Source organism: Lathyrus oleraceus, chromosome 2 (assembly GCF_024323335.1).
Source record: "Lathyrus oleraceus cultivar Zhongwan6 chromosome 2, CAAS_Psat_ZW6_1.0, whole genome shotgun sequence".
Taxonomy (NCBI): domain Eukaryota; kingdom Viridiplantae; phylum Streptophyta; class Magnoliopsida; order Fabales; family Fabaceae; genus Lathyrus; species Lathyrus oleraceus.
Genome location: NC_066580.1, coordinates 433,771,031 through 433,843,119, shown reverse-complemented (window position 1 = coordinate 433,843,119; position 72,089 = coordinate 433,771,031). Strand labels below are relative to the sequence as shown.

The window sequence follows — 72,089 nt, the reverse complement described above, 5'->3', positions numbered from 1 at the left end:
GCCCCATCAAACATTAGAATCCATTCGGATTCGGGGTCAGGCCCCTCCTCCGGGATTGGTTCCTCGCAATCTTTCGATTTGAGAAACATGATGTCCTCATCAGGGAATTCAAACTTCATCGGTTGATAATCCTCAATGGGTTGTTGGGCGAGGTAATCAGACAATACACTCCCCTTAATTGCTTTCTGAGAGGTATACTGGATATCATATTCTGTCAAAATCATTTGCCATCTCGCAACCCGTCCGGTCAATGCTGGCTTCTCAAAAATGTACTTGATTGGATCCATCTTGGAAATCAACAAAGTGGTATGAACCAGCATATACTGTCTCAGTCGGCGAGCAGCCCAGACCAAAGCACAACAAGTTTTCTCGAGCAGTGAATATCTTGTTTCACAGTCGGTAAACTTTTTGCTAAGGTAGTATATGGCATGCTCTTTTCGACCAGACTCGTCATGCTGCCCCAATACACACCCCATAGACCCCTCGAGGACCGTCAAGTACAGGATTAACGGTCGTCCCTCCACAGGAGGCATCAGAATCGGAGGCTCCTGCAAATACTCTTTTATCTTTTCAAATGCCGCTTGACAATCATTGTTCCACCTGACCGTTTGATCTTTTCTCAATAACTTGAATATAGGTTCACACGTGGCTGTTAGATGAGATATGAACCGTGAAATGTAGTTCAATCTACCTAAGAAACCACGAACCTCCTTCTCCGTTCTCGGTTCAGGCATTTCTCTTATCGCTTTTACTTTAGCAGGATCAACCTCGACTCCTTTTTCACTTACAATGAACCCCAGCAATTTACCGGACCGCACTCCGAAAGTGCACTTATTCGGATTCAACCTCAGTCTGAACTGTCTCAGCCGGTCGAACAACTTGGCCATATCTACCAAATGCCCCTCTTCTGTCTGGGACTTTGCTATCATGTCATCAACATAGCATTCAATTTCATGATGAATCATATCATGAAACAAAGTCACCATGGCCCTCTGATAAGTAGCACCGGCGTTCTTGAGACCGAATGGCATCACCTTGTAACAGAAAGTGCCCCACGGTGTGATGAACGTTGTTTTCTCCATATCATCTGGCGACATTTTGATTTGATTATAGCCAGAAAAGCCATCCATGAAGGAAAACACCGAGAATTGAGCTGTATTGTCTACCAACACATCAATGTGAGGTAATGGAAAATCATCCTTCGGACTAGCTCTGTTCAGATCCCGGTAGTTCACACACATTCTCACCTTCCCATCTTTCTTCGGGACTGGCACAATGTTCGCGACCCAAGGCGGATAATTAGTGACAGCAAGGAAACCAGCATCCCACTTCTTCTGCACTTCCTCTTTAATTTTCATCGCCATGTCAGGTCGAGTTCTGCGCAACTTCTGCTTCACTGGAGGACAATCTGCTCTCAACGGTAGCTTGTGCACAACGATATCGGTATCCAACCCTGGCATATCTTGATAAGACCAGGCAAAGATGTCGACATACTCTTTCAACAATGCTACCATTCTGCTCTTGACACTTTCCTCCAAAGCAGCCCCGATTTTCACTTCTTTCTTGACCTCTTCGGTACCCAGATTCACAACCTCAACTTGCTCTTCGTGCGGCTGAATCACCTTCTCCTCTTGTTTCAACAACCTGGCTAATTCCCCTGGCAGTTCACAATCTTCTTCGCCTTCTTCTTCGGCTTGATAGATCGGATTGTCGAAGTCATATGAGGGTGTAACAGGATTGTTATCAATGAGATCCGGAGAATGATCGCATCTGCATGAATTTTGATTCATGCATTGCTTTAGAACCGGAACGAGACAAATCGAAAAAGAAAATGAAAACATTGCCATTTTTATTTGTTTTTTATTTTTAAACTGAAAAACAGGGAACGCCACTTTTAATTGAAAAACATTCATTTATTGATGATGCAAATTTGCAAAATGACATGAGGTGGCCCTTACAATGAACCATTACGTGTCGGGCAACATGTATGGCTTTCATGTAGATAAAATTGAAACATAAATTATTACTCTTCGAGCAGAGTGATCCTGATGATCTTTTCAGCCTCCCAGTTCTGGATTCCCATCCCTGGTGCGCACGGCTTTATCCACTGATCCAATTCGCAGTCACTATCAGCTTCATCACCCACCATACAGATGTGATCCGGATCCAGCATTCCGGCACTAGTGAATGTGACCGACGTACGGCGTCCTCTACCCTGTCCTATTGAGCCTCTGTCCGGCCGATAACCCACTCCGAAGCGGTCTTTCTTGGCGGAGATGTCCATCATCCTACCCCAACCAGGAGCATCCCCATTCTTCACCACCTCGGCGGCCTGCTTGTATGAAGATATGGACGGTTTCTCCTCTTCTTTTGCAAAAAGAGCATTCTCTATCTTAACGGTTTCAAATGCTTGACTCGGGGTCTCCCATATTTCGCCGTCCATTTCAACATACTTGAATGATGAAAGGTGGCTGACAAAGATGTCCTCTTCTCCGCAGACGGTGACGACCTGCCCTTCCCAGATATATTTCAACTTTTGGTGCAAAGTCGAGGTCACTGCCCCAGCAGCATGAATCCATGGGCGACCCAACAGGTAACTGTATGCCGACTGAATATCCATGACGTAGAAAACAGACTTGAACACCTCAGGGCCTATCTTCACCGGGAGCTCAACCTCTCCGAACACAGCCCGCTTCGACCCATCAAAAGCCCGCACTATCAAATCTGTGGGCGTCAGGATCAATCCTTCGCAATTCAACTTGGCCATGGCTTTCTTTGGCAGCACATTCAAAGAGGAGTCGGTATCAACCAGCACATGCGACAGCACGGCCCCCTTACACTCCATTGCGATGTGCAAAGCCCTGTTATGATTCCTTCCATCTACAGTCAGATCCATGTCGGTAAAACCTAACCCATGGCTGGCATGCACATTAGACACCACCGTCTCCAGTTGATTGATTGTGATCTCTTGAGGAACATAGGCTTTCTTCAGAATTTTCATCAAAGCCTCTCTATGCCCCTCAGAGCTTAGCAGCAAAGATAAAATTGATATTTTGGAAGGAGTCTGCTGCAGATGGTCTACAAGCTTGTACTCGGACTTCTTGATAATCCTGAGGAATTCCTCTGCTTCGTCATCAAGTTCTCTTTCCGACCCACCAGGCGCCGGTGTCACCACGGGAGTACCATCATTCACCACTGCTTGTTTTCCTTTTGCCCTGGCTAAAGCCTCGGCCTTTTCTTTTTTCTCTTTTTCTCCTTCTCCTCCCCTCAACGCATCAGGAGCAAACAGTCTTCCACTGCGAGTGAAACCACTGGGACCGGCATTATCCACCTTTGAAACGGTGGTTTCACCTGCAGCTTGATCCTCTACCTTTTCTCCATTACAGTATACCTCTCCACCATAATGCCATGGTACGGCATCATCTTTGTCATAGGGAATTGGCCCAGGTACCGTGATAGTAACTGGAGCCGCCTCAGCTAGAGTTGACAAATCCACCGGGTCGAAGTAAATCGTTATGGTGGAGACATCATCCTTCCCCAGATCAGCCATCTCAACCCGAATACTTCCCTCGTCCATCAGTCTCTGGACAGTCTCTCTCAAGAGTATACACCCCTCAGGGGTAACAGTGCACTCAGCACAACCATCACCACAGCCCGGAACGACCCCATTCAGCAACAACTGCCTCTTGACCTCAGCCAGCGGAGTCTTCAGTTGATCAACAGACAACAGCCCAATTCTATTCTCCTCGGAGATAGCATTCACCCCCCTTTGACCATGCGCGGGCATGGGATTAGCGTTAACGTTGGGAGACGGAGCAAAGTTGATAGCTTTTGAATCCACCAGGTCTTGAACCACATGCTTAAAAGCTTTGCAGTTCTCTACGTTGTGTCCGGGAGCACCTGAATGAAATTCACATTTTGCATTCTCATCGTAATTGGCTGGCCTCTGATCAGGTCTCAAAGGTGCCAGAGATCTCAGTTGTACCAACCCCAAGTCTTTCAACTTTTTCAATAGAAAGGAATAGGTCACAGGCGGCCTGTCAAACTGCCGATCATTCATTCTTCCCCTGACTTGGTATCCAGCCCTCTGCTGAAATGGTTGTCTTTGTTTTTGTGGTTGCTGCTCTTGCTGTTGTGCAGGCTGATTATCAGCAGGAATAGTTACCGCAGCAGTGTGCTGGAAGTAACGATCCCTACTGGGTCCTCTCTGAGTGTACACCGCACTTGTATCACCCTCCTTCTTCCTTTGGCCATTTCCAAAAGGCTTCTTCGATCCTGAAGACGAAGCATTACCACCCTGAATTTTCCCCAACTTCAGCCAACTTTCTATCCTCTCACCAGCCACCACAATATCTGCGAAGTTAGTGACCGGACAACCGACCATCCTCTCAGCGAATGCCCCCTGCAGGGTACCCATAAAGAGATCAGACATCTCTCTGTCCACCAGTGGAGGTTGCACTCTGGCAGCCAACTCCCTCCACCTTTGAGCATATTCTTTAAACCCCTCGCTTGACTTCTGAGACATACCCTGCAACTGGGTACGACTAGGAGCCATGTCAGCGTTAAACTGATACTGTTTAAAGAATGCGTCGCCAAGATCTTGCCAGCTCTTGATGTCAGAAGACTTAAGCTTGGTGTACCACTCCAAGGATCCTCCGGACAGACTGTCCTGGAAGAAGTATATCCACAGCTTCTGATCCATCGTGTATGCAGAGATCTTACGGACGAAGGCTTGAAGGTGAGTTTCCGGGCAGGAACTCCCATTGTACTTATCAAATGCGGGCGCTTTAAACTTCTGTGGGATCACAATCCCCTCAACTAGCCCCATGCTTGACATATTTACGACCCCGGGAGTGGCATAACTTTCCAAAGCTCTGATCTTTTCAGCCAGCAACTGAATCTCCTTATTCGGTGGTTGGGCACCATATTGACCAAATGGTTCGTTGTGCATGGAGAACTGATCAGCTTCTCGGTCTTCCTCTCTGTCATCATCAACCCCAAAGAATGGCGGGAATAGACTGTCTTTCATATTCTGACCCATCGGACCAGGTTGACCACCAGTGGCAGCACCAAAACCAGCAGCATTGTTCACCACACCTACAGTTGTTCTCTTTCCACCATCTCTGGAACCACCCAGCCCCTGGTTGGAGACACCATCCAGGTTAACACCACTGTTAGCAGCGGAAGCCCGCTCGAGCTTCTCAACTTTGTCAGCCAAAGCTTTCTGACCAACTGCAAAACCCTGCATGATGTTGATCAGCTCATTCATTTTATCTTTCAGCTCGAGAATATCCGTGTTTGGGAGATCCATCAGTCTGAGAGTGTTGCGTCTAGTGAAATATCTGTGAGGGCGTGTTGAGTGCAAAGGTACAACTCTACGAGCACGAGCAATGATTCCTGTAACAATCAAGCACGTTAGCAACTGATACCTGCAAAATAAAAACAAGTTATTATGATCATGCATGAATGCAGTGTTTATCCATATGAGGAACACTTTGTCTCTCGATCCTGGCTTCATCGAGACATATAATAATCCGACAACAATATTCTGACATTCAGCATTTGATTTCATCATACAGATCAGAGATATATGATTTAGCAAAGAAACCAACCAACCATGTGTGTGCTGTATGAGTGCATACAGGAAAGCAAATAAAGCTTGAAGATCGATCACTGAATGAAAAACAATCATCACATATCACAATGCACAATAAGTGCCACAGTCATACATCAAAGCTGATACAAGTCAAATACAATTCTCCAGCATCAGAAAGGAAATACAAGCAAATGAATTCCGTCAACAGGCCTGACGGTAATCCACACAAATGATAAAGGTCTAGCCTGATGAAGGTCCCACAGAAGGCCCTATATGATCAACCATCTTCGCAAACTCTGCGGCGAACCTGAGCTCGGTGTTCTCCTGCTGTAATCTCCCCACCTCCTTCTGGTGAATCTTCATCTGCCTGAAGTAATGATCTCTCTCAGCAATGTAATGATCTCTCTCAGCGATGATCTTTGCCTTCTTCGCTTCCCATTCTGCAGCAAGGACTCTGGCTCTGTCTTCTCTCTGGTCCCTTACGAGAATTTGCCTCCTCTTCTGATCCTCGATGACCTTTGAAGCTCTGGCTAGTTTTTCCTTCGTGATGTCGTGCTCCTTTGTCGACGACGCTAGGGCTTGGCTGATCTTCCCATAGTAGGCAGTATCCATCTCAAAGCGCTTTGCTTCCATGGCATGTCGCTTGTCCTGATCTTCCATCTGTACTCTAATCTCCTGATTAGACATCTGAATCCGAGCAACACTCATCTCCAGTTCAGCTTTCTCTGCAAGCAACTGATCTCTGGCTCTCTTCATCTCGAGGAATTCTTCCATACTGACAGAAGAACGCGGACCCTCAATCAAAGGACACCAAGGATCGCCTCCAGGAAATGGTAGATGTGTGAGCTCTATTCTCTTCCGAAGCCAATCATCAAATGGAGGAAGAGACCTGCTGTTAACCTTACCAAAAGGAACCTTACCCTTCCTCTGAATACTACGCCATGACCCAGACACCTGCCTCAACTTGGCCTGATCGCACTCGAGAGGAGGAACCTCCATAGCAAACCCCATTTGTCTCCTAAGAAGCGTTGGATTGTAATTAATGCAACCCTGAACACCCATAAGAGGCACATTGGGAAAGCTCCCACAGCTATATATGAAGTCTCGTCCAGCCATACCGTTATGAGTCCAAGCTATATCAGCGGCCCGTAAACCCATCAATCTGACTGACCACTTGACTGTAGGATCAAGGGAAGCAAAAGCACCTCGGGAAGGCAAATACCCCATGAACCATCTGTACAATAGCTGAGCACAACACCTGATCAAACCCCCACGCCGCTTCTCATTCCTGTTATGAACCGAGTAGTAGACATCTCCAATCAGAGTAGGAATGGGATTCCTCTGTATGAATAATCTGATGGCATTATGGTCCACAAAGCTCTTCTGATTAGGAAACAGGATGGTCCCATAAATGCTCACAGCAATCAAGGCACAAACGGTTTTCCAATTACCCACAGCAACATGTTCCTTGGCCTTGGCCTCCAAGAAACTCAAATGAAAACCAGGTAATTTTCCTTTCTCCTTCAAACCCTCTTTGGTCACCTCCGGGCTCAAATAAAGAGCACGAGAAATCTCCATAACATCGGGCTCCACCTTAGCGGCACAGAAAGGAATCTGATCTCGGATCTGAATACCCAAGATGCTAGCATAATCCTCCATCAGAGGTCCCAACAAATAATCCGGGAAGACAAAACATCTCAAACCCGGATCATAGAATTGAAGAAGAGTATGAATGGCGCTCCTGTCGCTGTCTGTGAGCCTGAAAACCAGCTTCAGAATACCCCCATATGACTCTCTGAACATCCCCACATGGTCGGGTGTGATCAATGCTATCATATCTCTCAACTCATCAATCTCTGGGTTGAAGAAACTGTAGACAACATCGTCTTTCAAACCGGTCCTCATATCTGAGCAAGAAGTCTCTCAACCAGGATCTCGATCAAAAATGTCCCTGCATATGGATAAACATGTGTTAGATGCAGGTAAATGCAAAATGTGATGATGCTGATGAATGAATGCAATGCATTGCCATCCTCCAAGTCATCTGAACATCTGTTGCTCTGAGTTACAACCCTGATCTCTGAACTGATCACAACCATCCGAAGGAATATGTAACCACAAATCCAACTCAAGGGTTCCGAAATAAACGGAACTGAAAGATACATCACCATCATCACCGGACAATCTCTGAGCAGATAACCACAATCCTCTGAATCGGCCCGGGGAATCCTGAAATAAACAGATCCCCACTGATAAATAACACGGACAGCACTCCGGTGTCTCAGAAATAAATGTCCATAAATCCGACTTATAAATATGACTCTGATCAACGGAACCAATAGTCACCATCAAAGTCACCATCTGAACATGCATCTGTAAGAATCACCCTCCCCTCACAGGTGAATTCTAATCAGGTCATCCTAAGGCGGATAATAGTCTCGACAATCGGGCAAAGATACTCAATGGGTTTGCCCTTTCGGGTGTGCCACTGTAGCTCTCTTAAGACCGTCTAAACCAAAGATCCGGGAAAGATCGGCCACCGAAGTCAATAGTCCAAAAGAGGTGACTCAACCAAAGTGGATACTCCACAAAGGAAGAGCACTCTCCAATGAACCTCGCCCGGCTTGTGGTATGTCACGTTACAACAATATGCTGATAAAGCAAATGAGGAACGTGAGACCACACTAATCCTAGGTGTATACTCGGGCCTGGGTTTTAGCCCCTCTCAGAACACCCACCCTAAAACAGAAGAGCCACATGTACAGAGGACAGCAGAATGATAGTATGACGCATGCAAATATTTATGCAGATATATACACGACAGAATAATAAATGCAATAAATAAAGAAACACAAGCAACCTAAACTATCCTAGAACGCTAGGAGAGACTCGCTTAGGGAAGATGGACCAGCAAGAGGTCAACTTCTAGTCCTCAGCAGAGTCGCCAGCTGTCGCATCCGCGAAAAACAACCGGCTGGCTAAAACAAAACAACACAGAGCCGCCACCGTGCGTTATTTATCCCAAAGAGGGAAAGGAAACGTTCGAAGTAAACCTGGGAAAATACATGGTCTCGCGACCAAAGAGATGTGGGATCGGGAGTCGGTTATGCGAAGGGAAGGTATTAGCACCCTACGCATCTGTCGTACTCAACGGGATCCACGCTCAAAAAGATAGAACAAGGTTGCTAAAACTGCTCACAAACATCACACACACACACTGAAAACAACACAGGTGGGGGAAGAGAGGAAAGGGATCGCTAGGATATCGCATCCTATGCCTATGTATCTCATCAGGAATGAGAATCAGAGCTGCCGTAGTTCGGCTCACGCACGCCGAAACAAGACACACACAGGAAACCGACTGTCAATCACTGGGCTTACGTCAGACTCCACACAAACAGGCAAACCTGGAATCCGAACGCCAATCGCTGGACTTACATCAGATTCCGAACCAAACAAACACACTCAGGATACGGACAGCCAATCGCTGGTCTTACATCCATATCCTGACACACAAGAGGATTAACAAACAAACAAGTTACTAAGGAGTCAGGCACTCGAGCCTAGTAACTGTCAAGCAAACACACACAAAAAGAAAAAGGGTGCCCGGAGAGACCTCGTACGGTCTCCTGCCTACGTACCTCATCTGGTATGAGGATCAGGGCGACGTAGTTCCCCTGAACGGGAAAGAAATTCTAACCTAACCAGAGACTGGGAAATGACAAACTAGAAGGGAGCTGGACTCGAGCCTAATAGTTATCATGCAAATTCACCATGGTCCTAGGTTAAGTTTTCTATCTACTTGCACAGGCAGCAAGCTAATCCTAAACAGGCAAAGCAATCAAAGCAAACAATCACAAATAGCACACACTATATACAGACAAAGTGGGCTCACACAAGGGTTAGGCTGCAAAAGCAAGCCAACTGTATCAGGTGATGTTAGCTCTTAACCCTAACATTGAGAGTTAGGGTGAAGCAGATGAAATGGGAGTGAGGGGTGTGCCTCACAGCTCTTATCCCTGGCCAGGGAGAGCTTCAGACAAAGGAAGTGTGGGTTCAGAATGTGGGAACCCTTCTACACTTATGACTAACTCAACAGAGATCTTGGGTTAATATCCTCAAGGCATCAACATGTAATGTGAGCCAAGGGATGACTCAACAGAATAGCAGGAGATGGACTGCACATCTCTTGTATCTGCCAATTGCCTTATCAAAGGTCTTTTCCTGCTTGGGGATAAAGATAAACAAACACAAGCATTGCCTCTTAAGGAGGACTTCAGACAGGTGCCTGGCCAAGTAACAGGCCAGGTCTTCCAGACTACATGGAGAAAAGGAATTCTACCTCAATTGGTTAAGCAACCAAGCAACAGCACAAGCAAGTTCACAATGAACTATAGCAACTAATGTACCTGAAAACAATCTAACTCAGTCAGTTCACAGCTCAAACAGTCAAACAGACAAACTAAAAGCCAACAGTTAACTGTACACAAGCAAACAGACAAGCAAGCTATGCATCAAGGCAAAGCTCAAGCTCAATTCAAATGACTTAGAAGCCACCTACAAAACAAACTCAAGATTAGTTCAACATTGACCAATTAGTCAACTCAAACAATGTGAATCAATTCCCTCAATGCCATATGCTTCTTTGTCCTGAAAACACAACTCAAACATAAGCAAACCCCTAGGACAAGGCCTAGGGTCAAAGGGGGAGAAAAAATTCAAAACAGAACATGAAAATTGTCACAAATCAAGTTCAATCAAATTAGAACAATGTCCAAGTGGTCTCACATTCATATCATCAATCAATTTCATTTCACAAAGCATCTAAGGCAAAGTGTGCAATTTGAAAGCTCATTGGACCAAACAGAATGAATCAATCCAAACTAACTCAAAAATAATTCAATAAATCTCCAGAAAAATCATGGCTAAACAGCACTCATCATAGGATCATCACACCAAATTTCAAGTCATTTGGACAAGTGTAAGCAAGTCAAATAAAATCCCTAAGACAAGGCATGTCAAAACAAGCTCATACAAGGTACAAAATCATGCATCAACTTCAAGCAAACACAAAACAGAATTGGCACGAGATAAATGCATCAAACCAAATCCATGGCAAACTTCAATGTGTCTAGAATCACTCCACAAAATTTCAAGTTCATGTGATACATATCAAGAATTTCACAAATCATCTAAAATCAAGACTCACAAAAGGTCCACAATTGGTCAAACAGAAAGGAAATTCTCAAACAAATTTGAAATGCATCCAAAAAATCCACAAAAATTCATGAGTGAACCTAACATCCAGAAGTATCATCATGCAAAACTTCAGATCATTTGGCATTCAATAGGCATGGTAAAGAACTTCCACAAATTGGACAAGAAATGGTGTGACACAAATTGTCACACCTACCTTCAACAGCTCATATCTTATCAACCAGGAAAGAAAAAATCACAAACTCTATACCAAAATGTTCATTGAGATGTCTATTTTAAGCATGCCAAGTTTCAAGAATTTTGGATCAAGCATCATCATTTCATGAAGGATATGGCAAGATAGGTCATGAAAACATATACATACACAATCCCTAAGCAAAATAAAAATCCAACAGTGCACAATTTCTGGAAAAATATTCATTAAATTCTAGAGATCATGATGAACATGGCACAAAAAATCTCATATGAATTGGACAATTATTTTAGGAGATATGAATTTTTTAATGTGGAAAAAAAATAAAAAACACATAGAAATCGCATGGTGAACATGGAAGCCTAAGGTGCAAAAAAGTGCAAAGCCAATTTGGATAATGCCCCAGCCAGGACTCGAAGGGAGGGAAGATTCAAAACTAGCGCGTGCTGATTCAAGTAAATGGACATGTGGTCCAATACATGGGCGGATAACACCTTAACGCACGCAGGCAAGGAAATCATGGATCAAAGCGCGTTTTCTGGAAAAATCCTAGGGTTCATACATGTTCTTCACACATTCATAGCTCAAGAACAATTGTTCACCAAAATTAACAAAATCTATATCACTAGAATCCTCTCTCAATGTACATTAACAATCTCAAATCATCTTAACCTAATTCATCCTAAATTAACAGATTCGAACCAAAACATATCCATGCATCAAAATGAAAATCAACATAACTTCTTCAATTCTTGATGAAAATCAGTGTTTCAACTTGCAGTTTACTCTACTAAGAAAGATCTATCAAACACATATATCAATTTCAAGAATCATCATGCTCGAAAACTGACCTTGATTGGATGGCAGAGTTGAAACACGTGGATTCTGGCTTGAAAAGTCAAAAACAGAAGTTCTTCAATGCTTGTACAAATGAATGGAGCAAGGTTTGAGTGTTGATTGTGAAAGATCTAGCTGAAAACTCGAATTGCCATTGAAGAAGCTTGATGCAACAGTTCTTGAAACAGCTCCACAGTTCACGAATTTAGCTTCCAAAGCCTTCAATTATGACGGAGAATCAAGGATCGAGCAAGAACAATGCAAGTTCTATGGAAAATTTTGCAGAAAAATGGAGAGAAAAAGTTGAGAGAATTTGTGATTTTCAGATCTAGATCTCAATTCTGTTATGATTAGCAATGAAACAGTTATGATTTAGCTTTTATATGTGATGCTAATGATGTTGGTAATTACAATTAGCCAAAATGCACATGATTAGTGAAAATGCAAGTTTAGTGCACATTAGCAAATTGGCCAATTCACCCTTCTCATGTAATTCAATGTAACAGTGCCAATTTCTGCCTTGGATCACTTGGAAATGTGGTTTAGAAGCAAATGCAAGTGGAATTGAATGAATACCATGCTTATTTTTCAAATTCACCTTTTTCCCTCCAAATTCAAATTAAGTTCAAGTGAAAAATGCACTTTTTTTGTGATGAGTTTTAATGAAATGTGATGCATGATTTGGATAGAGGACATCAAGAGAAAATTGCTCCAAAAAGAACCACATGATTTGGCCATTTGGTTCAAAAGTCATCCAAGTTTGAAATTCAACTTCTCTTGACCAAGATTTGATCATAACTTGCCAACCACACATGAGAAATTCATGTTCTTGGACTTTTTGGAAATGGGAGAGCAAGATCTACAACTTTCATGTTGGACAAAATTTCATTTGAAGCATTTTTGGACATGTAATCTTAAGGAGAAAACCTTTCCATTTTTGGCAATTTTGAATTACAAGTCACTTTCTATTTTTGGAAAGTTTTCATCTGACTTTATTTTCTTCATTGTTGATGTTTGAAATGTCAAATGAAACTTGTTTGGACATGAATGAAGTGTATCTAACCCTCTCCCACCTCCAAATCCATCAATTGACTTCTGGTTGACTTTTGTTGACTGATAGATGGATTGGCTATGCACAGATGAACTTGAGCCTCAAACTCCTGATGAACTGGCTCAAACATGAAACCTTAGCTTCCATAAGCTCATTAAAACCATAGAATGATCCCCATCTCCATGACAAGCCCTGATTGGCCCAATGCAGATGATTAGGGTTGACCAGAGGTCAAAACCCTAATCTCAAGGTATCTGATTAAGCACAATGAATCTCTTGGTGATGACAAGACCATGACGATGATGATGTACCATTTCAACCAAGATAATGATCAATCCTCCTTGAGGAACCAAGAAACCCTAGTTTGAAGCACACCCTCAGATGGCTAGTGATCAATTCAATAGGACCCTCAGCTTGAATCTCAACCTCTTTATCTTCTGATCAAGACTTAGGAGGATGACTTGCTTAATGTTGCCATATGATATGCAAAGATGCAATGACTAATGTCCTAAAAAATGAAATGCAATATGCTAAGCTAGTCCCAAGAGAGGGGGGCAAATTTTGAGGTGTTACACCATCCCTTGTAACTGCATTCGGTCAGGTTCCATATCTAAGTTATATTTGTACTGACGGAGAAATGCGTCAGCCAAATCCTCCCAGCTTTGAATCCGCCCCTGCTCTAAACTCATGTACCATCTTAAAGATGCTCCACTTAGACTGTCTTGGAAGTAGTGTACAAGTAGTTTGTCGTTTTTAGTATGAGCAACCATTTTCCTGAAGTACATTACTAGGTGACTTCTTGGGCAAGTTTGTCCTTTGTATTTCTCGAAATCAGGAGTTTTAAATTTAGCCAGGATGACTAAATTTGATATCAAACACATGTTCATGGCAGAGGCACCAAAGATATTATTCCCCTTTATAGCTTTGATCTTCTTTTCCATGGTACGGAGCCTATCTGCAGCAGGATCTGGAAGTATCTTAGGCTTCGGTTGATCAGGCACATAGAAAGCATCGTACTGGTCATCTCCAATTTCGGATCCATGATGAGTAGACGTATCAGAAGGCTCTGCACGAACCCCCTTCTCCTTTGCCTCCTACCGATATTTGAACCAACCTCTTCTTGGTGGGGACGTAACTCTCGTCTTGGGGGTTCAAATCTGGTGTGCCATCATTCCTTTTTGCCCTAGCTTCTTCCTCCTCAATCCTCTCTCTTTAAGCAATTGCGAGCATGGTATCCAACAGTTGATCTATTTTCTCTTGGATCGTATTGATGTCTGTCCTCATGGTAATTTGGTTAGCCTCAACTTGCTCTAACGTCATCTTGTAGTTGCTTCGCGTCTCGTACCGGTGTTGATTAGTCAGTGTGGCTGGATAAAGGGTAAAAAGGTTGGGTAAGTTTTTTTGAATTTTCATGAAGCGTGATGCATAATGAAGATGCGAATGTTATGCATATTTTATTTTCAGGGAATCGTTCGAGTTTCATTAATTGTTAGTAATTCGAAGAAACAAGAAATACCTAGAATAGCAATAATGGAGTAATTTTTAAACGTCATTCATTCATGTACATAACATAGGGGTCCAAAAAAAGGCCATAGTTCAAAATACATTTGTTAAAGGAACAAATTATAAGACATAAGAAAATTAAACTGCAGGCTTTCTGGCTTGGAGCTCTTCTAGTTCCTCCTTGAATCTCTTTAACAACCCTCTACAGAGCAGAATGAAACTGATTATGGCTGAAGGAGTGCTATCTTCCTTCAACTCTTCAACTGCGTCTCTTAACTTCCATGGTAATTCTTTAGCCGCCCAATTACAGAACCCCACTAGCCCATCGAGCTTTGCACGAAACTTATCTCTATCTCCTTGCAAGAAGTCTATGGTCTTCTTAAAGGATTCGTAATCTTCAATTACATGGTCTCGCTCCTTCAACCATATGGAGCTGTCTTGGTGTAATGACTCTAGCTGGTTCTTCCAATAGCTGGCAAACTCTTTTGCATCTCTTACTTCTCGACACTTTTCCTCCCATATCATGGGCGAAACCCTAGAAGCTTCGGTGGCTATATTCTTGAGTCGGCGTTTCTGATCTACTTCAGCCTTTGCATGACGAACAGAATTAGTGATTTCTTTTATCTAAGCCCCAAGTGTATCTCTTATTGTCTTGTTTTCCTTCGTGGCTAGATGCCACCAACGCTCATTGTCTTGACATTCTTTTTGAGCTCGTCGTAATTGACCCTTAAGAGTATCTAGGAAATGGTCAGCTTGTTCTAGTCCCACTTTGATCTTTTTCCTCTTATGCTCCTCCTTGTTGAACTTTTCCACATGTGCTTGAAGTTGTGCATCCTTTCTCTCAAGCTCCCACTTCATGGTTTTTTTCTCATTGATGATTTGTTGGAGTTTTATTTGCAACTCTTCATTATCTTTTTCTAACTTTGCCATGGTGGTCTTGAGTTCCTCCACTTCTTCAATAGGGACATGGGTGAGTTTAGGTTCAAGAAGAGGTACAGGTGCCCGAATGACAAATGGCATTTTGATCATCTCCACCCTTTCCTTTACCCAATGAAAATATGGTTCTTTTATAATCCCATTTGCTTTCCCCAAATCAGTTTTCCCTTTTCGATTGACATTATTCCAAGCCTCTTTGATTCGTTGGAACAAGCTAGGATTCTTAACCCCAAAGTCAAGTAACAAGAAAGCTTCTAAAGACCTCGCCTCTGGAGGGCCTTCCATTGGGTAGCCAAGTTGTCTGAGTGATAGAACCGGGTTAGCATTCACACATCCTTGAGTTCCAATAAGTGGTAGATTAGGGAAGTCCCCACAGCTGAATATGATGTTCATGTTGATGTATTCTTTGGAATACCAAGAAAGATCTTCAGATAGGAGTGATCCCAATCTCTGAGGCCAACTAACATCTGTCTGTTCAACCCAAACACCTGTCTTCGAAAGATGTTCTAGAAACCACTGATATAATAAAGGAGCACAACAAGCAATCATTCCTTTCTTCTTAGTGTACCTATGAATTATGTAATAGTAAACATCAACTAACAAGGTGGGTACTGGGTTTCCAGTAAGGGAAACACAAATAGCAGCCATGTCTATGAAACCATCCATATTCGGGAACAGGACGACGCCATAGATGGCCAATGCAATAGCAGAGTAACAAGCATCCCAACTTTCTGCTTTTAGTAGGGTATGAGCTCTTTCCAAGAGAAAACTTAGAGAAAATCCTTTGGTATTCCCTTTGGTCTCTAGGTTAGCCTCTACTTCCTTTTCATCCATGTGAAGTGTGCTAGCAATGATCTCAAGGGGCAAAGATTCATCTATCCCTTCAAATAGTGGCTTGTTCTTCATAGGAATCCTAACAAGACGCTCGAATTCTTCCAACGTTGGTGCTAGCTGGAAGTCTTGGAATGTGAAGCATCTTAAAGGTAGGTCATAGAATTGGGCCAAAGTGATTAAAGCTGTATAGTCTACTTGTTGGTTGAGGATGCTGAGCAGATTGCCATAATTCTTCCCAAAGTTGATTCTGTACACCGGGTGTATCTGAGAGACCAAGTCACGCAGGCTCCTTAGATCGGGATCTTTGAACTTGAAAGAGTAAATGTTTCTTTTGCTCGATTCCATGTTTCTTGAATTCCTGCAACTCATGACACTCAGATTCCTTGGAAATAAAATAATATGAATGTTATGTTATGAATGATGTTATGCGTGCCACAGGTAAGTCAATATACAGGTCATGAGAGCGGGTATTCTTGGTTACGAAATAAAACCCTTTTGGGAGGATGCTAAAGTTAAGAGGTTCCCAAAGTCATTAATAACTATTTAGGAAGGTTATTGTCATGACGAAAACTCATCTGCCAATAACGTCCCCAAACAGAGTCTCATTTGGGTGAGGCCTTCGTATGGTCCCAAAGAGGAAGACTCCTAGTGGGTCCATACTACACAACTCTCGAGTCCAAGGTTCTAATAAGGTTCTCAGAGTCATAGATCGAGGTTGGAAATACTACTGTAAGGTAGTAATACACCCAAGGGATCTCATCTGATTGGGGCTTTCGTATTAACCCAATAAGTATGGGACTTTTCAGGTGAATACTACATAACCACCGGATATAATGGGTTAAAAGGTCCCTAGAGTCATTGATCCAACTTGAGAATACTATAGTCATGACGAAAACTCGTCGGGCAATAATATCTCAAGGGAATCTCCTCTAGGTGGGGTCTTCGTATCTTCCCAACAAGGAAGACTCCTTGTGGGTGCCCACACGCAACCACCAACTTAATCTTATGGTTTTTCTCAAACTCGGGTGGAGAGCCTATCTCACAAAGTATTACCAACCAGAGAACCCCTATAATACATAGCTAATAAAAACACCAACAGATAATAATTATAACAGCAAAATAATAACAGAATAAATAACAAACAAGTAAACAAAATTAACACACAATACATCAACTAAACTAAATTAGGCTTCACTCTCTTTTGCTTGGAGCTAGTCCCCAGCAGAGTCACCATCTGTCGCATCTCGAAAAATACGATTCCTCGCGATGGTCGCGGAAAAATTTTATGTTCGAACAGAGTCGCCACCGAACTTTATTTATCCCAATAAAGGAATAGGGAAATATAGATAAAACCTTTAGGAAATGGAATAATGGTCGTAGCAACCATATCCGGGTTCGGGAGTGGATTACGTAAGGGGAAGGTATTAGCACCCCTTGTGTCCGTTGTACTCAACGGGAACCTTTTAGTTCTAATTTGCGTTTCGAGTGTTAATTTATGTTTGTTTGTTATCTTTGGGTTATAAAATATTGAGAATAGAAATGGATGAGGACCTCAGAAAGGAGAAATGAGAGGTTTTTTATTAGTGTGCTCGCGAAGATACATCAATCTCCTGCCTACGTATCCTTATGGTGTAATAAGGAAATCAGAGCATTCGTAGTTCAGGGAACTACGGTTGGTTGGCGTCTTTTAGTGAACAACTGTTTAGATCGCGTTCTAAAGGCTAAACGTCAGCTTGTCTACTCTCGGCGGAGGCTTAAGCATTGATTTGTTATGCGCATTAGAAAGGATTAAATGGTGTTCTTTTTTAAAAGAGTTTTGGTCATACGGAAGTGACAAGTTGGATTAATATGTTGGATGTTTTGATTGGTTGAGATGTTTTTTGGTCGGATGACGATTACTCGGATAGTTTAGTAAGACAACTTGTATCCTAATAGTCGGGAAAGGAAATAGAAGACTCTAGTCCACTTTCTTTTTCATCCTTAATTATAGAAAGGGTTTGATAATAGTTAAGGTGTTTGAATGGATGGCGAATACTCGGATAATCGAGTAAGACAACTCGTATCCTAATAATCGGGAAAAGGAATAGAAGACTCTAGACCGCTTTCTGTTTCATCTGAATATTTATGAAAATAAGGTTGTATATGGTTGACGTTTTTAGAATAAACGACAAGTACTTAAATGGCTGAGTAAGACAACTCATATCCAAGCATTTGAGAAGAGGAATCAAAAACTCAAGACCATCTCCCTTTTCGTATAGTTTTGATTGAGAATGATTTGACTTACGATATAAGTTGGTGAAAAATGACAATTGTTCGACTGACCGAGTAAGAGAACTCGTATTCAAACAATTGGGGAGAGAAGTTGAACACTCAAAGTCATCTCCTTTTTCATTTAGCTTATTATGAAAGTGTTTTGATTTAATCGGGATTTGGAAGTTTGTAGAGGAACGACAATTGTTTGACTAACCAAGTAAGAGAACTTGTATTCAAATAATCGAGGAGAAAAATTGAAGACTCAAAGTCATCTTCTTTTTATTCCTAAATAAAATAGTATTTAATTGTGATTAGGTATTTTAATTTAACTTTTATAAGGAATATTTGATGTCAGATCGAGGTTTAAAATTTGTATTTTGTGAATGAATTGAATTTATTTATTGAATAATTCATCTAATCGATTAATTAAAATCGAGTAGGTCTCATTGTAAGAAGGCCTAAGAGTAATCCATGTGAGGTTGACGACGATGCTTTGAAGAGCGATCGACTTACAAAGGTGTTTGAAAATGGGCTCGACTTTGAATCGAGAAATATGTGATTTATTTTTGAAATTGGTTTGAATGATTTTAAATCAGTGAAATCGACATAATCTTCTCACAATTATAACACGTCATTCATATGCATTCAAGACTTGATACAAATAAGTAGATACAAAATAATAATGCACACACATTCCACAAAAAATAAGTAATTACTTTGATGTACTTACAGTAACTAATTTCAACTTTTTTTCAAATTTACTTTGATGTACTTTGGACTTTTGGAACGTATTGATCTTTGGGACTGTTTGTAGCATATGTACAGTTTTAATTTAAGACCTTTCTTTGGATAATTATGTAAGTGCTTTTGGATTAATTATGTAAACTTTTGGAATTATTTGTAACACCTTTAAACTTTATGCAATTAATCTCTTTTTTAACATTTTAAGCCTTATCTCCATATTTTATTTGTGTTAATCAGTTAAAATGTTTAAGCTTTATCTCAATCTGAAAATGGATTGGGCCATAATGCAATTAAATTTGACTTTCAACTTGGTCACCTTTAGCACATTGCTATTAACTAGAATAAAACGTGACAAAAGGCCTAAAATAAAACATGTCATAAATATTGCAATTTCAACCTTGATCACAAAACCGACGCATACACATACATATGGTGACTTGATTTAAAACCAACACTCACATACTTAAAACCTACATATGAGTCTAAATATGGTGACTTAATTTAAAACCAACCCAAACATGCTTCAAAAAAATGCAATTTTAATTTAAAGACCTATGAAGGGCTTAGAAATTTGGTACATATATTTGAGATGCGAAAATAAGCTTAATAACAAGTGATCATAAAAAACCAATCATGGCTCTTAATACTTACTGATAATCAAATGGACTTTGGATTAGTAATGTAAAAAGATTTGAACCACACTTTTCAATATTAATTATGGACATGTTTATGTGAATGGCCCTTTTTAAAACCAAGAGATCTCATGGATAAACCAAAATGGGCCTTGTTAACCAAAAAGTCCCAAAATGCACATACCATCCCATGCTTTAGTAATAGCAATAAGAGACAAATGCAACAGATGTCTTCTTAAGGATCTCAACAGATAAAAATGTCACTGAAGATTTGATGTCACTAAGGGCTGAGAAACCCTAAGATAGAACTTATGCCTTAAGATAGAGTTCATGCCTTATGACATCTGGTAGTGAATGCTGGTGAAAGATTTTTTTCTTACCCGGACAAAATTAGGGTATGACAAAACCAAGAAATCCTCTTACTCCTTTAACGTTTCTTGGAACAGACCAGTTTAGGACACTATTGTATTTGTTGGGATCCACTGCAACTCCCTGCTCAGAAATTAGATGCCCCAAGTACTCCATTTTAATTTGACCAAATTGGCATTTTTTCCGGTTGGCCTTAAAGTTGTGTGTATGCAACAATTGTAATACCTGCTCTAATTGCTTCATATGGGTAGACCAATCACAACTATAAATCAGAATATCATCAAAAAACACCAACACTCCTTTCCTCAACATTGGTCTAAAAACCTTATTCATCAAACCTTGAAAAGTTGATGGGGCATTCATTAACCCAAAAGGCATCACCAGAAATTCATAGTGACCCTCGTGAGTTCTAAATGCAGTTTTATGCACATCCTCCTCTTTAACACGAACTTGATGATAACCGGATTTTAAATCCAATTTAGAGAAATATTTAGCACCGTGTAATTCATCTAATAACTCTTCAATTACAGGTATTGGAAATTTGTCCAGAATGGTTACCTTGTTGAGTGCACGATAATCAATACACATCCTCCACGTATGATCTTTCTTCTTGACAAGGATAACAGGGCTAGAATAAGCATTCGTACTATGCCTGACAATGCGAGCCTCAAGCATCTCTTGCACTTGCTTCTCAATCTCATTCTTGTGAAGGTAAGGGTACCGATAAGGTCGTACATTAACTGGGCCTTCTCCAACCTTAATGTTAATAGCGTGTTCCCTTCCCCGGTTCGGAGGTAAACCAACCACCTCTGCAAACACTGCTTCATGTTTTCTCAAAACAGCTTGCAGCTCTTTGTGTTGCTACACAGTCAAATGGTCAATGGGATCTGCCTGTGTACTTTTACCCAATGACCATAAGAGACTTCCCTTCCACCCATTATTCCGGCTTAACATACTTTGTAGTGCTTCATGGGTAGTATCGGTTGCACTGACCCCCTGTAAATTTACCCATCTCTTCTCATACCAGAAACTCATCGTGTGCTTATTCCAATTTACGATAGTGTCTCCCGAAGTTTTCAACCATTCCATTCCCAACACCAGATCTGGTTCTCCCAATTCAAATAAGTGAGGAGAGCACTTAATTTTGAATTCATTCAATTCCACTTCTAATTCAACACAGCACCCTCTGGTACTTGTTTGGAAACCATCCCCCAACCTAATAGTCATGTTGGGTGTTTCTTCCACTTTCCAACCTATCCTTTGTACTAATTTCTAATCAATGAAATTATGCGTTGCTCCACTATCCACCAGAATTACTACCGGCACCCCCTGTATTTTTCCTTGAAAATGAATAGTTTGAAATTTCTCCTTTGTAGCTGGAATGAGATTATTCAAACACATTATACTTATCTCTCCATCAGAGTCACCATCCTTATCACATACTTCCACTGCCATAATTTTATTCTCCTCAAAATCTTCCTCTATGTCTTCTATTATTAACACCCTCAAATGCTTGTCAGGACATTTATGCATGGGGTGGAATGGCCCAACACACTTAAAGCAAAGGCCCTTTTGCTTCCTATCAAGAATCTCAGCATATGTGAGATGTGAGAAGCCTCTGTCTCTAGGCCCATTACGTCTCCCTCCCGACTGGCCCGTTTTGGCTGGCCCACTACCTTTATCTCTAGATATATTTCCCTGCTCTTGGGCTCTCTTCACAAAAACCCAATCTGAACCTCTAGTGTGACCTGACCCACTAGTATTAGGTTGTGACCCAATTCACCAGATCTGGAATGTCTATTCAAACCCGATCCACCATCTCCCCTCACCTCTCTTTCCACCGCTCGTGCCACCTGCAGCAGCTTGGCACGTGTCATACCACCCATAACTACCAAGCTTCTTACCTTACCTCTAATTTCTTCTTTGAGATCATGTAAAAAGTATCCCTGAAATTGTTTTTTAGGTAACTTCGGGATCTAAGCAGTTAGGTACTCAAAATCAGTGATGTACTCGTCGATCGTACCTTTCTGACGCAGCTCTAACAACTACTCATACACGTTGCCTTCACCATTTCCATCGTAACGCTCCAGCAAGGCACTCTTCAACTCATCCCAGGTTAACGTACCATTCTCATCAATGATTGAGTTGAAAAAATGAATGGTAGGTCCCTCCATGCAAATCTGTGCTAGATTCACCTTAACCTCAGGTGATGTGTCTTGTACCCTGAAATATACTTCTGCTCTCGAGATCCACCCAGCTGGATCTTCACCATTGAAGGAAGGAAGCTCCACCTTCCTCATGAACTGACGAAACTCCGTCAACGGATCTCCTTTGCTGTAACACCCCGATAAAAATAAGATAATTATTTAATTTAAGTTAATATTATATTTATTAATTTAATTAAATAATTGGAATTATTGGATTATTATTATTATTATTGGAATAATAATTATTGGAGTATATAAGTTGGAATAAGAAAAAGAGTTTCATTTGGTAAAGAAAGGGTTTCACGTGAAAAGCAGAGAAGCGGCTGAAAAGAGGAAAAGGGAAAAGAGACAGAGCAAGAGGAAGAAGGTTGGAGAAGAGAAAAGCTTGAAGCTTAAAGATTCGCCGGATTAACTCAGGTAAGGGGGGTTTATCGTCGTTTAATGGGTATTATGGGTTAACATGTAATGGGTAGTGATGAACCGTTGATTTGACCCTAATTGGGATGTTGAATGCTGAAAAAATTGTGTTGGATAAGTTGTGTTAAAGCTGTGATTGAATCTGTAATTGTGTGAGTTGTGAATTCCCGAACGTATAGCTTTTTACGGAATTGGAATCGGAGGTCCGGAAGTCCTCCAACGGCGGAAAATGCGGAGAATTCTGCATTCTGCTTCGTGTTAGCGCAGGAACAGCTTTCTGTCTTGCGTTAACCGGTTAACCCAGGGTGTTAACCGGTTAACACTGTTCTGAATGAGGAAATATTGTTGTCTGTCTTGCGTTAACCGGTTAACCCAGGGTGTTAACCGGTTAACACTGTTGTGATTTATGTAAATTTGCTGTTCTGTTTGCGTTAACCGGTTAACCCAGGGCGTTAACCGGTTAACACTGTTAAGTTTTGCCAGAAAGCGTGTTCTGTGTTGCGTTAACCGGTTAACCCAGGGCGTTAACCGGTTAACACTGTTGGAAAGGTGAAAAAAAAGAGAAAAAAATTAATATTTGATTATTGTGTACGTTCTGGAATGGAATTATATAATACTTAGTTTATGTCAAAAAGAGATATATAATATTATAGTTAATTTTGATGAGTAATTTTGTTGGGTTTATGTTATGAAATGTCGATACAAGTATGACTGAGTTGTTAAGTTATTCCGTGTATGGAAAGTTGTTAAAGATACTGAGTTGTAGGCTTGGTGAGCCAAAGTTGATTATAAGTTGATTATGTTGAAAACATTGTTGTGTTGCTATTATTATTATGTTGTCGGAATTTTAAAGTCGTGTATGTCATGTAAATCCATATGCATTAAGTCGGAGCTTTGCTCACACCACGTTGGCCTGGATTGGCAAAAGTTGAAAGTTGAAGGCTTAAGCCTTGATGCCTCGTTAAATTGGCAAATTTTAAGTTGGGAGTTTTACTCCGAATGGTACCACATGCATGACGAGTCGAGTCTCATTAGAGTTGCATTTTTGTTGGTTTGTTGTATGGGTATTTAATTTAACTGAGATTATACGTGTGCTTTATGTTGGTGTTGAGTATGATGTTTGAGTTGATGTGCCGTTACTAAATGTGTGTTATGTTTAGGGTGATGAAATGTGTTAAATTACTTAACATTGCATGATAGTTTATAATGCTTATTATATCGATTGAGGAACTCACCCTTACAATTATTTTTCAGGTAACGAGCAGTGATTGAGTAGGAGCTAGTGCTGGGAGTCTAGTGTAGTTCCTTAGTGGGTCATGCTCTGGTAGATGTAACATCGGGATGGGATGTTTTAAATGTTTTATTGTTGGTTGTGAACCAGTTAACATGTAATATGCTACATGTTTTGCATGATTGATTTAATCTCTATCCGCTGCGTATTGTGCAAATGCTTTATGTTTTGAATTAATAAAAGAGCATGACAGTTATCATGGTGAATGGTGTGAAGTAATTGTGTGACACCCTTAATTGCATATTTACTCTGATTTATATATTTTGTTATTTTAACTAAACTTTTGGGGTATTTTAGAAGGGTGTTACATTAGTGGTATCAGAGCATAGTCGGTCGAGTCGAGTCGTAATTATTTTGTTTCCCCTGTACGGGATAGGTGTTGTATAACCCTATCAGTACTTATTGTTTTATCTTGTTGGGTTCTCAGAATAGAGATTGCTGGAAGAAGTAGAGACGATGCGGCGATTGATGTTACTCTGGGTATGAACTGGTTGGTGTTTAACCGAGTCTATATCAATTGCTTTAATAAAACTATGATCTTTCCTGAGATTGAGGAAGGAAAGAGTTTGTTCTGTCAGCAAGGAGGGTGAATGAGGCAGTAGCAGATGGGGCAGAGTTGTTTATGCTGTTAGCGACTTTGGAGGCTAAAGATAAACTGGTGAATTGCGATCTAGCCGTGGTGTGTGATTTTCCTGATGTGTTTCCTGAAGAAGTGAACAAATTACCGCCAGAGCGTGAAGTTGAATTCTCGATTGATTTGGTACCTGGTACTAGGCCGGTGTCGATGGCTCCGTACCGTATGTCTGCTGTTGAGTTAACTGAATTGAAGAGTCAGTTGGAAGATCTGTTGGATAAGAAATTTATTCGTCCGAGTGTGTCACCGTGGGGTGCACCAGTGTTATTGGTTAAGAAGAAAGAAGGTACTATGAGGTTGTGTGTGGACTACAGGCAACTGAATAAAGTGACGATCAAGAATCGGTATCCTTTGCCGAGGATTGATGATTTGATGGATCAGTTGGTTGGTGCGAGTGTGTTCAGCAAAATAGATTTGAGATTGGGATATCATCAAATACGTGTGAAAACTGAGGATATTCAGAAGACTGCTTTCAGAACAAGGTATGGACATTATGAGTATTCTGTAATGCCTTTTGGTGTGACTAATGCGCCTGGAGTATTTATGGAGTATATGAATAGGATTTTCCATCCGTACCTAGACAAGTTTGTTGTGGTGTTTATTGACGATATTTTGGTGTATTCGAAATCTGAAGAAGAGCATGCTGAACATTTGAGAATGGTTTTGGGAGTTCTACGAGAAAAGAAGTTATTTGCGAAACTGTCCAAGTGTGAATTTTGGTTAGAAGAGGTTAGTTTTCTTGGTCATGTGGTTTCAAGAGGTGGTGTTGCTGTTGATCCTTCTAAGATAGAAGCGGTATCTAAGTGGGAAGCTCCGAAGTCAGTTTTTGAAATAAGGAGTTTTCTTGGACTTGCGGGTTATTATAGGAAATTCATTGAGGGATTTTCTAAGTTGGCGTTACCGTTGACGATGTTGACTAGAAAGGGGCAAGTGTTTGTTTGGGACTCAAAATGTGAAGAAGGTTTCCAAGAGTTAAAGAGAAGGTTAACTACTGCTCCTATTCTGATATTACCAAGTCCATCGGAACCATTTGAGGTTTACTGTGATGCTTTATTGTTGGGTTTGGGTGGTGTTTTGATGCAGAATAAGCAGGTTGTAGCTTATGCTTCGAGACAACTGAAGGTTCATGAGAGGAACTATCCGACACACGATTTAGAGTTGGCAGCTGTGGTATTTGTTCTGAAGTTATGGAGGCATTACTTGTACGGGTCAAGATTTGAGGTTTTCAGTGACCATAAAAGTTTAAAGTATTTGTTTAATCAGAAAGAGCTGAATATGAGACAGAGGAGATGGTTAGAGTTTCTGAAGGATTATGACTTTGGTTTGAATTACCATCCGGGTAAAGCAAACGTAGTGGCTGATGCATTGAGTCGGAAATCATTGCATATGTCTATGTTAATGGTTAAGGAATTGGATTTAATTGAGCAGTTTAGAGACTTGAGTTTGGTGTGTGAGAGTACTCACAATAGTGTTAAATTGGGAATGTTGAAGTTAACGAGCGGTATTCTGGATGAGATTAGAGAGGGTCAGAAATCCGATGTGCTTTTGGTTGATAAGTTGACTCTAGTGAATCAAGGTCAAGGTGGTGAATTCAGAGTTGATGAGAATGGTGTTTTGAAATTTGGTAATCGGGTGTGTATTCCGAATGTTACCGAACTTAAGAAGAGTATTCTTGAGGAAGGACATCGTAGTGGCCTGAGTATTCATCCTGGGGCTACGAAGATGTATCATGATTTGAAAAAGTTATTTTGGTGGCCGGGAATGAAAAGAGAAATTGCGAGTTTTGTTTATTCTTGTTTGACTTGTCAGAAGTCAAAGATTGAGCATCAGAAGCCGCCTGGGCTAATGCAACCGTTGGCTATTCTAGAGTGGAAGTGGGATAGTATCAGTATGGATTTTGTTTCTGGTTTACCGAGGACAATTAAGAATTTTGAAGCTATTTGGGTGATTGTTAACAGATTGACAAAATCGGCTCATTTCATTCCGATCAGAATGGATTATCCGTTAGAGAGATTAGCTGAGTTGTATATTGAGAAAATTGTAAGTTTGCATGGTATTCCGTCGAGTATTGTTTCGGACGGAGATCCTAGATTTACATCGAAGTTCTGGGAAGGTTTGCAGAGGGCTTTGGGAACTAAGCTGAGATTGAGTTCTGCATATCATCCGCAGACTGATGGTCAGACTGAGAGGACGATTCAGTCACTAGAGGATCTTTTGAGGGCTTGTGTTTTGGAAAAGGGAGGTGCTTGGGATTGTTATTTACCTTTGATTGAGTTTACCTACAACAATAGTTTTCATTCGAGCATTGGTATGGCACCGTTTGAAGCTTTGTATGGTAGGAGATGTCAGACGCCTTTATGTTGGTATGAGTCCGGTGAGAGTGCTGTGGTTGGACCGGAGATTGTTCAACAGACTACGGAAAAGATTAAGATGATTCAAGAGAAGATGAGAATTGCTCAGAGTCGTCAGAAGAGTTATCACGAAAAGAGGAGGAAGTCACTTGAGTTTCAAGAGGGAGATCATGTGTTTCTTCGCGTTACTCCGATAACTGGGGTTGGTCGAGCTTTGAAGTCGAAGAAGTTGACACCTCGATTTATTGGTCCTTATCAGATTTTGGAAAGGATAGGGGAGGTAGCCTATCGTATCGCTTTACCGCCGTCACTTGCGAATTTGCATGAGGTTTTTCATGTGTCTCAGTTGAGGAGGTACATTCCTGATCCGTCGCATGTGGTCCAAATAGATGATGTACAGGTGAGAGATAACCTGACTGTTGAAACATCACCTATGAGGATCGAGGATCGAGAGTTGAAGCAGTTGCGGGGCAAAGAGATTGCTTTGGAAGAGGTAGCTTGGGGAGGACCAGCAGGTGGCAAGGTGACTTGGGAACTTGAGAGTCAGATGAAGGAGTCTTTTTCGGAGTTATTCGCTTGAGGTATGTTTTCGAGGACGAAAACTCTTTTAGTGGGGGAGAGTTGTAACACCCCGATAAAAATAATATAATTATTTAATTTAAGTTAATATTATATTTATTAATTTAATTAAATAATTGGAATTATTGGATTATTATTATTATTGGAATAATAATTATTGGAGTATATAAGTTGGAATAAGAAAAAGAGTTTCATTTGGTAAAGAAAGGGTTTCACGTGAAAAGCAGAGAAGCGGCTGAAAAGAGGAAAAGGGAAAAGAGACAGAGCAAGAGGAAGAAGGTTGGAGAAGAGAAAAGCTTGAAGCTTAAAGATTCGCCGGATTAACTCAGGTAAGGGGGGTTTATCGTCGTTTAATGGGTATTATGGATTAACATGTAATGGGTAGTGATGAACCGTTGATTTGACCCTAATTGGGATGTTGAATGCTGAAAAAATTGTGTTGGATAAGTTGTGTTAAAGCTGTGATTGAATCTGTAATTGTGTGAGTTGTGAATTCCCGAACGTATAGCTTTTTACGGAATTGGAATCGGAGGTCCGGAAGTCCTCCAACGGCGGAAAATGCGGAGAATTCTGCATTCTGCTTCGTGTTAGCGCAGGAACAGCTTTCTGTCTTGCGTTAATCGGTTAACCCAGGGTGTTAACCGGTTAACACTGTTCTGAATGAGGAAATATTGTTGTCTGTCTTGCGTTAACCGGTTAACCCAGGGTGTTAACCGGTTAACACTGTTGTGATTTATGTAAATTTGCTGTTCTGTTTGCGTTAACCGGTTAACCCAGGGCGTTAATCGGTTAACACTGTTAAGTTTTGCCAGAAAGCGTGTTCTGTGTTGCGTTAACCGGTTAACCCAGGGCGTTAACCGGTTAACACTGTTGGAAAGGTGAAAAAAAAGAGAAAAAAATTAATATTTGATTATTGTGTACGTTCTGGAATGGAATTATATAATACTTAGTTTATGTCAAAAAGAGATATATAATATTATAGTTAATTTTGATGAGTAATTTTGTTGGGTTTATGTTATGAAATGTCGATACAAGTATGACTGAGTTGTTAAGTTATTCCGTGTATGGAAAGTTGTTAAAGATACTGAGTTGTAGGCTTGGTGAGCCAAAGTTGATTATAAGTTGATTATGTTGAAAATATTGTTGTGTTGCTATTATTATTATGTTGTCGGAATTTTAAAGTCGTGTATGTCATGTAAATCCATATGCATTAAGTCGGAGCTTTGCTCACACCACGTTGGCCTGGATTGGCAAAAGTTGAAAGTTGAAGGCTTAAGCCTTGATGCCTCGTTAAATTGGCAAATTTTAAGTTGGGAGTTTTACTCCGAATGGTACCACATGCATGACGAGTCGAGTCTCATTAGAGTTGCATTTTTGTTGGTTTGTTGTATGGGTATTTAATTTAACTGAGATTATACGTGTGCTTTATGTTCGTGTTGAGTATGATGTTTGAGTTGATGTGCCGTTACTAAATGTGTGTTATGTTTAGGGTGATGAAATGTGTTAAATTACTTAACATTGCATGATAGTTTATAATGCTTATTATATCGATTGAGGAACTCACCCTTACAATTATTTTTCAGGTAACGAGCAGTGATTGAGTAGGAGCTAGTGCTGGGAGTCTAGTGTAGTTCCTTAGTGGGTCATGCTCTGGTAGATGTAACATCGGGATGGGATGTTTTAAATGTTTTATTGTTGGTTGTGAACCAGTTAACATGTAATATGCTACATGTTTTGCATGATTGATTTAATCTCTATCCGCTGCGTATTGTGCAAATGCTTTATGTTTTGAATTAATAAAAGAGCATGACAGTTATCATGGTGAATGGTGTGAAGTAATTGTGTGACACCCTTAATTGCATATTTACTCTGATTTATATATTTTGTTATTTTAACTAAACTTTTGGGGTATTTTAGAAGGGTGTTACATTTGCAGCCTTTGTCTCTGATAACCCCCATTTTTGATTCCGGAGTTTTCAACAGCTTCGCGAATCCTTCTTGCAACATATTGCTCTCATCGTTGTTTGACGTCGATTTACCAAGCATCTTCTCCAACATTGCAAATAATGTTTCGGGCATGTCTCTGACGGCGTTCTCAATGGTGATCAGTGTCGAGCGCACCTTTGCGATCTCGTTCTCCAACGATTCTACCTTAGCCTCCATGACGTGTAGGGTGGTTGTTTGTTTCTTCGGCATTCACTGGCTCCTCCAAAGGAATCCGGCAGGTCGGACCAATTTGTTGGAATTCCAACAAACAGGAAAGATAATATAAATGTAAATGAATTAAAATAATTCGTTCATAAAAGGATTGCTTATTAATGTGAATGAAGGAAAATTACAGAGAAAGGAATAAACCCAATATCTGTCTAGAGCAAAGCTCCTGTAGGTGGCTCAAAGCCTCTTACTCATAATAGCAACTGTATTCTCCAAGGTGCCTCCCACTACTCTCCTCATTCCCTTATAACATGGGGACGGATACAATCCTACCCCTCAAACCTCCTAACAGAATTATGACATCAAGTACCCCTTTTACCCCTTCTAGAATAAACCAGCCATATCTTGGGCCCACTAGCTTTTGTAAAGATCAAATAATCATTAACCTCATGATTGGCCACGTGGTTCTCATCAGAAACAACAAATGATTGTAACAGTTCAAGCCCACTAACAGAAAATCAAATTGCATTGCATAACTCATTTAACAATAAGTAACCTTTACTTAACATCGCAGTTAAAAAGCTAACTCATAACTAACCGTTAACACCTGATAACTAACTAAATCAAACTAACTTGTAACTGAAATTGACAGAAAATATAATAGTGTCATCATTCAAACCAACTCACACATGGAAACTTAATAGAGCTAACTGTGCCTTAACAGCTACCCGATGTGCCCGAGTTAGTTGCATCCAATTTTATATATATTCCATCATCACCAATCATTCAAGTTTCAGTTATTGCTAAATCATTTTTTATCACTCTTCAATCACACATAAACTCTCCCAATTCTCTCTCTCTCTCTCTCTAAACTCACATTCACTAGACGCTCATTGTTATAACTGTAGAGCTTTAACATTGGAAGCTCTAATAGTTGAGCTTAGTCTCATCATCGTCTCTAACCGCAATCACTATCATTCGTGCTTCTAGCTCACGCATTGGAATTTGTAATCACAGAGAAAGAAGAGAAGAAGAGGAAAGAGGAATTTGAGCAAGGTGGAGTGGAATTCGAAGAGTACCTGTATTATGTAGCTTCTTCCATTTTTCATCATTCTTCTTCAACTCTTATGACTCCGGGGCCATTCTCTTCCTCGTCGCGAGTTCTTAGATTTCTTTGCCAACTTTAACGAATTGCGTTGCCATCATGCAGTTTAGTGCTTGAGGAATCAAAGCCCTAATAATCCAGGCTTTTATTCCTCCTCTATGGTCGTTTAATTTTTGTCCCAACTTCTAGGGTTCTTGGAGACTTTCCTTTGATTTTTCAGTTTCTTTAGAAATTAGAAAAATCTACCTGTTTATTTGTGATCAGCGCGTCATTTCGAATGGATGAGGGTGTTTGATTTGTTTTTATGAGAACCTTCGCCGCCGAGGACGACCTTCAACACGACGAAGGGAGAAACAAAGGAGAGAGGGAGAGAGAGTTGATGTGTTTGTGTCTACTTGCTGCGTTTCTTCATAACATGTGTATCACATGCTATTTTATCTGAGCTCATGACTCACTAGCTGACTTGGTTACACCTCATTTCATCCTTATCCATATTGTTGGATTCGTTTAGGCCACACTGCTTGGGCTTAGGCCAATTCTTGCTTCCATGTTGGCTTATTTCTACTCCTGTACCCCCATCCCATTGCAGAATAATGGGCTTGTCATTGGATGGGCCTATGCGCCCATTGTTCTTGGCACCCTGGTTTCAAGGCCTACACCCCTACTGAGCCCATTTCTTTTTGCTTTTAAATCATGTTTTTGTTAATTGTTTTTTAGCATGGTTAATTATTGTTAATTAGGTTAATTAGGAAACAATAATTATAATTAACATTTTTAGAATTTAATTAGGATTAGAATATTAATTTTGATTATAATTAATTGTTTTAATTAGAAATAATTAGAATAATTGATTTCAATGCTAGAATTAATTCCCTAATTGATTTCCTATGTAAATTGAATATTTTAATCCTAGGGTTTAGTCATAGAATTTCATGTTCCCTTAGATTAGAGTTTAATTTAGATTAGTTAATTATTTTAATCAATTATTTTCATGTGATACTTGATAGATGATTAATTTGATCATAATGTTGCATGATCCCTTAGCTTAGGATTTGTACATATCATTTAACCTTTAGGTTAGTTTGTACATAATTAACCAATAATTAAATACCTTTTATTCAAGTTGATCAAAAGAAATTTTGATTAACTAAATCCTTTGATTTGTGTATAATCTCACAGTCTATTCAAGTGATCAAAAATCCCTTGATCACTTGATAGGATTATTTCTGTAATGTTGTGGATTTCAAGACCTCAAGTTCAGAATTTCATGCAACACATCCCAGACAAATCAAGTAGTGGATTATACAAAGCATATCAAAGGTATTTCTTCAAGAGCTTGTCAATCAAGATTCAAATTGTATGATATGAGCCTTAAGAAATAGAGAATGAATAGGAGTGAAGAATTCTATTAACTCATTATGAATATCTTTGGGTATGGAACAAATGACCTAGTTGTTCATCGTATTCACCTCTATTCATAGGCTTTAGCATAATTCAAATCAAATGATTGTCAAGTCTCCCTTCACAAAGCAGCAGTGCAATAGGCAGAAGACTCTATCAACAACTTATCAATCATGATTCAAGTTGTATGCCATGAGTCTTAAGTGACAAAGAATGATGAGAGTGGATAATTCATATCCTTGTCTAGGGTATCCTTACTGAAGAAGCCGACAAACCTACTGAAGCATACAACAATGCATCTCAAGACTCAACCGACAAAAAGCAGCCTTCTGACACATCATATTCGATAACTGGTGGTGAAAACGATAATGAAGTGGTCATGGACCACACTTCTCAAGAGGAAGATCTTGAGGAAGAAAGGCCAAAAAATACTTCTCCTTTTGGCAGCCCCAAACAAAACAAAGATGCTCATAAGGGTCTAGAAATCACTGGCCCTCTTGCAAATACTAAACAACCAACTGCAAAGACTACAATCCAAAATCCAAAATCGTTGTGTCCAAAAAACTTCTCGATCTCTTATTTATCCATGTTTCTCACTTGTAAACAATATCCATTTGCTCCATAGTGGACACCACTTGTTGTGAACATCTGACAGAGTAATTCCAAGCACTTCAGAAGAATTATTCAGAGTTTCAAACACACCAATTTTTTTTATGCATGGAGACAAATAAAGTCTATTTTTTTCCAAGTGCTTTAATTTCCTCATCCATAACCAAAATTAAATGTTTTAATACATCTTGAACATATGATGAAATTCTCACCGAGCAAACAACTACAATAAAATTATGATATTATAAAAAGAGGTGTTTAGAAGAGACAAATTTAAAAATAAGATATCTATGTATGGAGGAATTTTTTTAATCCCTTCTCAAAAGAAGAGGTAAATCATTTGTCCAATATCACAAGTATGTAAATTATACTAAATAATAAATAATAAAAAATAAATTAGTTATGGTAAATTAATATAAATTATAAATAAACAGATTTATTTTTTTAACTAGTGTTGATAGATCAAATATATTTCGTTTTTTTTTTAGTTTTAATTTTGTTTAAAGATAATTTTATCATTTAAGAACAATTATGTTAGTCTCTTATATTTCTTTTCCAACTTATTTCTCTCTTTCTTACTTTTATATATTTTCGACTTAATAATTTTATTTTTTAATTTTGTATTTTATATTCATGTTCATTTTACCCTTTTAATTTAAAAAAGTTTATATCTAAACAAAATAATCCAGTTAGATATTATTGTTAGATTATCATAATTTTAGGATTTTTATGCTTCTTTGGTTAGCTAACACTTGTTCATTTAGCTTGTAATTGTGTATAATTGTGTATTAATTATATGTTCTCTTCATGGGTCTCTTTTAGTTTTAAGGTTTTATGTGATATCATTGCGAATGTTGAGTTTGGTAGCTCATTCTCATGTTTGATGTTTGAATTTCGAATGCCATCATTGTATTTGGTGTGAGATGGTTGATTCTTTATGATTTCAGAAATTTTATCAGTTTGAACTTGTAATTTTGAAAAATTTATGGAATTTTGGTGATTAGAGTTTCGAATGATAACAAAGAGACTAAATCCTTAATATTTTGCCTAATGTTTTAATGAATTAATAATTGTAATTTTTTTATGTCATCATTCTAGTTGAGAGTGCATTTCTCTTAGGACTTCAAGAGCATAAAGATGGTATCTAAAAATGATCATGTGGTTGAAAAGAAAGTGTGTGATTTAATTACATCTTCTTCAAGAAAAACCGTTTGACAGTTGTCATCAACATATCCATTTGACAATTATTATTTGAGACACCTCTTTATTCTATCAAATGTCATTATCAACCTTTTGAGGAGTTATCATCATTAAAACTATTTGACAAGATTGCTTGCACGAACCTGTACAACACACAGAACCACACAATGATCTTGTGAAATTAAGTCAACTGCTTCACTATAGATTTTTTCTCTACCATTCACAATGAGTAATGTTGTTGTGTTTAGACACAACATGTAAGTCGCATACTTGATCATATACAATGATTCAAGTTTTCCCCACATCAAAGTCACAATCTTCTCCCTGACGACTTACCTCAGAACTTTATCTCTGAGGCATAAGATAATTACATTCTATCCTTATCCACCATCTTTGCTTATGTTAGGCGTGAATAATTGATGCCTCACCCTAAAATGCTTTAATACACTTCTAGTGAGTTAAAGTTGCTTGGATATTCACTTTCTACAATCCAAAATCGTTGTGTCCAAAAAACTTCTCGATCTTTTATTTACCCATGTTGCTCACTTGTAAACGATATCCATTTGCCCCATAATGGACACCACTTATTATGAAAAACTGATAGTAATTTCAAGCACTTCAGAAGAATTATTTAGAGTTTCAAACACACCAATTTTTTTTATGCGTGGAGACAAATAACACCTTTTTTTTCAAATGCTTTCATTTCCTCATCCATAACCAAAATTAAAATTTTTAATACATCTTGAACAGATGATGAAATTCTCACTGAGCAAACAACTGCAATAAAATTATGATATTATAAAAAAAAGGTGTTTAGAAGAGACAAATTTAAAAATAAGATATCTATGTACAAAGGAAAATGTTTTTTTATTCCTTCTCAAAAAAAGAGGTAAATAATTTGTTTAATATCACAAGTATGTAAATTATACTAAATAGTAAATAGAAAATAAATAACTTATGAAAAATTAATATAAATTATACACAAACAAATTATTTTTTTTATTAAATTAATATTAATTAACATAATTTTTTTAATTAATGTTGATAGATCAAATATATTTCAAATAATTGTTTAAAGATAATTTTATCATTTAGAAACAGTTATCCAACTTATTTGCATTGAATGTGTTACTCAGGAGATCTGATAACTGCTTGAAAAATTAGTCCACTTGTGTTTTAAGATTTTTAATGCAGGTTTCAGTATTTTTGTGACTGGCCATAAACACATGCATAAATTTATTGAGTGTATCCTCCAACTTTGTTGTTTTGTCTCGTTGTGAAGGTTCTCGTGAGTAATGATGAAAAGGTTGTATGGTGGATGTACCAATATCGAATCTCCATAATTTATTAAAGTGTTTCTTTGTGGGAAGTTGTAGTTTTGATATTGCCTAGGCCTTTGGTTGCCTACATAATTATTTCTTCATCAATAGGAATAAAAATACGATTGGATGGTCTCCACCGCAGAGCTTGTAAAATGCAATTTTCCTTGGTTGAGGTACTTCATGTATCTCTTTTAGCTGTTGTGACAGCTTTGGCAGTTGTTTGGTTAGTTCATCCACCGTCTGGGTCAACAACTTGTCTTGATAAAGAATGAAATCATTTATGTTTAATTCTATGATACCATTCTTCCTCTAGGAAGGGTTTCTATTGTATTGTGCTTGATGATCACTGAGCTCCATTCGCTCAATGATTGTTGTTGCATCTTCCACACTTTTGGATATGAGAGAATCCATATCGGTAGCATCTAGTAAAAACTTTGGTTGTTGTTGGATTCCACTTTTTAAGACATGTATTGTGTGAATTCGTTAAAACCGTGGTTTGAATATCTTCTCAACATGGACTTGTATCTTTCCCACACTTCACAAAGAGTTTCCTTTGTGCCTTAGGAAATCATCGTGATGGTTGTCTTAACTTTCATGAATTTGTTATGAGGCAACAATTTAGTTAAGAACCTTTCCTCCAACAAGTTCCAATTTATTATCATCGATGCGGGTTGATCTAGATACCACTCCTTTGCTTTGTCAATCCGAGAGTGTAAAAACAATCTTAGGAATATCACTTATTCCTCATTTTCTCAAAGGGAACTTTTTCTCTTCCATGGGATTTGTTACCAAAGAGTTTAGTGTTATGCTTCTTTTGAAATTTTTGAGTTCAGTGGATTTCTCAAAAATATAAGAAGTTCCTAGAAAGGGTATTTCAAAGATTTCTCCGAAGTGTTCTTTGTGGATTATCATCTTTATAGTTTTCACCGATGATGTTAAGGTTTTTCCTAGAATGAGTAGATTTGTGTAGAATTCTCTTATTAATTCTGGGTATATTCTATCAGGTACTCTTGTGAATAATTCTGTTAATGAGGCTTGACAAATGTGAGAGTAGGGTTTGAATCCTCTCATGAAGGTTTCTTTCATGAATTATGGTTCTAAAATCCTCTTCTCTAGAATCATTTTTCTATCTTCCTCATTTTTCTTTCTTATTGAGGATAAAATGACATCTCTCTTTTGTTGAGTTATTTTGTCTCTCTGGTTTGGGGATGGAATGATAAGACCTACAACAGAGAAGCTCACACAAGAAAGGAGTTATAAGAATGAGATGCAAAAAGAGTGAGAATGAGATACCTTTTATAACGTGATTTTCAGAGGATTTTAGCGTGTAGTCCAAGCAAACATTAAGTGTAGATTATGTTGTTCAAAAATCAAATCCAAATTCTCCTTTTTTAGTCCCCTAATTGATTAGATTATGACTCTAACCAATTAGATTTTCCATCATCTCGGAATTTCGTGAGATATTAATAAATGTTGAAATTTGGTTTTTTTAAGGCACACGTTAAGCTTGGATTTGATCTGAAATTGGTTGTTTTAAGTTTTTCTAATCGATTGTGCTAATCTATTGGGCTTGCATGTTTTTGTTTTCTTTGTGCAACTTGGACCTTATGTTAATTTCTCTTATTTTAATACCACACATTGTCATTGTTTTCACCCCTTATCTATAAAACACTTAAAAACACTCATTTTTATAGGTTAGAAACATTTAAATTTTGACGAGTAAAATATATGAAATATTATTTTAAGGTTTTAATCAGATTTCCCTAATTATTTCAACCTTAAAATAATTTCCCTGATTATTTTTAGAAATAATTTTGAGACACCTCTTTATTTTATCAGATGTCATTATTAACCTTTTGAGGAGTTGTCATCAATAAAGCCATTTAATGATATTGCTTGCACGAACTTGCACAACACATGGAATCACACAATAATCTTGTGAAATTACGTCACCTGTTTCACTATAGATTTGGTCTCAACCTTTCGAAATGAGTAATCGTGTTGTTTCAGACATAACATGTAAGCTAAACACTTGATCATATACAATGACTCAAGTTTCTCCCATATCAATACCACAATCTTCTCCCTAACGACTTTCCTCAAAACTTTATCTTTGAGGTATAATATAATGACACTTCAGAAGAATTATTCAGAGTTTCAAACACACTAAGAAATTTTATATGTGGAGACAAAGAGCACTAATTTTTTCCAAGTGTTTTTATTTCCTCATCCATAATGAAAACTAATTTTTCTAATACATCTTGAACAGATGATAGTAATTCTCATTGAGCTGACATCTGCAGTAAAATTATGATATTGTAAAAAAAGGTGTTTAGAAAAGATAAAGTTAAAAATAAAATATTTATACATGTAGGCAAATGCTTTTTTATCCCTTCTCAAAACAAAGAGATAATCATTTGTTCAATATATAAATTATACTAATTAATAGAAAATAAAATACTTATAGTAACTTAATATAAATAATAAACAAAAAATTAAATTTTTTATTAAATTAATATTGATTAACATAATTTTTTAAATTAATGTTAATAGATCAAATATATTTCAAATAATGTATTTTTTTAGTTTTTATTTTGTTTAAAGATAATTTCATCATTTAAAAAGAACTATATTAGTCACTTCTATTTCTTTTCTAGCTTCTTTCTCTCTTTAACACTCATATATTTTCTAACTTCACAACTTCAATTTCAAAATAAACACAATTTATTTTGTCAATTAACTTAGTGGTTGAAATTCTTTCTTTATAGAACAATCAAAACGATTCCTGTAGAGTACAACGAATGTAAGGGGTGTTAATACCTTCCCCTTGCATAACCGACTTCCTTACCCAATTATCTCTTTCCCCCGGATTTTATCGATGTTTTCCTTTTCTTTGGGAATAAATAAAGTTTGACGGCGACTCTGTTGTACGTCCGAACGTGCGATGCATTCAGGTATATTTCTGCCAGCTTCAAAGAGATCCAAGCTTCCCAAAAATATTTTGAAACTGTGTATGACCCCAATGACCTTAGTCAGATGATCCGTGAAGAATCCGTTAGTCTTAAAAATAAAATGATGGTTAAACTTCCCAACTTGAAAATCCTTGAATATGTGAAGGATAGGTACACATTTACACTAAATTATTATCCTCCTAAGTTTCCCCCTTTGCCTTCCATTGATATGGCTATGGCTTTCATCCATCCATTTCCACAGTGGTTCATCTGTGGGGAAGACTTAAAGGTACTAAAAAAATGAGAGCTTAAATCCTATCAAACGAGTGACTCCGACTAAGCATGACATATACAGTTTCAATGGTCACCTTCATGTCGACATAAAACATGTCAGAGTTGAAACTCCTATACATGAAAGTGAGGAGAGTTAAGGATCTCTCAAAATTAACTTAACCCATTTTTTTTTCCTTTTTCCTTATTTATAATTGTCTTTGTATAATTCAGCGGTCGAACACAGGAAGAGAATCAGAGATGCTGGTAACATTTTCGTGGCTTTAAAGAAACCCAAAGTCGAAGCAACTCCAATGAAAGACATACAAGTCAGTTCTAATATCTAAAACTTGATTTTGAATTATTCTCTAGATTAATCTTACTTGACTTTCTCTATACAATCTTTTTGCCTCTATTCAGGCTGATGACGAAACTCAACCCATCCCTGTCGAGGATTCATATCTTAAACCTCAAGCAAAGAAGAAAAAGCCAAAGACTGCTTAGGTTGGCTCTAGAAGGTTTCACCCAACCCAAACGTAGCTCCAACTCCTAAAGCAAAGAAGGAGAAGAAAGTAACCTCAGGAAAAGTCTAAAAAGCAACCAAGACAACAAGAAAACTTGTCTCAACTGATCCTGAGAGTGCTAACTCAAGCCCAAATGCAAATGCCCCAAAAGTGAGTTTACATTTCCTTATCCCTTTCTTTTGTTCAATATTTTTCTAAATACTAACACTTCACTTTTGCAAGATAATCCTTCGACCCATCCTGTGTCAAGTTTCAAATGCCGAACACCTTAAACCATTAGCTTCCCTTGAATCCAACCTACTCCACTCAAAGAAACTGCTGAAGAAGCCGACAAACCTATCGAAGCAGACAACAATGCATCTCAAGACTCAACCGGCAAAAAGCATCCTTCTGACACATCATCTTCGACAACTGATGGTGAAAATGACAATGAAGTGGTCATGGACCACACTTATCAAGAGGAAACTCTTGAGGAAGAAAGGCCAAAAAATACTTCTCCTATTGGCAGCCCCAAACAAAATAAAGATGCTCACAAGGATCCAGAAATCACTGACCTTCTTGAAAATACTAAACAACCAACTACAAAGACTACACTAGAGGTCGAACAGGAAATTACAAATATTTTGATTGTTAAACCAACTCCTTCACCTAGTACCTCCCTCTCTCAAGATGAGTTGGCAGAAATGAAGAAAACCAATCCACGAGCCTATGTGAAATTAATGATGAGCATCGGGGGAGGTTGGACTGATAAATGCTCAAGTTCTTCAAATGTCTCTGGAAGAAACACTACACATGAGACTGTCGATGAGGTTCTTCAGCATTTGAAAGACAAGCTTGCAGAAGCTGACCTGTTTGAAGCATTTGAAAATAAATTCGTTCATGGGAATGACATCAAATCATTGTTGAAGAAACTCCACGTTCTAAATGCTCTCAACGACGTTGTCAATTTATGGTTGCGTTTGGACCTCTCTTCGACCAGGTTTGACAAAATTGCTTGCATGAACCTGCACAACACACAAAACCACACAATGATCTTGTGAAATTATGTCAACTGCTTCATTATAGATTTTTTCTCTTCCATTCAGAATGTGTAATGTTGTTGTTTCAGACACAACCTGTAAGCCGGATACTTGATCATATACAATGATTCAAGTTTTCCCCATATCAAAGCTACAATCTTCTCCCTAACGACTTACCTCAGAACTTTATCTCTGAGGCATAAGATATTGATATTTCTATCATTATCCACCATCTTTGTTTATGCTTGTGTTAGGTGTGAGACATCGATGCCCCACCCTTCAATACTTTAATACACTTCCAGTGGGTTAAAATTACTTGCATATTCACTTTTCACAATCCAAAATTGTCGTGTCCAAAAAACTTCTCAATCTCTTATTTACCTATGTTGCTCCCTTGTAAATAATATCCATTTGCCTCATAGTGGACACCACTTGTTGTGAAAAACTGACAAAGTAATTCCAAGCACTTCAGAAGAATTATTCCGAGTTTCAAACACACCAATTTTTTTATGCATGGAGATAAATAAAACCTATTTTAATGTTTAAAAAACCGGATCAAACCGTCCGGTTCAACCGGGAACCGGAGATGAATCTGGTTGGGTCAATCTTTCAAAATCGCTAGTGGGTCAAAACCGGAGTAAAACCGGAAAAACCGAATTGAACCGTCTAAAACCATTCGAACCAAAGAACCGGAGCCGATTTTGTAAAACTGTCCGGTTCAAAAAAATATATCAAATTGACCATTTTTTTTAATATGTAAATTCTAAAAGAGTTAAATTGACTAATATAAACAATATTTTAACATAAAACCCAAAATAAATATGAGGTTAATATAAGCGACCAAAAAATTTCCACTCTTCACAACTTTTATTTCAAACTAAACACAATCTTATGACCCAAAAATGTGTCACAATGTTAAAGTCAGATACTACACTTGTAGCGGAAACTGAAAAAAAGCCCTCCACCAAACCAAAAACCTGAAGAAGGGAAAAGCACTTGAACGTTTGGTTTCTGTAATGGAAATTTGTAGTGCATTATGTTTTTGACACGGAGCATGAATCTGTTTGCTATGTTTCTGAACAAGAAAACCGATCAAGTTATTGATTGGACCCAGGCTCCCCCTTTTAACATGCAAAGTTTTACAGAGAACGATGATCTTCCATCTTCTGATTTTTGGGAAGTAAGCAAAGTAGTCAACCTTTATGGGCATCCTTGTCTCCTGAAAATTCCTCAACTTTCCTTCCCAAGTCACTTAAGACTTCATAAATTTCTCCTGAATTCAAACAACACTTATCATCAACAACAAACTTGTGGATGGTTTGATCAATTTCAATGAAACTCCAAGCAGAAACAATCACCACTCCCCTGTCTTTCATCATTTTTCTTACCTCAAAAACACCTTCCCACTTACCCATATTGGCATACATGTTCGCGAGAAGGACGTACCTACCACTATGTTGAGGCTCAAACTCTATCAAATACTTGCCAACTGTCTGTCCCAATTCAAAATAACCATGCATCAGACATCCATTAAGCAAAGACCCCCATATAGCTCCATCAGGTTTAATATGCATATTTCTAATGAAACTTAAGGCCTTTATTACTTGTCCACTTCGAGCCAAAACATCAACCACACATCCATAGTGTTCAATGGATGGTGTTATGCCATATTTTTCAGTCATAATTCCGAATGACCGCAACGCTACACCCGACATATTTTTATGATTGCAAGCTGTGAGAACTCCAATGAAAGTAACTTCATTAGGTTTTGGTCCAACCTTCTCCATATTTTCAAACAGTTTCAGAGCCATCAGATTATTCCCATTAATAGCTAAACCCAAAATCATAGCACTCCAAGTAGCAACATCTTTAACAGGCATTTTGTCAAACACTTGCTCTGCACTCTTTACCCATCCACATTTCGTGTAAAAATCAATCAAAGCAGTTCCAAGTTCAAGTTCATATTCCAAACCATTTTCCTCAACATAAGAATGAATCCACTTCCCTTCTTCAAAAGCACCCACCATGGTACACGCATTAAGAACACTCACAAAAAGTGATCCATTGGGTCTCGCAGGTGCATAACCCTTGTTCTTCTTCAATTCACGAAAAAGTTCAATTCCCTCATTGAAAAAACCGTTCTTAACATACCCAGAAACCATAGCACTATACGACGCGTCGTTTCTCTGTGGCATTTCGTCAAACAATTCCCTCGCATCATTAACCAACCCGCAACTGCAATAGCCACTCACGAGACTCGTCCAACAAACCACATTTCTGTTAGAACTTTCATCGAACACGTTACGAGCAAGGTGTATTGCTTCGTGTTTCGAAAACACATTGATAACCGAGCTCACGAAATACACGTCAGATGAATTCCCCATTTTCATGGATAGAGTAAAGACTTGTTCTAGATAAGAAAGTGTAACACATGCTTTTACAAGGGCGGTGAAAGTATTCGAATTGGGGCGAACGTTGGTGTTGAGCATTTTGGTGAAAACCGAGAGTGATTTGTGGAATTGTGAATTTGTTGTGTAAGAGGTGATGATGGAGTTGTAATCGAAGAGATTGGGATTGGGCATGTGGGTGAAAAGGGTCTCTGCATAGCGAAAATTGCCGCGCGGTGAGAAAGAGCAGAAGGCTAAGATTCTGCTGGAGATGTAGGAGAAGCGAGTGAGGTTGTTGGTGATGGTGTGAGCATGGATTTGTTTCATTTTTTTCATGGTTAGGTTTTGCCATTGTTGTAAGAGATGAAGACATGGACTGTGTCTGGTTGAGCTCATTACCTCACAACACCTACCATAGGATGTTGCTCAAGCAACGATGTTGAATTAAAGAATTTCCACTCTTCACAACTTTTATTTCAAACTAAACACAATCTTATGACCCAAAAACGTGTCACAATGTTAAAGTCAGATACTACACTTGTAGCGGAAACTGAAAAAAAGCCCTCCACCAAACCAAAAACCTGAAGAAGGGAAAAGCACTTGAACGTTTGGTTTCTGTAATGGAAATTTGTAGTGCATTATGTTTTTGACACGGAGCATGAATCTGTTTGCTATGTTTCTGAACAAGAAAATCGATCAAGTTATTGATTGGACCCAAGCTCCCCCTTTTAACATGCAAAGTTTTACAGAGAATGATGATCTTCCGTGTTCTGATTTTTGGGAAGTTAGCAAAGTAATCAACTCTTTTTTCCTTCTGTTTGTTTTGCTATAAAAATTTGTACTTTATGGGTTTTGCTAAGGTTTGAAGAAGGAAGCAAGTTATCTTCGTGAGAGGGAACCAAGATAGGTAAGCAATAAACTGCCACTCCTTTCCTTTTTTTGTTTTGTTTTGCTATAAAAACGTGTACTTGATATTCTCTGGTTTATTTATTGCAGAAAGATGTTGTTTTGAGTCTGGTTACCGGGAAAGATCATCTACGGCTGAAGATGATGCCCACAATATTAAAAACAACTTTCATTTCATAAATATCATAACATTCGGTTACAACAATTTAACAACAACAACTAAACAACAATTTAAACAACAATTAAACAACAGAACAAACAAATACAACAACTAAACAACATAACTATGTGATTACAACCATCAAAATAATTTCATCAGAACCGTGCATCATAATGCGAACATCTCTGTCAGTTTTAACATTGTTTCAGAAACGACTTTCTCCATTGTCGTTGAACACGGTAACAAGCCTTTGAATTCTTCTGATCTTTTCACCCTTTGTAATGTCTCCATATAACCAACGGATCAAGCACATGTTAAGATGCTTGAACGTCTTTGTATTTTAGAGTCGGATCTTCATCGGAGACTTTACTGTCAAATAAATTAAATTGGTATTTCTCTTGTGAATATAAGAACACATATGAGAATACATTTTGAAGAAAAATGGAAGGAGATTGAAGAAAAATGAAAGGAGATGGTAAGAAGATATGTGAAAAATGAGGGGAGATGATGTTTATATTTATAAAATTTATAAATAAAGGAGTAGCCACATGCGTTGACGCATACTCCTAGTGGATGCATGCATGCGCCACATGCAGTGGCGATAGATATATGCATGCGCCAATCATAATGACGCCTATGTGTAACAAATGAAAGCATGTGCCAATAGGATTAGCTACTCCTCCTGTCGTCCAACAAAACATGATCAGTTTGATAAATTAATTAAAAATATGGTTATTTTCGTTATAATTTAAAAAATATGATTATTTTTATAAGAAAAAGTAGAAGCCGACCTAGTTGTATAAATATTTCAATTACTTTGCAATAAGAAAATATTAAACAAACGAAAAGAATGAACAGAAAAGTAAGTGTAAATTTGAGAAAGATCACACCATATAGGTTACATTTAGGTCATATTAGCAACTAAGTTGAAAAAAGAATGTTTTTTTGACAAAAAATAACTTGAAAATAAAGATGTGACAGAAGAATAGAAATATACTATAGACTAATAAGATCATAAACTTTATCTATCCACACTTAAATTTTACACAAGAAATTGCTATAGGCAAGAAAAAGATGAATTGTAGATCACACATTTCTTCAAAAACTTTAAATCCTAAATGATAAATTTATATGAAAATGATAAATTTTAAAATTGCTGAAAAAGTAAAAAGAGAGAAGAACATACACTGAATTTATCCGAGAATTCCTAAGAATATATTTTATTATAATTTACAAGTCCTTGTACAAAATTATTATCTATGCAAATAAAGAGATTAGTTATCCATTAAAACTTCAACAACTCCAATAAAATTATTCAAAATCAAAGTTTTCTTAATTGATTCATTTTATAAAATATAAACTATTCAACCATTTTTTCAATAACTTATAAATATTTTATTTTTACTTATATTATTATAATTTTTATAACAAATGTCCAATTTGAATAATATAAATTGGTTTAAATTTGGAATAAACTAACTCATCTAATCATTATATATTATTTATTAAATAAAATTTCTTATTTTGGTTTAATTTTTTTTAATTATATATCATTGCACGAATCAGATGTATCAAATTCAATTTAATATTAATTATAATATTGATAAAACTATCCTTAATCATGTTATAGAAAGGGAAAAAAATTATTAAAAAATTAAGAATATTATAGACAAAAGATAATCATTTAAAAAATAACAATAATTACTAGATGTTTAAATATGTATAAAAAATCAAAAAACGGAGGAAGTATGATTTAAACCGATGATAGCTTTTGTGATAGAAAATACTTTGGATGGATTTTCCTTTCTTTCAGGTACCAATCGGTATTTTGAGTGACAAATTCCAAACAGTGTAAATATTTGTTTGGTTGAAGGAAAATGAAGAAAAGGAGAGGAAGGAGAGAAATTATTTTAAATTTCAGTAATTTGGATTTTTTTTCAAAATAAAGAAAGGTAGCAAAATCTATTGAGGTAATTTTAGATCCCCTCCAAAAGGGGAAACTTGGAGTAGAGAATTCGCTTAAATTTATACTAAATACTCCCATATTTTAATGTAACTTTATCCAAGTCAAAAATGTAATTTCACATTTTCCCTCTCCATTAAAATTTATTCTTTCCTCTCATTGAACCTAACGCAGCATTTTTAAAATCCCTTAACTCCCTTCATTTTCCCTCTTTCCTCCGTTTAATTTTTTTTTCAATACCTCCCCTTTTTTCTTTTTTCACCAAACTAACCCTAATCGAACATGCATATAATGATGGACAGTGATTACAAGTTTTTGAGGGTGTTAAATTTCAGTCTTTAGAAACATGTGACAAAATCAGTTAGCTGCACATCAACCTACAGTAATGAAAAATATGACAACACTTTCCTGAAATCAGTCAATCATGGAACTTGCAAGAATTTGTCCAATCCATAATTCAACGAGTCACCAAACTGTATAGCATTCAGTGTTCAGACAGTGCACTTCATACAAAAGAGCTGAGACCAGTATACATCATGCATTGCCACCATTGCCTTTGTCTTCGGTTGTTTCTAATGCTGGTTTCTTTGGTATGCCTGCTTCTGCCACACTTGCATTTGATGATCGCTTAACTCCTCTTCCTACCACACCAAGGTGTGTGACTCCAGCAGATCCATTGGTGTGAGCGGTTGAAAAGGTTGGGGAGTCAAAACCTCCACTGCTGTGGGCAGTAGCCAACTGTGTGGAGCTCACTTTTCCTGGAGATGGTTCCTTTCCATTGCCTGCCTTGGCAGCTGCTATTCCTAGGATCTCAGCGAGAATTGATTTTGGGTTCGAGATTAACTGTTGCAGATCATCAAGCTGCATTTCCAAATATTCAGTTATATCAAAATAACATATGACAAATAGGCCTCGTAACTTTTTTAAGCTGCAATTCCATATATTCACAGTTATATCAAAATAACATGTCACAAATAGGCCTCATGAGTTTTTTTAATGAAGTCAACCTTCTTTTCCAGCTCACTTGAGAGACCTGTGAGAGTTTCAATTTCTGCTTGTTTATCCACAATTGAGTTATTTGACTCAGATCCAGGGCATGTTTGTTCATCCCGCTCTAACTTGGATGCAGGAGATGTAGAATCTGAAAAACTCTTCACTTCATTTGTGAGACGAAGTAAACGTGCCTTACAAACAGATGTAGCCTTCTCTAAATAAGCAACAGCTTCTTCAGGCCTAGAACCAACCTCCAAACACAAGCATATTCGGAAATTTCTTATTTCACAAGTTAAGGCTAATAGTGGAAGATCAAGCCCAAACATAAGTAATATAATATCGCATCAAAATAAGAATTAAGACAAGGATACAAGTCAGCAATATTTCTATCATCAGGTTCCACCAGCTGCTCTAAGATGGATAGTGCCTTCTTATAGTCAGAGAGAGATGTTTCAAAATCCTCTGTAAAAAACAGATCCCAGAAACAATTCAACCTTTAGAATAATTGTATCCCCCTTTTTCTGAGTCTGGGGAAGAAAGTATAGGCCAAATTTAAAATAAATATAAGAGCGTGAAAATACCTCTTTCCAAAGCAACATCTGCCAATGTTGACAATATATCCACTTGTTCCATAGTATTGACAGATGCTTTTCAACAATGGCTCTAGCAACATCAAGCATTTTCCAAGCCAAGTCCAGGTCAGACTCATCTTCGTCACCTTCTGCTGAGCCTTCAGCGTCACTATCCCCATCATCTTGCTGGCCATTCTTACCAGACACTGTTTCACATTTCAAAGTAACACGACTAACAATGAGAAATTGTTTTCTATGCAGACTACAACTTAAGTGATTATGAAAACATAAATTTACCCAGAAAAGTGTATGAAAATAATGCACTTAATCTAATATCAAACAATGATCTTTGCTAGCTATTAAAATTTGGTTAGAATAGTTGACATTGTGAAACAAAGTGTCTACTCCCAACAATTCAGGAGGTAGTGTTCACAACCTTCCTGCATAAAATGCATTAACCGCGTGCTTTTGAATGCTACGGACTTAGTCCGCACGTGTCACAGACTCATGAGTAATTTTAAACCCTACGATAAACGCAATCATGCACACATGTCAAAGAGAAGGAAAAAGTGACATGATTAGGACACAAATTAAAACATTGTGCTTTCCCATTTCTTGAGTAAACAGTTCATAAATCAAAGTAACCCATGTCCCTACAATTCAGAAGGTAGTGTTCACAAGTTTCCAGAATACAATGCATTAACTGTGGGCTTTTGAATCCCATAGACTTGGTGCGCACATGCCACAGACTCACAAGTCACTTTAAACCCCACAATAAGTGACAACCATGCACACATATCAAAGAGAAAGGAAAAAGTGACTTGATTAAGACACAAAAACGAAGAACATTGTGCTTTCCCTTTTCTTGAGTGAAAAGTTCATAAATCAAGGTAACTCATGCCCACAGAAACAGAGAATAAAGAATATCACATATTTACTCTTTCATTAAAAACAATGCCGTGGAACACTTTCACTTATTTGCAATGAACGATGAGTGGAAGGCACTATAACGCAGACTGCAACAGCACATTAATATCATACATGCTTTGAAGAACAAATTTAGTAAAATGTTCTCATTCCTTGTGAAGCAACCAAAAAACACCAGAAGCAATGCACTGACCATTATCCACTTCTGACTCCTGGTTATTTGAAGTCACATCCTGCTCAACATTGCTTGGAAAAGATGCAGTGGAGGATTCAGCATTCACAGCACTCTTCACAGGTCCTTCTTTATTGGAGCCATGTTGGGACCCATCCTGCTTCTTGGGAACAGCACCCAAAGGATCGGCTTCCTCCTGAGCCTTGTATAACAGTGCACAGCCATACTTGTAGTATGTGTGGACACACTCAGGAGCAAGTTCACCATAATGGGCCACTCTGTTGATTAAAACTCATTCATTCAGAACATTGTGAGTACTGAGTAGAGGAAAATGAAGCTTAGCAAATATTTAGACATTCTTCTGTGGACATGTAATTGATCTGTTCATGGGTCCTATAAGAGTATCGGGTTGGTTTGAAGATAAAAAAAAATTCTGCTGGTAGGATTAAAACATGAAAGTATCAAATTAACTACAATTTTCTATTAGTTCAGTGCAAAACTACATCATACTTCATATCAACCCAAGGCTATCCTGAAATCTCTATGGACTATGATAACTAAGCATAGTTGACAACTTGACATAAAATGCCATCCGTAACACTCACTGACATTTCAAATATTAAGAAAAGAAAACATGATTTCATTCCATCAATTAGTAATATTCATAAACCATGATAATGCAGAATTTAACAGCCTCCACTGAATAATTGGATGCTCTTTTGAGAATAAAGATGTCAATAACCAACCAAGCAGACCTATGCAAATCAACCAGTCCTAGCACGGAACTAGTGAAAACCAACCGAGATAGCATCTAAGTCTAGATTTGTTTCGACACAATGCTTACAAATTTGAAAGGTAAAACTACTTAATTTTGAGTGAAACTAGGTTTGAACTCGAGTAGAGTGTGCCTAATCCATAAAACACTGAGTATGTCTATAACGGAACACTGAGAACGTGAACTTCTATGTAAGATTGTTTCCAACTCAATTCTCAATCATTTAACCTAAAGATCAAATCTAAAGCTAAAAAAACAGATATAGTAATTGTAATTTACAAGGAAATATACAAATCAAAGAGAAGCAGCTCAACAAACAATTTGGTTAGCTTAGGTTAACGCAGAAAGAAATTGAACCTGATCTCAAGAGCACGGCTATAGTTATCAGCTGCCTCATCAAAATCGTTCTCTTTCATGGCCTTGTTTCCCTTATCCATCAACTCAACAGCCATGTCCAGAGACTTCTGACCATCGCTACCGGACACGGAGCATGAATCTGTTTGCTATGTTTCTGAACAAGAAAACCGATCAAGTTATTGATTGGACCCAAGCTCCCCCTTTTAACATGCAAAGTTTTACAGAGAACGATGATCTTCCGTGTTCTGATTTTTGGGAAGTTAGCAAAGTAATCAACCCTTTTTTCCTTCTGTTTGTTTTGCTATAAAAATTTGTACTTTATGGGTTTTGCTAAGGTTTGAAGAAGGAAGCAAGTTATCTTCGTGAGAGGGAAGCAAGATAGGTAAGCAATAAACTGCCACTCCTTTCCTTTTTTTGTTTTGTTTTGCGATAAAAACGTGTACTTGATATTCTCTGGTTTGTTTATTGCAGAAAGATGTTGTTTTGAGTCTGGTTACCGGGAAAGATCATCTACGGCTGAAGATAATGCACTACAAATTTCCATTACAGAAACCAAACGTTCAAGTGCTTTTCCCTTCTTCAGGTTTTTGGTTTGGTGGAGGGCTTTTTTTCAGTTTCCGCTACAAGTGTAGTATCTGACTTTAACATTGTGACACGTTTTTGGGTCATAAGATTGTGTTTAGTTTGAAATAAAAGTTGTGAAGAGTGGAAATTCTTTAATTCAACATCGTTGCTTGAGCAACATCCTATGGTAGGTGCTGTGAGGTAATGAGCTCAACCAGACACAGTCCATGTCTTCATCTCTTACAACAATGGCAAAACCTAACCATGAAAAAAATGAAACAAATCCATGCTCACACCATCACCAACAACCTCACTCGCTTCTCCTACATCTCCAGCAGAATCTTAGCCTTCTGCTCTTTCTCACCGCGCGGCAATTTTCGCTATGCAGAGACCCTTTTCACCCACATGCCCAATCCCAATCTCTTCGATTACAACTCCATCATCACCTCTTACACAACAAATTCACAATTCCACAAATCACTCTCGGTTTTCACCAAAATGCTCAACACCAACGTTCGCCCCAATTCGAATACTTTCACCGCCCTTGTAAAAGCATGTGTTACACTTTCTTATCTAGAACAAGTCTTTACTCTATCCATGAAAATGGGGAATTCATCTGACGTGTATTTCGTGAGCTCGGTTATCAATGTGTTTTCGAAACACGGAGCAATACACCTTGCTCGTAACGTGTTCGATGAAAGTTCTAACAGAAATGTGGTTTGTTGGACGAGTCTCGTGAGTGGCTATTGCAGTTGCGGGTTGGTTAATGATGCGAGGGAATTGTTTGACGAAATGCCACAGAGAAACGACGCGTCGTATAGTGCTATGGTTTCTGGGTATGTTAAGAACGGTTTTTTCAGTGAGGGAATTGAACTTTTTCGTGAATTGAAGAAGAACCAGGGTTATGCACGTGTGAGACCCAATGGATCACTTTTTGTGAGTGTTCTTAATGCGTGTACCATGGTGGTGGGTACTTTTGAAGAAGGGAAGTGGATTCATTCTTATGTTGAGGAAAATGGTTTGGAATATGATCTTGAACTTGGAACTGCTTTGATTGATTTTTACACGAAATGTGGATGGGTAAAGAGTGCAGAGCAAGTGTTTGACAAAATGCCTGTTAAAGATGTTGCTACTTGGAGTGCTATGATTTTGGGTTTAGCTATTAATGGGAATAATCTGATGGCTCTGAAACTGTTTGAAAATATGGAGAAGGTTGGACCAAAACCTAATGAAGTTACTTTCATTGGAGTTCTCACAGCTTGCAATCATAAAAATATGTTGGGTGTAGCGTTGCGGTCATTCGGAATTATGACTGAAAAATATGGCATAACACCATCCATTGAACACTATGGATGTGTGGTTGATGTTTTGGCTCGAAGTGGACAAGTAATAAAGGCCTTAAGTTTCATTAGAAATATGCATATTGAACCTGATGGAGCTATATGGGGGTCTTTGCTTAATGGATGTTTGATGCATGGTTATTTTGAATTGGGACAGACAGTTGGCAAGTATTTGATAGAGTTTGAGCCTCAAGATAGTGGTAGGTACGTCCTTCTCGCGAACATGTATGCCAATATGGGTAAGTGGGAAGGTGTTTCTGAGGTAAGAAAAATGATGAAAGACAGGGGAGTGGTGATTGTTTCTGCTTGGAGTTTCATTGAAATTGATCAAACCATCCACAAGTTTGTTGCTGATGATAAGTGTTGTTTGAATTCAGGAGAAATTTATGAAGTCTTAAGTGACTTGGGAAGGAAAGTTGAGGAATTTTCAGGAGACAAGGATGCCCTTTTTTTCATTTGAAATTTGAAAGAATATCTTAGGAAAAAAACCATTTTTAGAGACAAGAAGCTTTCGCTTAAGGAAAAAAACCAATTGATGAAGTTCTTCAAGCTTGTTCAGCAACACTTGGGTGATAATGAGGATGGAAAGATTTCAGAGGAAGACATGGAGAGTCCTTTTGTTAGTTTCTTGGAGAAAACTGGGTTGCCGCCAAAGATAAAAGCGTATTTACCATTTCCATTTCCTAGTGAGAATTGATTTACTTTATATTATATATAGGACTCTGTTTGTTTAATTTCCGCACAGAAGCTTAGGAATTTTTTAGGTTGTGTTCTATCTGATTATTATATATAGTGTTTTTTTTATGCTAATGTATTAGTCTTGAGATGACTGCATAACTTCATAGACTATTGTTGACTTGATTTATAGATGATAATGTTTTGTTATCTGATAATCTATGAAGCACATACACCCTGAAAACGACATTGCCACAGATACAACGACACCGGTAATGATTTGAAAAATGAATAAATTAAATGTAATCACAAGTGTCGGTGTACGATACGGACACAAACACGCCTTTTTCCAGAGGTGTTGGTGTCCAGAGCAGATAATTACTGAAGTTTTAGAGATGTTAGTTTCTGCAATTCCATGTTACTCTTAGCACTAGTTATTTTGACAATTGCCTGGACATCAGCAGTGGAAAATATTATTCTACATGCTGTTGAAATTTTTGACCTCTAGCTTGATAATTCCCCCTGTAACTTCTCTGTTTCCTTGTCAATCTTGAACTAAGAAAATATGTATGTAGTTCCAAAGCTACTAAGGGATGAAGTATAGTGGTCAAAGTTCCTTTAGATCTGTATGTAGTTTGTATCTTCTTTTTATTGACAAGATACTGTAGTTTCAATTTGTATCTGGAAATTTATTTAATTGTACATTATTTTATTTGAGGTTATGACTTATGACATGTCAACCTTAAGTAACCACTTAAAATACTATATTTTAAATTTTTTAATAAAATTGATTTGGTTTGATTTGGTTTTAGAAATGTTTTTATAAAATTGATTTGATTTTTCAAAACCAGTTTACATTTGGATCGGTTCGATTCAAAATCGGTTCCCAATAAAAACTATTTTTTCATTTGGACCATTTTTAAAATCGGTTTCTACTAATCTTTTTTCTTTTTTACTTTAACCAATTTTTTTAATAAGTGAAATAAAGCAATCTAATCGTGTGCGTGATTCCACAAATTTTATTAACCAAAATCACATTGATAAATTAAATTTTTTGTTAGAAAAACATATTTATAAAGATAAATTGCTCCAAAACAATTCAAATTGTTATAATTAAATAAAATTACTATTTTTATTTTTTATTATTATATATGAACTTATTAAATCTAATAAATATTACGAGATGAAAAATAATTTATATTAATCAAATACCTAACCTATAAAATTGAAAATGTCATAAATAAGTAAACAACATAGAGAGATAATAACCTAATCCACTAGAGGCACACGTTTCATCCACTATCCATATCACTTTAATCAAATTAGTATGATGAGTTAGTTGGACTTAAAATTGAAGTAGATAAGAGAAACATTAAACTAAAAACCAATATATAATCGGTTTTAGCAAATGGTAAATCTGTTAATTTTTAATTTAAAAATATGGATTGCGTCAATTTATAATATAAATGGTTTAGATATTTTAATTTGGTGCACTGAAATATATGGATTGACGTTGATAAACCCTTTTAAATGCACATTCTTACGAATAAGTGTATGATTCTCCTCTCTGAACCTGTTAAGGCTAAAACAATTTGAAATCCGCATTTACCATCATCTTTAATATTTACAATCTTATTAAAGTATTTATATATAAATACAAATATCTCCTCGATGCATCTTATTTTTGGTACATGTGGAAAGGGTGACAGTTTGTTGATACAAACACTTTTGCCCGAACTTCGGTTGGATTGTGAAAAAGGAGAATCTGGATCAAGTGAGTCTTCATGCTCAAATAATGACACTGAGCGTTTGATTGAATTATTAATATGAGTTGGTTTGACCTTCTTTGGAGTACCTTTAGTTTTTATTAGTTTCATGAGTGTATTTATATAAGTTATTTTTAGATAGGTTATCTTGCACAAATGCTCTTTGATGTATAGCTTCATGTTATAACCAACTTAAAAAGATTCTCTTGAATCAACTCTCATTCTGCCATAATAGAAATATTTGATTTATCTTCCTTATTGTATCATCATTATCAAACCGAAGTTTTTTCAATTGCGTATTTACCTCATTCATACATATAGATTTATCAAATTTTATCTTTTTGGATATTAAACACGCACAAGGAATATTTATGTTCTTATAAGTGTACAACCACACTTAGAGCTATCTTGACGTTTTTACTTTGCTCCCACAAATTCATAATATGTAAAGTTCAATCCCCCTTAAGATATATTACCGATCAATTATGAGAACATATTTTTGTTTTTGAATTTATGTTCTATTAATGTGATGATTTAACCAAAAGATGCACATATCTCATTATGCTACATTACAATCACGTTGTTCACTGTTCCTAACTCCTGCAATGCAAATGTCATCCGTTTCCCAACAATTTCTTTAATTTACAGGAGCATAATCAACTTTGTTAATTATGGTATCACCAATGTGTCTAACCCGACCAGTTCACGCACAAACTATTTATTCGTTAAATAATATTTGTATCATAAATCAATCAATCAATCATATTTGTATTACTATGGATGATCGAAGAATCAATGCTTCGCCATACAAACGTCAGTCACGAAGCATAGTCAACATTGAACATCCAAATTTTACAAATCACAGTGCCAATATTTAATTTCTATATTTTTATCTAATTCATTTTGTATTTTAATCGAATTAAAACAAAAGTTAAACAAAAAACAACAACTATCCAACTCATGATTTCACACGTGGCTCTGATACCCACTAATGGAAAATCACAATTAAAATATGCAGTAGAAAATAAAAAGTTTCCTTATGTTGATTCTTATGAATGAACGTAATCAGGGATATAATGGTTACCTATTATGGCGGTTAATTGATGATGTCAAATTCAGATAACGATCACGAGCATTGAGCGAATAACAACGCCTCTAACCAGTCCACACTAATAGGTTGCCTTCAATCTCAATGCTAACTGTTCTAAATGAAGATTGAGAGAGAGAGAGAGAGAGAGAGAGAGTGTTAAAGGTTGCACAAACTGAATTTTATCATTAACATAATTATTTTCATCCTTTCTTTCATTAAGTTTTGATGACTCAGTCTCTCATGATCCCAAATTATTGACTGGATTTCTTGCATCAACCATATTAAATATTAATTCATAATACGACCTAAAGTCAATGTCATAAAAACACAATTTAATTAGTTAAATAAATATCAAAATAATAATGAGTTTTTCTCTTTTATGGCATAGGATCGAGCAAGTGGTCGTTGATGGTGGATTTTTGAGTTAGATTAGGATTTTCTGTGGATTGAAATTTGTCCTAAAACTAACGAGGTATAAATATTGCTTATCCTAATGAAATAAGGGCTTGAGATATAATCTCACAAAGTCTTTTTGAAGACCCTTCAAAAAATAGTTTAATAAGACCTCAAAGTCTAATCCAATAGCACAATTTTCTAGAATAGTAAATTCTAAATAAAAAATTATTAAACGAGTCTGTTTGAATCAATTTGAACAAAATACTTATGAGTCTGTCAAAAACAAATGAACCATACTCCAACTCAATAACACGTGTGGAGTGAAAAATTACTCACTCTCTCGTGATCCTAAATTGTTGACTGGATTTCTTGCATCAACCATGTTAAATATTAATTCATAATATGACCTAAAGTCAATGTCATAAAAACACAATTTAATTAGTTAAATAAATATCAAAATAATAATGAGTTTTTCTCTTTTATGGCATAGGATCGAGCAAGTGGTCGCTGATGGTGGATTTTTGAGTTAGATTAGGATTTTCTTTGGATTGGAATTTGTCCTAAAACAAACGGAGTATAAATATTGCTTATCCTAATGAAATAAGGGCTTGAGATATAATCTCACAAATTCTTTTGAATACCCTTCAAAAAATAGTTTAATAAGACCTCAAAGTCTAATCCAACAGAACAATTTTCTAGAATAGTAAATTCTAAATAAAAAATTATTAAGGAGTCTCTTTGGGTCAATTTGAACAAAATGCTTATTAGTCTGTCAAAAACAAATGAACCATACTCCAACTCAATAATACTTGTGGAGTGAAAAACTTTGCTAGCAGTGGATAGAAAAATGAACCAAATTAATAAAAAAAATAGATGAAATATTTTTTTTTAGTGAAAGAAGATGGATTATGTGAGTTGTGTACGATTTTAATTATTTTTTATATTTTTTTTAAGTGTATAGAAGAAACTAGAGTAACTAAATATAAATATAATGTTATTATGTTTATATTCTCAAAACTTTACTAATAAAAAATAGGTAGATTCTAACCTCTTTCTTTCCCATATAAACAAACTTTTTGTCTTGTTTAGTTTTTTTAAAAGAGCTTTGAGAAATTTTAATAGTAAGTGTTTTTAGTGGCCATTTCTTTCCTTATATACAGAGTGGCCAAAACGTGACACATATTGAAGTCCATTACCACCCTTTACATAGATACATGGCAACAGCATAAACCAAAATAAAGAGCACTTTGGGAAACTAAACAATGAATGAGAAGAAAGAAAAAAATGAAGCAAAAGCAAGTTTCGTTTTCTCACTAAAATCCGTGATACGGTATGAAGCTGAGTTGGATCTCCCTGTAAACTCTGAAGAAGGAAGCAAGTTATCTTTCATTTCCACTTATTACAAATAAGGATGAAAAAAAATAGAGTCTGTCAGAATACCGTTCGATCACCCTAGTGAGTGAAACCAACTAGGAACGATCATCTACAGCTGAGTTGATACCACACAACATGCGATTCATCCTGGCCGTTAAATCACGCTCTGATCTCACGGTCGTGATTCACCCACCAGACTTAAGTTCCTGTCTCCTTAGAAATCAAGGACACAGTAGTACGAGCCTATAGAACAGATCCTGTTCAAGTAAGGTCGTGCACAACTGTGGTTAGCCTAAGGATATAAACAGTGAAGATTTGTTGCGGTTGAACGATGTGGGAGTAATGTAATGGTTTCTGCTGCGTTTGGGATTTATTTATTTATGCAAAAAATGTTCCTGTTAAGTCTCATAATCTTTGCAGATTTTGTAACAAAACAAAACACTGATAAGATTGTATGGGTGACTGTAAATATGTTTCTAAAACGCAGTTATATTTATCAGTAGTTAGCAGCAATAGTAGATACTTCATTTCTTTAAGCAATTTAAAATTGTCCTATGTAGATTAAATTGCTTGCTTTTTATAGAGTCCTCTTCGCCACAGGACTCAGTTCCGCTTTAGGTGGATATACGGTAAACATTGCTGATTTAAGTGTATGTTACTTACAAGCAATTTGAACACGCCATAGGCAGTACTTGGAGTTCAAAGACATAGATGGTAAACAGCATAGGAAATTTAATTTTGGTTGGGTTCTATCTTATTATTATAAAATAAGGTGTATATATAGCATGTTTCTGTACCGAGTCACAAATTGATAAACATGACCAATAAGCAATGAAAACTTGCAATGAAACCAATAAGCAAATGAACCTAGAAGGCCAACACAGTCTCACACCCATCTAATACTCATAGGAACTCATTTTCAAAGGAGATGGATGGTGTTGTATCATAAAGTAATGGTGAAAATATGAACAAACCCAGTGTAGCAAGTTTTTGAACAAGTTAATCTCTTTCTCTTAACTTTATTCTTTGTTGTATATAGTATTTTGCTTGTTTAAGGAAAAGAATGATGAGTGGAGACTTTGCAGCAAAGTCTCCCAGTCCCACATTGCTAAGGCTCAACTTGTTTTTAAATTCTGTTAGTTGTCTCCTTTCAGAGAAGCTGTCTCTTTTAATACTCTAAGTGAAATATGATGTTTGGCAGTAGCTCAGTTTGTATACTTGATATGCTTGAACAATTTGGTGGGGGTTTGATAAAGTTAAATTGATCACCTTGCTGTGCAATGAACAGTACTATAATTTTTCATTGGTGTTTTTGAAGGAAATATGTTAAGCCTAACTAACTGTTTACAGTGCATGCATAACACTAAGGTAAATCCTCTTTTGTCTTCTACAGGATTCTTTTGTAGCTATAGCCATGGTAGGTTTTGATCATGAAATGGTGAGGTTTGTAAAGACTTACTTAAAACAAAAGATGGAGCATATCATTGGCTCATATATAGCTCTTATTTTCAAAGGTGAGTTATTATTCATGTGCTGTTTTTGTGTTGAAATTCAATTGTGCTAGATTGGGATATACTTTATTAGTATTTAAAGAGATAGGGGCCAAGTGAGTGGGTATCAGACTCAAGTCCCACATTGTCTGCTTCATAAAAGAAACTATACTGCTCACAAATAAAATGAAAGGATTTCTAATTGTGTCAATTACGGAGCTGTGTGATGATGACATAGCGAACTATTCTTTCGCCTTTTACTAAAGAATACCGTGTTAGCGTCACAATTAGCAGCATACGCTAGTTTTTGGAAGAGTCCTCTTAATTGAGGGCTCTGCAAATTTAGTTCAAGTTTATATTTGGATATTTTTTGGTATTTCTTGTTATTTATAAAATATTTCTGTTTTATTCTACTAAATCTGAATGATAGTTTAATTCTGTTTTATTCTAGTGACATCTGAATGATAATGATTTGCAGTATTACAAAAAACATTGACGTCATAGTTGTCCCTCAGCATTAACTTACACTTTAATGAGAATGATGTTATAGAGTCCCAGATTGGAAAACATGATCAAACTCATCATTGCGATGAACCCATAGGCCAATCAAATTTGTGTCTGTGTTTAGTTTATTGAAATTTTTTGATCTATTAATCACTAACTGGAATTTTGATTAGGGAGGGATTAATTAGTTGTTTGATACACAAATGTGGTTAAGTGGTTCATCTTCAAAAGCCAAAAATTGATAACTCATCTGCTCCCTCGGTATTAATCCATTTGTAATTTGTTTCTGATTTCTCTACTTCAACACAATTACTTCATGTACTATTTATCAATTGAAAACCAGTGGGAAATTGCGATCCAGATAGATCACACTATGCGTGATAGATAGAGAGACTAAATATACGTTCCAGGTGCGTGATAAATCGAGAGTACTCTTTGATTCTTCTTTCGTTGGTGTTTGGTGTTTAATACTTTCTAATAAATGCCGAACTAGTACTCATTGTTTTATCTTTCATTGGTGTTTGGTGTTTGGTATTTTCGAATAAATGCCTAACTATTTATAGTGCACGCATAACTTGTTGACTTGACTTGCGTCAGTACACTAAGGTAAAGCATCTCTGTCTTGAACAGATTCTTTTATCTGCTATAGATTTTGATCTGTATAGAATGACAAATTGCAAACATAACCAAACTCACACCATCTAATACCTAAAATGAACACATTTGTCATTTTGTGGCTGGATTAGAAGAAATTAAATTTCAACAACTTTGATACTGGTTTGGTGACTGGACTATTTTACTATCGTAATGTTATTTTCTTCTCTTAGTTTTCGAACATGTTAGATATCTTTCTCTCAACTCTTATTCTTTGCGGATTATATTTGCTGGTTGAAAACTATTTCGAAACCCCCTCATAGGCTTGTGTTCAACTCAAGGCTTTGAGAATTTTTGAAAGGACTCCCTTGGGGGTTAAGTCTTACAGTTTTAGCTCAAATTTAATATTTATTTAGGCCGTCCACATACAATTCCAGCCCTAAATCCTTGGAAGAAATGCGTCCTAGTTTAGAATTATGATGATTTTCTTTCACAAAGACTTGCTCATAGTTTGTCATGAGTACATATCCAAAATTTTGTAGTCCACACAAGTGGAGTTCTCAACTAAAAAATATAAAAGGCAATGGTAATTCTTGGATATTCTATCAAGAAGTATCTGATGGATATTTCTGCAGGATGATTTTGTATCATTGTCTTATAAAGCCCTGATAGAAGTATCTAATGAATTTTATTCTTCATTATAGCGTAGCTTGTGGAGGCATGGTAAAGAAGGGAACAACCTGAACTCTATCTAATCTTGAGATGTTTGACAGGCATTCTGACGGTCCGTTTATATTTTTATTTGAAAACGGTGAGGTGTTTAAAAACTTAAATAAAAGATGGAATAGATTGTTTAGCTCAGTACAGCTCCTGTGTTGCAAGGTGAGTTCTTCATGTGCTCCTCTGTTGCAAGGTAAGTTTTTATTCATGTGCTATGTTTGAGTTGAAACTCAATTGTCACTAAATTGGTATACTTTAGGGAAGCCATTGTCACAAAATTGGTATCTTTAGGGAAGCCATTGTCTTTGTGCCGATTGTTGTCATCACTATTTTCATGTCAATGTTTGGACGAATGGTGTAGGATACTGGATCGGATAAAAGTGGTAGATTAGCTTCGGGAACTCGTCCTTCTTGATTCCATCAACACTGTTTTTGTCTCCCAAAAGATTTTTCACTGAAAGACTTCAGATGTAGAAAAATAGGGTCAAGCGAGTGTGTGATGATGACATAGCGAACTGTTGTTTTGCCTTCTATCCACAAAACTATCAGCAAACTATCAGCATCACTATAACTATAAGTGACAAACTACAAACTTAAATTCAATAATTCAATAAGGAGTATGCGTCACAAGGAGTTTTTAATAAAATGTATTAAATTTTTGTGTATACTCCTAGATGCGACAGATTTAATGTATTTTTTAACCTTCCCCCACAATGAACATTTTGAATTTCACTTATTCTAGTTCCACTCCTACACCGGATGGAAATCTAAACTACAACGACCTTTTAGATGCAACTGAGAAGGGTTATCACTCTTCGGTTAAATTTTCACTGTATGCAATTAAGAAAAGTTATCACTCTTTGGTTATATTTTCACTGTATGCATCTGAGAGTAAAGTTATAGATGCAAGTAACTTTTCTAAAAAACAGGAAAGAGGAAAAATTAGGAGATTATGGAACAAGAGACTTCATACATTTAGTTATGAGATTCCTGAATTGCAATGTGTTTAGGAATACATGCTTTATCTATTTGGATTCTAATAGAGTTGACAAATGTGAGTTGGTGTGTAAACTTCTGATCCACTCCGTCACTAACTAAACTTGAATTGTAAAACCCAATTCAAACCCTCATTTCTTGTGTTTTTTACACCTTCAACATAAACTTCTTCATCTAAGGGGCCATTCAGAAATGCATATTTCACATCCATCTGACATGTGTGCCAGTTGTTCATGTTTGTTAGACCAACAATCAACCTGATTGTTTTAATCCTAGCAACAGGTGCAAAAATTTCATCGAAGTTGATTCCTTCCTTCTGAAGAAATCCTTTCGCCACAAGTCTTGCCTTGTGTCCAATTACTTCACCTTTGGGATTCAACTTCACCTTGTATACCCACTTCACATTGATTTTCTTCTTGCCTTGAGGCATTACCTCGATCACTTCACTTTTTCTTCTTGATCAAGTAAGTCCACAGTTTTCGATTGGAATCATCTATGAATTTAACAAAGTATATGATACCTCCAATCAAATCCACCTGGATAGGACCACACACATCAGAGTATTCGACTTGCTTCATGCCTCCTTGTTGAAGTTGTTCTTATGTTGCTTCGCCTTCACACATTCTTCACACACTTCATTTGGAATGTCGATTTCTGCTAACACTGAAATCATATTTCTTCTTTTCAGATCTTTGATATCTTTGAAATTGAGATGGTCAAGTCTATAGTGCCATATCCATTCATCCCTACTAGCTGCAGGTGTAAGGCACTTGTGCTCCATCACATCTAGTTCAATCCTGAAGGTTCTATTCTGAGACATAAGTGCCTTCAAGATTAACCTTCCACCTGAGTTGATAATTCTCATCATCTTGCCTTCGATCGATAATTTGTAGTTCTTTTTGACCAACTGCCCCATGCTGAACAAATTACTTTTCATGCCTGGTATGTATAGTACATTGGAAATTACTGATCTTTTTCCATCTTTCCTCATAATCAGAATATCACCAATACCTTCAGCTGCTAGAGAATTGTCATTTGTAAATTTTACCATGACTTTTGGTCAACTGTCGACTATTGACTCGGTTTTGACTCCTGAATTTTCCTAGACCTATTCTACAAGTATTTGATCAAGGGATTCATCATCATTCATCACAGGTGACTTGTGTCATAATTATGTCAAGTGCTAATTTCTAACAAATTCTATCTTCTATCAAGCTTCACCTCCATACTTGTTTTTCAACACTTTCCAACATTGATCCATGCCCAAAAAAATTCAGAATTCGGGCAATATCACGAGAGTCATGATATTTCAAAAGCAATGTCTTATACACATCTACTTCCTATCCTGACTGATGTTGGGGAAATTGTGCCCAAAGAGATCAAGCATGTCAAGTTTCCCTACCATCCTAAACATAATCCTAATGCCACATGTGGATATCATGCAGGATACATAGGGCATTCCACATAAGCTTGTTTTGTTTTTAAGAATAAAGTTCAAAAGCTTCTTGATCAAAAGTTGCTATGCTTTACAAAGAAGCCCTGACATATCATCCTCAAGAACGATCACCCGTAGGCTATTTTTAGCTTTTTCATTTTCTTTTTGTACAAGTACTGTTTACATTGTTACTCACAATGGTGATATGAATAAGACGAGCATGCTTTTTTTGAGTAAACTCATTCATATTCACTCTACGCTTAATTCACTGTTTCTCTTTCTTTTATAAAAAACATAAAAACGATATCAATTTTTTTTTTTTTTGCAGAATGGAAGCAAAAACTCATGTCCTAGTATATGGAAATCCATTGTGAAAATCTGGCATACCATGAATGATATGGTGTATTGGAATACTGGAAATGGTGCCATAATTGATCTTTGGAAGGACAATTGGATCCAACCCGACCTTAACCTGGAACATTTGAGAACTGGTCCAATTGGGGAACATCAAATAGACAGAATCTCAGAGTTGAAGAATGACAATGGAGGATGTAATTTGGGTTATATTAAAAATAGTTTCCCTTAGGAAATTGCACAAAAGTTGGCAATTGTGAATCCCCCTAAAGCTGATAATGGTGAAGACACTTGTATGTGGAGATGAACTACTACAGATACCTTCATAGTCTCAAGTGCTTATGATTTATTTAGCTCATCTAACAATGGTTATATATCAGAGGCATGAAGAAGGATTTTGAATTTGGAAGTCCCTGAGAGAATAAGAACTTTCATGTGGATGGTGAAGCATAACTGCATCATTGCCAACCAACGAGTGGCTTGCTCAAAAGCACATTGGTAGCCCATTTTGTCCTGATTGCTCAAATGAGGACGAATAAGTCATTCATTTGCTAAGAGACCGTACTAATGCTAAACAAGTTTGGAACTATCTTGTGGATACAAATAGGTGGGAAAATTCTTTTTGATTGTGACTTGCAGGAATGAATCACCATCAATCTAAATCTTACAAATGTGCAAAGATAGAGTGAGACTTGGGCAACCATTTATCATATGTTGTGATATTGGAGAAACCAAAGAAAGCACAACAAAGATTATGTCATGCCAACAAACCTTATGAATGAAATATCAAAAAGTAAGCAATTACCAAGCAAGCAGCAGACTGATCCAGAAGGTTCAAAAGAACATGGAATATACGATGCTTATCAGATGGTTTCCTCCTATTTCTAATTGGACAAGGCTCAAATGGATAAAGTGGTCAAAGTAAAATTGAAAGCAAGTTGTGGGGGAGTTTTAAGGGATATCAATGGAATATGGTGTGGATGATTTTCCAGCAATATGGGAAGTGGCACAACCATAGAAACAAAGCTGAGAGCCATTCAGGTTGGCCTTCAATATGCTTATGATTGAGGCCTTAGGAAATTTGAACTTCAATTTGATAATAAAGAGGCTTTTCAAGCTATAAACAAGAATGGCCCCAAACTAAAAGTAGGCAAGGTCATTCTTCAGAAAATAAAATTGCTTCTCAACTGGGATTGGGAGGTTATGATATAGCATATTTTCAGATAAACTAATAAATGCGCAGACGCAATGGCAAACTTGAGCCTCTATCACGACACATGAACAATGTTTTATGAAGATCGCCCTTTGGCTAAAAAAACGTGGCTATTTTATTGGCCATTTTATTCCTTAAACACTGTGGCTAAAAAAACGTGGCACAGTGTTGAAAGTGTTGAAGTCCATTCACCCTTTACATAGTTACATGTCACGCTCTGATCACATGGTCGTGATGTCTCCTTAAAATTCAAGGACACAGTAGTACGAGCCTATAGAACAGAGTCTTTGCCTAGACTGAGGTATATAAATAGTTCAGATTTGTTGCGCTTGAAAGATGTGGGAGAGATATAATGGTTTCTGCTGTGTCTCTCACTTTGGGGTTTATTTATTTATGCAAAATTTAAAATTGTCGTATGTAGATTAAATTGCAAGCTTTTTATAGAACCCTTTTCACCTCAGAACTCAGTTCTGCTTTAGGTGGATATACGGACATTGTTAAATTAACAAATAACGCGTTAGGTTCTAGCTCTACTGATAGTGCATATCTAAACAATGCTGATTCGTGTATGTTGCTTACAGGCAGTTTGATATACTGATGGTCTTACCATTTCAACAAGCTAGGACCCACTTTGAGCTTTTCATGGTTGGTAAGATTTTTTAGGCAACATTGTAAATATGTTTCTAAAGTGCTAATTTATTTTGTGGTAGTTATCAGTAGCTAATTCATTTCTTTAACCAATAGCAGAAGATGGAAGGGAGGGCTTGAGAGGATTAGAAAAACTATTTAACTTCAGTCCATGAGTGAGCCTCCAAAGCCCTGTTTGAAACAAGGAGCAAATTCAGTATTGCTGTCAATGTATTCTTGAGAGTGCAATGAAGATTACTATAGTTTTTCATTGGTGTTTTTGAATGAATTATGTTAAGCCTAACTGTTTACTTACAGTGCATGCATAACTCTTCTACAGGGTTGTTTTGTATGCTATAGCCATGGTAGTTTTTGATCATCAAAATGGTGAGGTTTGTAAAGACTTACTTGAAACAAAAGATGGAAAATATCGATTAGCCCAATACTATTTGCCTTAAATTTTTATTCACATTTCCAGTGAAAGGCTCTAGATGTTGGCTAAGGGAAAATGCATCGCAAGGAGTTCCATAAAGCCAGATGTTTCAGATTGCATTTTGTTAAGCAGGGGCATATATTAAACATGAAATATAAATTAACTTCTTTACTGCTATATTCATCTTCAATTCCTAGTGATAGTAACACTTATATTCCTAGTTGTCATTGAAAAGAAGTCTGTGCTGAGTGGAGTTAAGCCCTTAAATAATAATTTGATCCTCATGTCCTTTATTCAAGTTAAGCAACAAAATGCTTAATTAGGTTGTGTGTACGTGAATAAGTTCGAAAGTAATTTAGAAGCTATTACTTGCGACACAGACAAGGCAGTATTATCATTAGGATTTGAACATTTCAATGCTAAATATTATGATATATTTAAAGTTTTAATTTTGTTACATCCAATCTGTTTATATTAGAGATTCTATAATTGTCCAACTGAAACATTTTATGCTATTATTCACTTTTTCATATTAGGGAATACATGTCTATCCTACAATGCATTCAACACATGATTATTTTTTATAAGAGTATGATCAACAGAGGAAGTGTTATTTCTCATAAAATTATGCTCAAATGGATAGATTTATCTGCTAAGCCTGGCATTTGGGACTATTCATGAATTTTTTTTGTTCATGTCCTAATACTTGAGGCTACTTACTCGAGAAATTCTTCTTCTCATCCTTTTGAGAAACACTCATCACCAAGACATAGTTCTAAATCAATTTATTTTTGTAGTTGTTTTTCACATAAAAAGTTTTGTCTCTTAAACATGTCACTTGTGCTTATTCATCCTTTAGGATAAGGATGTTTGAAGGGGAGAGTATTGTTATAGGAATTAAGTATTCGTAAATTAATTATTAAGTATTAATAAATTAGTTATTTTAATTTCAATCAGTTTTTAATTTTCCTATTTTTATATAATGATTTTATTATCTTAGTAAAATTATTATTTTTTATTAATTTCTATGCAATAATTGTTAGAGTTTGTTTTTAACTTGCCTATATATTAGATTTGTTTTTTAAAATAACCATCTTTTTCAATTTAAATTCTAAAATAACCTATTTTTAAAAATAATTATCGAAATAACCTCCTTTCATTAGGTATGCGCCAGTTAAACGGGTGCATCTAATTTCCAATGAACACAAACGTCACTTGATAGGGTGAATACATGGATTGCAAATGAGCATATGCGTCATTTGGTTAGGCGCATGCATGCCTTGAAGCTACATGCATTGGCGCATGCATACACTACTTCAGTGTATGCGCCAATGCATGTGACACATGTACTATGCATGTTTTTTTTTTTATTTTGTATTTTATATTTATAAATAATTAAATTACTCAATCTCTTTGGATCCCGTGAATGCAACTTACCATCAAATTTACTTTCTCATTTATAAATACTGCAATACTCAACATATCCCTGCAACACTCAACATCTCTGCGATACTAAACCTCTATGCAACAATCATCTTATCTGCAACACTCAACCTATCTGCAACACTCAACCTCTCTGCAACAATATGTCTCTATTGACTATGGATGATTAACATCGAGGAACAATCAATAATATTGCGACATTTGTATGTTATTACTTAATCTATATTGTTTATTACTTCTTATTCTTATTTCCTAACAAAATGTCTCTATGTTTATTACTTCTTCTTACTTATTTCTTACTTATGTTTTATTAGGATCCAAAGAGATTTTGATGTCGTGTACATGAATATGTACCACACGATCCTTTGATAGAACCATATATTCGAGGATGCAATTTTGATAATCTACTCTACATAGTCTCATACTTAGTTGACTATAAATGTATTCTTATTTTATTAGAAAGATGGAGACTCGAGACTCTCACATTTCACCTTCCTTTGGGTGAGTGTACTGTCACACTTGAGAACGTCTACATGTTGTTAGGTCTCCGTATCGATGGTAAGGCCGTAAATTTGATAGAGTTAACCAAGATAACTCTATATGCGATGAATTGTCGGGTGCCCCTTTGTGTGAAGACATAACTATGATAGAGATTTCTGGTTAACCTATGGGTCAAAGTATTAATTTAAAATATCTTAAACAATATTATTCAAGTATAACATTAAACGAAGAATCTACCGAGTATGAAAAGATAATTAAAGTTCAGTGTTATATTATGATTTTATTTGATAATTTTTTATTTCTTGAAAGTATTGGTAATACGGTAAATATTATGTATTTGTCGTTGTTACGAAATATAAATAAGGTAGACACATATAGTTAAGGTTCAGCTGTTTTGTCCCATCTATATAGTTCGTTGTGTAAAAATGCCAAAAAAATACTTATACGTTTTTCGAAAACGAAATTCATGCGATTATTACAGGGATGATCCCAATCCGGAATATGAACCATAAAAGAAAATACCAATTAAACCGATCACAACAATACCAGCTACAGTACCTATTATCCAAAGAGGAATTCTTCCAGTAGTATTGGCCATTTATCCCACTTTCCTCCACATTTGATCAAGTAGTCAGTCATACTAGAGACCTAAACAGTCATACATAATTATGAAATGATATCCTTCCGAATAGGATAAGAGAATTCCTAATATATATATACTATTCTCTTTTCTTCTATTAATTGATTAATTAATTGAAGAAATAATTTGAGAATAAAACAGCAAGTACAAAAATGAGCTATTTGCTACAAGCATGGGGTTGGTTAAGATTGTCGTCATTCACCCCGGTCAATGAGAAGTCATTCACATTCCCTTATGCAACAAAGTAAGTTTATATTTAATCTTTTAATTTATTAGACTTTATACTACAACTAACTGTAACTAATATATTTTCAATATTTTCGATCTAGGTGGTCAGTTAAAAGGATGAACTACAATAGATGTCCCAAACACGTAGTAGTCTATCGCGATCTTTTGGACCAGACGGTGTATTACTACTAAATAACTCTACATTTGATTTAAAAAAATTATCAAATTATATATTGTGAATCAAAAACATAATGTATTGTGAATCAAAAACAAATTGAAAATTATTATGAACAAAAAAATATGTATTACATCAAAACTAAAATGACGACAATAAAACGACCTACATAGTTGTAGGGAAAATACATTAAGAAATATGTTAACAATTTTATCAGTTTCTGATATGCATCTCCATGTCTGTTAGAATTAAGTTGCATTCATTTTTGTCAATTTTGTGTTGATGACTAAATAGCCATGACATAAGAGAAATGAACACGTCTATGCAAAATTCATAATTGTCGATATCTTTGCTAACTATTTTTCCAATGTCTCACTTCATTTCCATAATTGTCGATATCTAATGAAATGGTATGGGCGAGGATTTCTTAAAATCCATGCATTTTGTATCTTACACATCATAGAGCTACATCAGATGGTCAAGAACAAGGGGGAGTACATGGCAATGATCATTTTTTGCATGCTATTAGAGACCTGCTGAAAACTTGTTCAAGTAGGGATTCATTTATCTTGTTCTATATGTCTTAATTAGCCATTGATGAAAGAGCTTGATGAGATGGAAAAGATTAACGCAAAACTCTGTGTTGTCATGAAAGAGGGGACACTAGAGCATGTTGAGAAAATTGAGGTAACATGGCTTTAAGGTTTAGTTCCATTCCATCTGATTTGTTCCGCACAATTGCACATCACAAAATCTTTTTGAAGACATAAGGGTTTTTCATTAAAAACGACCATTAGAATATGGCAATGGACTTGATATTGAATTATGCCTTGGTTTTCAAAGGAAGTAAAATATGCCATAGTATAAAATACAAAGGGATGTGGGTGCATTTCTGTTGTGCATATTACGATTGACTCCTCCACATAATTACAAAGATTCAGAACAATGTTCTGTTATGCTAAATGAAGCTTGATTTTTCTATTATACAACAACAAGCTTCATATCTTCCACTCCCAAAATAGTGATAAACTCCACTTCCATTACACAGAGATGCTTGTTTCACAAATTGTGTTTCTATTTTCTGGGACACTGCATATTCCTTTCAAGTTATTATTATGTAGTGCTAGAATTCAAATGCTTGCTAAAATATAATGGGATAAATTGATAGGTAATGGAATGTGAGAAAGAAAAAATGGGATAAAATTTATGACTACAACTAGTACAATGATCTCAAAGTTCCTGACAAATGTTCGGAGCAGTTTAGATTTCTCTTTGGAGGCTCAAGGTTATATATGTATACACGACGAGTTATAACAGATCAAAAAAATAGTACCAGGTACTTCATTTATTTCTCTCTCAATTTCAGTTTAAGATTGCAATCTCAATTGTTATGAATCGTTGGAATCAACTTTTAAAATCTTATGATTCTTGATATTGTCAAAAGTTGCACATGTGTGGTTGTAATTGTAGTTGTGATGTGATTGCCAATACCTCGTTGTGAGATAGTAGTGATTAAATCATTCATACATGGCATCAAACATCAAGAATAGAGAAATATGTGATTCTACAACACAACCTGACATCTTTCGTGACATTGTTTATTCGTTTATTTACTTTTCGCACTGAAACTCGAAAATTCCTTTTTTTACTATTTTTTATAAATTACACACATTTTATCTTGTTTGGAGGAAATTCATATGGATTCAATCTTTTTTATTACTTCGATATTATCGGTATACTTGCCGAGAAGTCATCAACCTTTTACAAAATCAACCCACGAACCTTCAACAATTTAATAGAGCTTTGATGGATCCGCAAGTGGAAGGAATATCGTAGTAATAAAAAGATCGAATCCACGTAGACCAAGTGTCAATCTTATCGTTATCTATTAATAAGTTAATAATAACAATATTTTATGCAAAGAAATTAAAATAAGCTAGTATAAAAGATCAATTAAAGTGAAGACCAGAAAGCGACTCGCATCGACCAACAATACTCGTAAAACCGTAATAATAATTAATTAAATTGTGATAGTATTTTCTCATAATAAAAAGAATTAATTTAAAGGAACTATTCGCTTTCGTGCAACCGAAACTGAGTTTTAGCCTAAAATCTATACTTCTTTTTTCGCGTGTTCAACGTATTAAAGTGCAAAACTTCAATTTTTGAAAATTAATTACTTTCAATTAATCAAAAAGTTGTTTAAGATGAAAAATAAATTTAAAGGTATTACCGACTTCTCGTCTAATATCATATTTTAAGTTTATAAACGCCCGTTTTCGCGTGTCTGTTTATGTTTTTAAAATCTTTTTTTTTAAATAATTATTTTTTAAATTTAAATAAAAGTTGTTTTCGCAATACAATTAATTAAATTCTGAATATTTACTTAAGTCTGATACATGTTCTATTCTTCAAGATCTGAAAAGATATCTCTAAATTTTTCTTTCGCGGTGAGTATTTTAATTAAAAGCAGAGTAAAATCCAATCCTTAAATAAATCTCATTTAATTATTTAATTTACGAACTTAAATGCAAGCACCGTCGAAACGTCGGTCCTCACATTTAGTACTCTAAGAAATTAGTCGGACATATTAATAATAGTATAAAAATAGATAAAGGAAATAATTCTAAAGAGGCCAAACGTACTTAATAAACTTAAACACATGCAAAAGTAGTAAGAACAATAAATTCAAAACCTATATTACGTTGATACTTTGCATAATAAATAAAGATAACTCAAAATAAGTACCGAATGATAATTGAATTAAACTCTATAAATTTTATGCTAACATGATTACAAGATGAATGATCCAAAAATATACTGAAATTTTTTAAAACTTAAATCTAAAGTCCATTTTTCACTTAGTGTGAGCAAATAAGCGCTTTTATAAACCAATTTTCTGCTTAAAAATAAATTCTAAAAAACTTGAATAGAAAAACAGAATTCTAAACACCTTTATTGAGATAAAATCCGTACAAAAGTGTCACAAAACGTGCAAAAGGTATCGGAGAGATAGGGGAAATTGGAGGCCAAGTCACAAAACGTGGCTGAAATTTCTGAATTGCTGAGCCATGACGGGCATCATGGCCCCGACGCCCTGCTCGTCACGGATCGTGGGGAGATGGCGGGAATCATATGGGTGATAACCTACCTGTCATCCAGTTGTCGCTTAGATTCTTCAGAATTTTTCTTCTTGTGTTGATGCCTCGGACTTGCCACGTCATGACGGGCGTCACCCCTTCAGGGAGAGCGTCATATCAGTGCAGAAAGGCATCTTTGCTCCAGTTTTTCTGTTTTGCATCATTTCTTCGCCTGATCGCTCCTGCAACCTAAATATCTAAAATATAGACAATGTATAAGCATAAAACTATAAAAAGTAAAGAAAAAAGACTCAAACTTGCATGTGAATACAATGCAGCGAGTTCGTAACAGTAACACAGAGGTGCGCATAACATAATTGATTGGTTTGTGTGCTAAATTGGAAGACTAAAATCTAACTAATTGTGAACATATATAATTATAAAAACGATTAAGTTTCCCTTTCGAATCATCTACTCCTAGATGTGAGAAAATCTCATGACTAAATTCATAATGACTTTGCTTTAATGATGATTTTATACAAAACCACATTTTTACAACCTCGCAACTAGGGGTCCGCAAAAAAACCAGTTATCCATACCCGAATTGGTATCCAAATTGTTCCACTTTTAAAAAACCAAACCAAATGCTAAAATAAAAATTTGGGCATCCGTTTTGTTATCCAAATATAAACCGTTATCTATTATAAAAATTTGGTTTTGTTATTGGGTATCCAAATTTTACTATGCCTTGAATTTTTATATTTGTCTGTTTTCATGTTTTATCACATTATAAATTAATTTTATATTTTAAATTATTTTAAAAAAAAATCAGATTTTTTTTTGATAATTTTTTTAATTTTCAAAAAGGTTATTTTTTCAAATTTTCCGAATAAAAAAACTTTTATTTTCAGAAAAAAATAATTTAAAAAAAATGATTTTTTATAATTTCAGAATAGAAATTATTTTTTATTTTCGATTTCCATTTTTTTTAAATAAATATTTTTCAGTTATTTTTATTTTTTGGAATAATTTATGTTTTA

General features: G+C 36.5%; 3 protein-coding genes, 1 long non-coding RNA gene, 2 other non-coding genes and 1 pseudogene across 6 annotated transcripts; 3 read left to right on the top strand and 4 right to left on the bottom strand.

The window, feature by feature from the left end:
- Window positions 1-15,021: 15,021 nt before the first annotated feature.
- Window positions 15,022-16,512, bottom strand: LOC127123568 (uncharacterized). The gene has a single exon (XM_051053778.1). The coding sequence runs from the start codon at window positions 16,510-16,512 to the stop codon at window positions 15,022-15,024; it is 1,491 nt and encodes a 496-aa protein (XP_050909735.1).
- A 24,880-nt stretch (window positions 16,513-41,392) lies between these two features.
- On the bottom strand, window positions 41,393-42,985 carry LOC127123567 (pentatricopeptide repeat-containing protein At5g06540-like). The gene has a single exon (XM_051053777.1). The coding sequence runs from the start codon at window positions 42,980-42,982 to the stop codon at window positions 41,393-41,395; it is 1,590 nt and encodes a 529-aa protein (XP_050909734.1). The 5' UTR covers window positions 42,983-42,985.
- A 2,932-nt stretch (window positions 42,986-45,917) lies between these two features.
- Window positions 45,918-49,955, bottom strand: LOC127123566 (uncharacterized; annotated as a pseudogene).
- On the top strand, window positions 49,494-52,200 carry LOC127120007 (pentatricopeptide repeat-containing protein At5g06540). The gene is made up of 2 exons (XM_051050393.1): window positions 49,494-49,793; window positions 49,883-52,200. The coding sequence occupies exon 2, from the start codon at window positions 50,180-50,182 to the stop codon at window positions 51,773-51,775; it is 1,596 nt and encodes a 531-aa protein (XP_050906350.1). The 5' UTR covers window positions 49,494-49,793; window positions 49,883-50,179; the 3' UTR covers window positions 51,776-52,200.
- A 4,467-nt stretch (window positions 52,201-56,667) lies between these two features.
- On the bottom strand, window positions 56,668-56,891 carry LOC127124780 (small nucleolar RNA U3). Its single transcript, XR_007804253.1, has one exon. It is a non-coding gene; the product is annotated as a small nucleolar RNA U3 (small nucleolar RNA).
- Window positions 56,892-57,845: 954 nt separating this feature from the next.
- On the top strand, window positions 57,846-60,325 carry LOC127120006 (uncharacterized). The gene is made up of 2 exons (XR_007802993.1): window positions 57,846-58,130; window positions 59,909-60,325. It is a non-coding gene; the product is annotated as an uncharacterized LOC127120006 (long non-coding RNA).
- Window positions 58,324-58,440, top strand: LOC127124696 (U5 spliceosomal RNA). Its single transcript, XR_007804157.1, has one exon. It is a non-coding gene; the product is annotated as a U5 spliceosomal RNA (small nuclear RNA).
- Window positions 60,326-72,089: the final 11,764 nt, after the last annotated feature.

Bases quoted from the DNA above. Each gene is read 5' to 3' on its own strand.
- LOC127123568 (XM_051053778.1), bottom strand. From the start codon at position 16,512: ATGGAATCGAGCAAAAGAAACATTTACTCTTTCAAGTTCAAAGATCCC.
- LOC127123567 (XM_051053777.1), bottom strand. From the start codon at position 42,982: ATGAGCTCAACCAGACACAGTCCATGTCTTCATCTCTTACAACAATGG.
- LOC127120007 (XM_051050393.1), top strand. From the start codon at position 50,180: ATGAGCTCAACCAGACACAGTCCATGTCTTCATCTCTTACAACAATGG.